General features: G+C 44.0%; 4 protein-coding genes and 1 non-coding gene across 6 annotated transcripts; 2 read left to right on the forward strand and 3 right to left on the reverse strand.

Moving 5' to 3' along the window:
• Positions 1-3,477: 3,477 nt before the first annotated feature.
• Positions 3,478-21,224, reverse strand: LOC131290041 (venom dipeptidyl peptidase 4). The gene is made up of 6 exons (XM_058319422.1): positions 20,943-21,224; positions 7,276-7,767; positions 6,162-7,203; positions 4,951-5,502; positions 4,667-4,878; positions 3,478-4,588 (listed from the first exon to the last, which is right to left on the reverse strand). The coding sequence occupies exons 1-6, from the start codon at positions 21,222-21,224 to the stop codon at positions 4,493-4,495; spliced, it is 2,676 nt and encodes an 891-aa protein (XP_058175405.1). The 3' UTR covers positions 3,478-4,492.
• A 3,210-nt stretch (positions 21,225-24,434) lies between these two features.
• Positions 24,435-24,507, reverse strand: Trnar-acg (transfer RNA arginine (anticodon ACG)). The gene has a single exon. It is a non-coding gene; the product is annotated as a tRNA-Arg (tRNA).
• A 1,045-nt stretch (positions 24,508-25,552) lies between these two features.
• On the reverse strand, positions 25,553-32,063 carry LOC131286813 (tyrosine-protein phosphatase non-receptor type 23). Its single transcript, XM_058315814.1, has 8 exons — positions 31,935-32,063; positions 27,294-31,769; positions 27,073-27,216; positions 26,858-26,878; positions 26,547-26,675; positions 26,105-26,477; positions 25,912-26,031; positions 25,553-25,800 (listed from the first exon to the last, which is right to left on the reverse strand). Exons 1-8 carry the CDS (start codon positions 32,016-32,018, stop codon positions 25,685-25,687), a joined length of 5,463 nt encoding a protein of 1,820 aa, XP_058171797.1. The 5' UTR covers positions 32,019-32,063; the 3' UTR covers positions 25,553-25,684.
• A 940-nt stretch (positions 32,064-33,003) lies between these two features.
• On the forward strand, positions 33,004-37,442 carry LOC131286310 (kelch-like protein diablo). 2 transcript variants are annotated; one of them, XM_058315245.1, is made up of 5 exons: positions 33,004-33,358; positions 34,083-34,180; positions 34,284-35,799; positions 36,021-36,208; positions 36,961-37,442. In XM_058315245.1, the coding sequence occupies exons 2-5, from the start codon at positions 34,137-34,139 to the stop codon at positions 36,983-36,985; spliced, it is 1,773 nt and encodes a 590-aa protein (XP_058171228.1). In that variant the 5' UTR covers positions 33,004-33,358; positions 34,083-34,136; the 3' UTR covers positions 36,986-37,442. The 2 variants fall into 2 exon arrangements, with proteins under 2 accessions (XP_058171228.1, XP_058171229.1); XM_058315246.1 differs by having other exon boundaries at positions 34,287-35,799.
• Positions 37,443-58,044: 20,602 nt separating this feature from the next.
• Positions 58,045-58,879, forward strand: LOC131288220 (uncharacterized). The gene is made up of 2 exons (XM_058317337.1): positions 58,045-58,594; positions 58,673-58,879. Exons 1-2 carry the CDS (start codon positions 58,388-58,390, stop codon positions 58,820-58,822), a joined length of 357 nt encoding a protein of 118 aa, XP_058173320.1. The 5' UTR covers positions 58,045-58,387; the 3' UTR covers positions 58,823-58,879.
• The last annotated feature ends 12,576 nt before the right edge of the window (positions 58,880-71,455 follow it).

A 71,455-nucleotide genomic window follows, 5' to 3' on the forward strand; every position in this document is an offset into this window, starting at 1 on the left:
ATGTGTTTCCTGTTATGAAGAGGAAAAAGCGCAGCGTAAAAAAGGAGAAAAACTAGCTCAATGTTTTCTGATTGTTTGTTTTTGGAGGTTGTTTTCTAGCCAAATCAGTTGACGGTTATCATCATATGTCCAAAAGTTGGAATAATGATAAGCAAGTGAAGAAATATTGTTTATTGAAAAATGATTTAATATAACCTAAAAATTATTTCGATACACCAACGAAACATACATCTTCCCTAACCGGGAACTGTACTGTTAGTGGACACACATGGATGAGATGGTTTGAAAAACAGAGTTCCGTAATCCTCATCTCTCGTGCATTTAGAATAGAGCGGAATCCACCACTTACCCCTGGATTTCTTTTATTTCAATCGTAATGTTCCTTAAGTCAACGAGGGAATTAATCCCACATAGGCTCACGAGATTGAAAACTATGAGCCTGCGCTCCATTATGCTTTTCTATTCTTGATAGGAATCGACCGCATTCTTAGTTTCTTTGGTCTACGTATAAAATTCGGCTACAAGAAATGTATAGTAGAATCTTCATGAGCGATTAAGGAAACTAGCAAAACGAGAAAAGAGCACAACGGCGATTTGTACCAATACAAGATGCGATGAATGCAAACAAGATGCGTGGAACAGTTTTACAAGATTTTTTATCGTGTAATAGAATAATATATATATACATATGACTACATAATTATTATGAATACATGTAAAACTATGCATAAACCAGCAGATGGATTATGGGATGGTGAATGGTAGAATCATTACAGGCAGCATTGTTGTTTTCACTGCAGCTTTCTCACCGATTATTGACCGGGCAGGAATCAGCAGAGGAAAAGGATACTTGCAATAATTTGGACATTGATTTCGGTTTGTACAAAACAACGCCTTACGTAGAGCACGAATGAGTGTACGCACTTGAGGGGAATAGGTTTAGAACGTTCGTTTCCTTTTGTGTTTTGGTTTAAGTATCATTTACAAAATGTTCTGAGTCTAAACTCAGCACCGCTTTGCGACAAGCGGCGGGTGGGTTACAAATTCATTTGAGATAGATGGGAAACTTGAACAATTCTAAAATCAAAGTCCTTCAGTCACGTGTTTCTTCATGTTTTTTACTCTCGGTTAGTAGCGCAACGATATAACACACCAGCAACTTTCATTTGTTTGCAAAACAGTAGCAGAAGATGAAAAAGGAGAAAGCGAATGTAAAATTCAAGGATTTCCCAGTACTGTAAAGTGGTCGCCGGAAAATAAAAGCAAAAACGACAGCGATGTTTCGGCAACAATAAGGCAATGCAACAGCAAACGAACTGACCGCCGGAAGCAGCAAAGATTAGTGTGCAAAAAGAGTCAAAAATATAATTTATTATTTTTTTTAAATTTTTATTATTAATCCATCTACCGAACGCGGGAAGAGATTTTGTGTTCGGACAGGAAGCAAAAGGATAATTTTAATTCGGGAAGACATAGCAAATGAATTGCGTTTATGAAGAAAAACAAAATGCGTTCGGCAAAGGAATAAAATGCTAAAGATAACACTAAACTATCGATAAAGATTTGAAAGACAGGCGGCAACGAATGAAGAAAAGAAGGTATATGGCAGCCACCGGCTGGTTGTATGCAACGGGGTGAATCACTTAATGTCATAATTTAAGTCTAAAACCCAATTGCTCTGGTGTAGTAGAGAAAACAGCTGTATAACAAAAGATGATAAGGAAGTAAAATTCGAATAGAAATAATGATTGTATGTTTGGTGTCATTTTATCACGTTTATCAAGCACACACATCCCAAAATAATACACCCCATAAGAAGAAAAAGATTGCGCAAAATTGCGTCCTATGCAAAACAGGATAATGAATAATAAAAAGCAAGAAATAAAGCAAACCAAACAAAGAAGTGAGTGAGGTTGCAAGGTGTTTGTCCAAAATTTTACAATTAGACGGGAAGGTGGCAAAAAAACAGAGTACAACATTAGCAAATAGTGAAATGGATGGGACAAGGAAGCGGAACGCGGCAAATTCCACAAAAAACCAATTCACCATGAAAGACGACGGGGAATATGCAAATCTCCTCCCATGCTGCACAGTACACACGAAATCCCCCTCCCATGCTATATAATACATATATTGATCTATTTTTGATCTCATGCATTTAAGGGTATGGCCTCACACGAGAGCAAAGCAGACCACAAGCGAGGGAGTTCAGAGCTAGCTCTATCAAGGCTAAAGCACGCGCTCGTGGAAGAGATCGTAAAATCATCAAAAAAATCTATCGCACACGTTACGGAACTACTTTCCTTTGGTACCTAAGAAAATAAAACATAAAAAGAAATACAGTTTCCTAACGTTGTGTCGAATTTTACCGTATACAGCTCGCTAATGAATGATGGCCAGGAGCCGGAGTACGGTAACGCCGCTAATACCACCTAAATGGTATATGAAAAAAGAAAAATTAAATAATACCATCATTTACACTAACTCACACAACATATAGCTGTAAAAAGAAACTCAACAAAGCATAACAAACGTATTCTCATAAGGATTGGGACAGTTTTAAAAGATGAAAAAGTGGAACACATTACACGGGATGAAACAGCGCCAAAGGTTGCAGAAAGAGTAGAGTACACAAATAATCCTATTCGGTGTGGTGCATGTGCATGTGTGAGGAAGTGGGTTAAACGAAACTTTAAAATCAAATTTTTACAACTACGATTGATAAAGTGTATTTTTTCCGGTCACGTAATAGTACTACCGCGCAGCTGTAAAATAAAGTTTAAAAGAAAAAAAATCACGAACACGTACATCCGATTTGCAAATTTTTACAAATTAAACCAAAATTTAGCGAAAATTCAAAACATCCATCCTTCCTACCCATCCCAACCCCAACCATCGTGTGAAAAATGATTTGAATAACAAAATAGAAACTCAAACAGAAAATTTACAAACAAAACCGAACGCGTGAAACCGGTGTGTGGAAGGAGGCAATTTCGACTCCTCTAATTAACCATCTCTTACTTCTCTTAAACTAATAGTACCGAACTATCAGCGAGTCAGAAAGTCCTAAATTATGAAAGTTATATTAGTAAGCAACCATGAAACTATCGTTAGAGCAAAGGCATTAAAAGTAGCAGTAGAAGTAGCGCATGGTGGTGTGGGAAGACGAAGCACACCGAATGGAGGCGGGAAAAGTTATTTGTGCGCCAACGAGAAATGGTACGGAAATATATAAATGTGTGTAAATAAAGAGTAACGAAGAATAGTACAGAATTTAATGAACATGGGAAAAAGAAACAAAAAACATAATAAAGTGAATCAGTATGTAAAATTAAAAGTTTGTGCTCTGGTGTATTTTTGTTACCCGGTTGTTTATCGGATATCATTCAAGAGTCGTTAACACTTTTGCGTAAAACAAGACAAAGTTTTACTTTTATATTCTCTGCTACTCTTTCTTTCAGTTTTCAGAAGCTTCTAAGATTGCTCGCTAACTTTCAATTATCGTTTCTTTTTTTCCCAACCAGCGCCTACTTGGTATGTCTTCTTTGCATAACTGATTTAAGCTACACGGGACACAGACCCTCTGTAAACCATGACTAGTGTTTTGTAAACACACATGCAACACTTTCCCGTGAATTCGATCGTTACGTCCAAACGATACTCTTGCGGCAGTAGGATATATCAATATCCTTCATTAAAACGCTTGCCTTCTCTAAACCCCAGCTACACTTCTCTTTGATTTTGAACCTGCTTTCATCCTTTTTGCTTTTTTTTCATTTACTTTTGTACCCTTTAACTTTAGGTGTCTTATTGTTCTACTCTGTACTTGCTTTTTCTCCCTATATTTACACGATTTAAAATCTGCTTCTTGTGCTCGCCCACTGCGACCTTCTTTTATGTAAAAAAGATAAACTCAATACGAAAGAAATAAGAACAGGTCGACTCGGAACTTCCGGTACTTCAACAAAATGCTTTCGGGAACTCAACAAACCGGCGATTGTGGAGATCGGCTTCCCAATCAATCGAGTTCCGTCTTTATGGGATAAAACTGTCTACTTAACGACCAGTACAGCTAAATTATAATTATATACAGCTCGCTGGCTAGTTGCAGCCGGAAGCATCACGTGGAAGCAAGTTTTCGAATCGTAAAATAGCTCCTCCACATTGACAAACCATGCAAGGGATAGGAATGGAAAACGGCAATATGTTTGAAGTGCTAGCGACTATTTAAAACAGTTTAAAGAGTGAATACTCCTGGCAATGAGGAAGGTTGTTGTAAGTTCCTCCGAACTTTTACCTAATTGGGTTGTTTTTCTTTCCGATCACATTTCGAAAGGAATTCTCTCTCGTGAGGATCACAGATGGGGCGGAAATGAAAAATGACCCCTGAAAGGGTGCCTGGTATGTGGCTATTTATGGTTTGTACTTTCCCCCATCGTTGGGTCTCTGTTTAAGGTTGATTTCAGTTGTTTTATACAGAGAATCCCCACGCCTAATCCAGCTTTAAACATTCACTGAAGAATTTACCAAGCGTATGGTAAAGATGCGGACGGACACCGGCCAAACTGTGATCCTCATCCGGGTAGCTCTGTAGGGATGGGGGAAAGCAAAAAGGGTTGTGAGCGGTCGGAGGTAGCGAATACAACGCAGGCGTCGTGTTACTTACCACCTGTTTGAACTGGATGTCGTGCGTTTCGAGGGCACGGGACAGTTGCATCGCCTGCTGGAAGTGCACGTTGTCGTCGTAGGTGCCGTGCACAAGCATGTAGGAGCGATTGCGGAATTGTTCGTGTTTCGCCGTCAACCGAGACTCTTCGTAGCCCCGACGGTTGTCGCTCGGGCTCGGCAATCCCATATAACGTTCGGTGTAGATTGAGTCTGAAAGTAGTTGCGAAAGTGTCCGCTTAGTACGGTCGGTCAGAATCTAAGCATGCGGTTCCCAAGACATACCGTAGAACGACCAATCGGTCACGGGTGCAACCGAAACGGCACACTGGAACACATGGTTCGTGTCCTGTGCAAGTGCCATCGCCGATGCGTACCCTCCGTAGCTCCAGCCCCAGATGGCGATACGCTCCCGGTCGACGTAGGGCAGCAGGTCGGCCAACTTGCGCGCCCCAGTGATCTGATCCTGCACCTCGACCGTACCGAGCTGGCGGTAGATCTGGAACATTAGCCGATCGCCCCGATTGCCGCTTCCCCGGCCGTCGATCTTGGCGTACACGACCGAGCGGTTCGAGGCGAGATGCGTACCCCAGCCGATCGACCAGCTACCGACGACGTTGGCCGAGTTCGGACCACCGTACACGTCCACCAGCATCGGGTGCTTGACGTCTGCGCTGGTTGTGTTCACGCCCGGCGGAATCAGCAGCATCGCCTTCGCCGTGAATCCGTTGCCGAGATCGAGCTCGTGGATTTCCACGCGCGGAAGTGCCTTGCCCTTGAGTAACCGCTCGACATGTCTGTTCGATTCCCATTCCTTGATTAGTTTCAGCTGAACGTCTATTGAAGAAAAACGAGAAACAGTTATATAGTAATTTGGATGCTAAGAAAGATAAGTACGAAAAATCCTAATTTGTTTCTTGCTAGGATAAAGATTTCACAAGAACAGTATTGACTAGTTCATGGCGCTCGAAAGGACCTTTCCATCGTTAGAAAATTTATTTACCCAATACAATCTAATTAGCCTTTTTGTACGAAAATTAGTGTTTTACTGCGCTTACTTTGCTTCTACAGTAAGCTTCTGTCAATGTAATCAATGATGAATCACCTTTTTATCATATAATATCTCTATTTAATTTTAATTCGGTCATATTCACTCATATCAATCTTTGTATTAGCTGTTTGTAATTTTTCTGATATAAGCATCATATAATATATCATCATATAATATATATCGAAAAATATGATGAAAGTAATGGAAAATACCTGACAACAAATTCTCAGCTTAGCGAATTTGCTGAGATCAAGAGAACAGCATATTTCGGTGTGATCAACGTTTAATTTAACTTTCTTGTGGACCTTGATCCAATTGACCGAGGTTAAATTCTCTTGATTGTATAAATTTCACAGTACGTGAGAACACATTCAAGCGTATTTTTTGGCAAAGCTAAGACTCAAGGATCAACATTTTCGATATATTGCTTTGTAGTGAAACCTACCGTTTGATCCTTCGGCGACGCTCCAGTGAAACACGTGACTCCAGGGAATATTGGGACCACGCGCCTCCAGCACCAGATAGTTGTCACCGCTCATCGGGCTCATCTGTGCGTTGAAGACGCTCTGGTTCGCACTAACTTCCACATCGCACGTCAGACACTGTGCCGTTGCACCCGGCTTGCCATCGATGGCGTACACGTGCAGCACGTGTGATTCCTGCTCGGTGTTGGCGGTATAGAAGATCAGATTGCTGACACCGTCCCACTTGAGGATTTCCTGCACGACAAACTTGCCGCTAGTAAGCGGCACGACCGAGCGTGGCTCCGTGGTCGAGATCATGGTGATGTGTTTGTAATCGCCGGCCGAACCCTGGCTCTGCGAGGCAATCACGAGGAAGTGCGTACCGTCCGCGTTGAATACGGGTGCACTGAACAGATCCAACCAACCGCCACTCTGATTGATTTCGTGCACCGTCATACACTGGTCGCCTTCGCCGGCGGCCGGTTCGGTGGTCCGGCAGGAGCGCATGATTGCGTGGTTCTGCACGCGGTTCATCCAGATCGTCACCAGGCGGTCGTTTGTCCAGCCGACGCTCGTGATGATGTGGTCCTGGAGCGGCGAGACGAGCTCCTGCGGGGGCAGCACCTCCTGCATCTTCTGCTCGCGCAGATCGTACTGGAACAGGTGAACCTCGGGGTTCTTCGTGCCCACCTTCGGGTAGTGCAGGGACAGCTCGTGCGGGTACTGGTAGTCCGGGTTGCCCGGCGGACCGTAGATGGGAATCTTCATTAGCGGTGTCTGGGTGTCGTTGAAGCGAATGAACGCGATCCGTTGGCCGTCGGGCGAAAACCAGGTGGCAATGTTGGTGGAGAACACCTCCTCCTCGTACACCCAGTCCGGAATGCCGTTGTACACGCTCGCACTGCCATCGGTCGTGATCTGCACCTCGGTCGCAGTTGGACTCTCCCGATAGTACAGGTTGTTCTGGTGCACAAAGATAAACGAGTGTCCTACCGGACCCCACTCGACCAGGTTCAGGGCGCGCTGTGGAGGGAGAGAATACCATCTGCATGAAATTTATCCTCGCCAGGAAGAAAACGTCTAGTTGATTCATACCCTTTCCCCGCCGACGTTCACCGGGTGAATGTGACGCGTTCCCAAATCTACTATATCGTACACGGCGAGGTAGCTGTGGCGGAAGATCTTGCTGTAACCGCGCGCCACCAGCAGGAACTTTCCATCCGGCGACAGGTCAAACTTGAAGCCCTGCAACAGATCTTCGTACCGCGAGCTCAGCAGCATCCGTGTGGCGTTCTCCACCGGATCGTACAGCATCACCGCACCAAAGTCGTCGCGGTAGATGATCTTCCCGTTCGACGTCCACGTGCCGGAGTACCCGCTGGCCGTCAGCCGTCCGGAGAGGAAATCTTGAAGGGTGATCGGATCACCACCGCCCGACACGATCGGGGCCGTTTCCGGCGGCACGCCTTCATCGTTGCTGGCCGTCACCATTACGACGAGCGCGACGGCGATCACGGTCAGGATGACGGCCAGCGTACCGAGCAGCAGATACCACCGGAGAGTCTTTTTCCCCGTTCCGACCAGCTCCTGTGAAAAGTAGCGATGAAAAAAAAACATTATAAAATAAACTGAAGCGATTTGAAAAGATTCTAAAATTAATTCGATTAGCTGAGAGGTACAACGTTTACGTTTTCATACAAAACCCATGTGATCTTCATTTTCCATACTCAGCATGAATTGCAATAGGATTGTACTTTTCGTAATCGGCTAGCACCCTTATTTGTCGTCATCAGCTAACATCCAAAGGAAGTTAATCGAGCTCCTCTTGTGCTTAGCCCTTATCGGGTGATGGATTGATGGTTATAAATGTATTTGCGAACAATACTACCATCTATCTATAATAGCCACTCGCGCCGCCTTCTCGGCACATCTTATCGGGCGAAGACAGTTGTAATTTTTGAATGACCAAATTGCTCCCGATTATCGCAAAAACTCAATCGATTGGTTGCGATGGGTGTTATCGGGGCACCTGTTATTGATTCGATAGTGGCAGTCACAGGTGGAATCGCATAGACATTTGACCGTTGGTAAATAAGCTTAGTTGAATTTGGAAATATTTTACTTCATAATAATCGATAGCCATCTTCCATCGAGGGATGCACTCAACTTTTGACAACAGTTGCGTTGGAAAAAATATGTTCATGCCACATGAAAATATGATCTTTTTAATTATTTTCTGTAATAAACATGAATGCTGTTTGAATTTCCATTGCTGCGATTGTTTGTGTCTGTTTTTTAGTTACATTTCATATAAAACTACTAACTATAGGATGAAAAGTGTAATAATAAAGTGTTTTAAAAGTTAACACAATTATTTGATCTAAATATTGATAAACTTATCTTCATCCATTCAACGATCGCGTAAGATATAGTTAAACACATCATTTGATGGATATAAATAAAGATAAGATATATAATTAAACACATCATTTCCGGTATCATTTGTTGAATGATTGTTAACTCAAGCTTTTCCCAAGTATTTATAACCCTTGAGGAAAATAAGCGACTTTGGGCAATGGCTTCGCAAAGAGTAATACATTGAAATCAATACTGATTATTAATACTTCAACCATTGGGTTGGAGCGATTTTTCAAACAATTTTGCCATTCAGGCCGATTGCTTATCAATTCGTTTCTTTAACAAAATTTCCATTGCAGCGATTATTCGTCCACAAGTTTTGATAACTTGTCGTTTTGAACATGTATTGCTTTTTGCTTTTTCCTTCACTTAACCATTGGATTGCAGCAGGTGGATTAATGTTGTTTTAATTCTCCTTTCCCACGAGGGTTCATCGGTATCATGCAATCCCACCTGAGTGCATTACTTCCCGACGAGCTATTCATGTAATCACAACATCGCATTGCCTATGCCCCGGGACACGCGGTCCATCTTCGCGTCGGCCACAAGCGGGCAGCCGGTATCACACTTCCCAAGCCGCTGCTGCCCGTCATAACATAATGTCTCAGTTTTTGGATATGCTGCGCTCACTCTGCTGGTTCGGGGGAACCCTAGCGAATGGTCGTTACGTAGAGCCACAATATCAACAACCCCACGACGACGGTAACCGGTCATGAAAACTCGTTTCGAGTGTTCGGCTTCGGTCGCGTAATGCTCTCGAAACCGGGCCGTCCGGCTTCGACGTGTTTGGCGCGTGGGTCCGATAACGTGGGGTTGCATTTCTTCGACCATCGGAAGCTTATAATGATAGATACTACGACGGGCCGTCGGAGCGCTCAGTGGCGTTCGTTTTCCTTACGCATTAGTGGGAAAGCGCGACCGCAACTAATTGCACACGATGTGCCGTAGAAAGTGCTCTAGGAAAATTGGCTTGCCATCGTTAATACGGTTCAGTTTTCCTTCTAGATGCAGACCCATGCGGTGTTGTGTGGATTGTGACGGACGGTGCGCAAAGGAATGATCAACCTTGCCTGGACGCCGTTTAGCACAATTTTCCGCTGGTCCTTCTCATTCACTTTCACGCCACGTAAATGGCACAAACAAACCCCGCGTGCACGTGGTACGCGAGGTGTTGCATTTCGGGCGGATCATTAGTTGGCATGCAGACGGCGTACTGCACCGCGACACACTTTGGTGTTTTCCTTCCACAGCCACTTCGGACAGTTCGGTGCATGTAACCACTTTGTTTGCGTTGGGTTTTTGGGCAACCCACTGTGGCCACACTGTCGGGAAATCCCCATGCGCTTCCGCGTGACGTCGTTATAGCTTCCGCCGTTTATTACCTCCTAAAACGAGAATGACACGAGGTGGAGGAGTTGTTCATGAAATCGAGTGAGTGAAAGAGTCGTTGACCGGCGTTTGAGCGTTGTTGGTAAGCGATCGCGTTATTATTAAACATTACGCCGTGCAACCCTCACACCAAATTTGTCCGACATGCGGTAATTTATTCGTATTTACAATTAAGCGTGCTTCAGGCAAATGGAGCACAGTGTATAAGCCCTCGTTGTTTTTTAGTATTGTGCAACCAGTGTGACGTAACACAAATTGGCCCACGATCGCGATCGTAAACTCGCAGGTAGGAGTAATACCGTTTCGCAGCGAAATTCGACATGGATTTAGATAGATTGTGTCTGGAACGATTTACGTTAGCCAGGTTTATTATCCGGTTTTGAATGTCACATTTCAAGGATTTATAAAGAATGGCTTCAACGGAGGAAGACAGATTGATTTTAAATGACGCATTCGCGACGTGTTCAAACGACCTACATTTAGACGAAGGTGAGCGGAAGCTCTATCTTTACCTGATCCGAATGTCCAATCTCGATGGAGTTTCCACTGGAGGCTGCCATCGTGCCGCTGCAGCAGGTTTCTCACCAGAACCAAAACACCGTCTATCCTAAACTGTACACCTTCTTCTGCACAACGTTTTACTAAACACACACTTTTGGTGGAAGAAATAAAGCCATGGATTTCTGGAAAAACCGCCACACGAACCGATCCGACCGAGGATCGTACACTTATGCCACGTTATCGTGATATTGGCTAAAGACCGTCTTGGCAATCACCAACAACACCTCACGATGGGTCCAATTATTCAGCTGCACGGATTGAAGCGAATACTGAAGACTACCAACACCCCGTTGAATCGTTTATTAGTGTACGCGTGTGGCCCCTGAAGGAAACGGTTCAACCGGAGACGACGTCAGAGCAGACGAATTTGGTACACGATTCCCAAAGACCGCGACCAACTGTTCAAACACTGTGTACACGTTCCGCCCGAACTAGGTGCCATCGCAAACGGAGTAGCTTTTTACGAAATAATTAACTGCCTACAAAAGCTCTGCGTGTAAGAGATCTCTCGATGGAAAATTTGACAAATATTATCACTTTCATCAGTTTACGCCTCGAGTTACTGCATTCCCTGCAATTGCTGATAGCGTCCGTCTATCAGCTGTCCATTGCCCATCCATGGGGTATGTTTGTGTTATCAGCTTGTCGTCTTGGAATCAGACCAATTAGATTAGTGTGTTAACATGCTGATAAGCGTTACATGACCCATAACAACTTCCAATTATAACGGTTTGGGGGTTCAATAAGCTTTACTTCTTTCCTATTTTCGAGCGCAGTTCATATCAAAAGCTTCCTTGGCGTAGTTAAACTTCATATATTAGTATAAACTAAGCCCGAATCCGTACCGTTATGTTTCTGTTATTCCGAATAAAACGCGTGATAATATTGTAAAACATTCTAATCATACACTACGTATTATTTAAAAATGATAATCTTGTTTAGTTTGTAAGTTGTGCCAAAAGAACAATTATGTTTGAAGAACAATGATGTATTGAATGTGTTATGCCAAATAACTAAAAGTTCGTAAAAATATTGAATCTGCTGGACAGTGTTTTGTTTATAAACAGAGAAAGCAAGAGGTTTGATAATTTGTTCGTATCTTCCGCCTTGCTGGGAGCTATTCGATCACCACCCATTTTCAATCAATGTCCATAAGGAGACAATCACCTTCCTGTTTCAATCAAAGCTGGCCTTCTTTGCTGGCCATCGGATAGTCAATATTGTCCGCTTATGGTGTCGTGTAAAATCTTCATAACTTCCGGCGCGCGTCAAGCGGTAGTGCCTTCCTGCGCAATATCAATTACTTTTCCTTTTCCTTTTCCGAGCTCGTCGTGCCCCAACGAGCGTGTAAGTTTCCCGCTTGACAGATAGGTTGTTTATGGTAATTTAACTCTCCTCGCGTTGCAATCGCAACACCTTCGCAAAACATTTAGCAACCATTATCTAGCCTTCCTACTAGCCGGGTTCCTCTTGCCCGGTAGAGTTCGGAGTGGCGGGTGTGTGAACGAACAATTGCGAATTACTGGCAATTTTCCACGCTCCAAGCAGGTGCGATGATAATCGGCATGGATGCCGTGCGGTGAAAATGGTAATCGGTGTTCCATCTTAAACTATTTGTAAACCGCACCGCACATCACCGAAAAGTGCGCTGTAATTTGAGTATTTGTACCGCTTTCCTTTTCGCTTCGCCTCTCCGTGGGGAAAACTTCAAGGTATAGGAGTAAGATAAGCCCGCGAACTGGCGAACGAAGGCGAACGGGCGTATCTAGGCGTTGCGCATCTTCTTGTTCCACGTTGGTGAGCGGGAAAATTAATGGCTTTAATGTGGGCTGGCTGGTAGTTAGTACTATGCTGTGTCATTTTGTTGCTCATACCCGACTCGATGGTGAATCAGATCCCTTTTCTCGAAAGTACAATATGTTTTACTTTTTTGATACAAGTGTACAGTCCGGATCATGGAAATTCCCTTCGATGATGACTGTCAAAGGTTTCGGCCATGGAAATTATCTCAATTGCGTCAGTTGCTTTGAGTTAGGAGGCTTTATTGTCAGAATCACTGAGTTCTGAGCCTAATAATGATTCGCTCTAATTATGATTCATCGTAAACTTATTCAAATTGATTAACCGATTTGTCACCCTCATCGGTTCACTACACTCATCTTCTCTTCTCTACCAACGTTGATGATTGCTTTCCGTTCCGTTCGGGGTGAAATATAAATTTTCCTTCCCGCTGAGGGGAAAGTTTGTGCCTTACCACTGTTGCCTCCGTGAACGTTTCCATCAGGTCAATTTTCGTTTGATTATGAATTGAAATCGCACAACGTCTACGAACAAACTGAACATCCAAGCTGACGAAGAAGCGATGGACTGCCTGGAACGGATGAAATGGAAGCCTGCCGGCCATCGTGGAGTTTTTCTTGCCGAGCAACACTAATCCATCGTGGTGTGCGTTCTCAGTTCGATTAACATTAATTAACCCATTCAGCCGATGGCACTGCTTGCTTCATTTAACGGCTGCAACGGCTGACTGTCCTTTCCCAAAAGAGCCGACACGACCGTTTCATCGTACTTCGCCGGAGGCAAGTCTCGAAATCTTAGCTTCGGTCGCAGGCTGTGACGAAGCGATTTATTTGGAGAACTTTGTCGCCCCCTTCCCATGGTCACATGGAACACATTTTCCGGGTCAGAAACGGCCCAACTTTACGTTGAACCATTAGTGTCGTGTGTGTAGTTTTCCGAGCTAGATTGGCCATGGATGAATCCAGCAAGTCGTGTCTCATCGTACTTGAGATGCAAGGACCGAAATTGGACAGCAAGGGATGGGATGTCCTGGCAAGTAAGTAGCACCTATAAGTACATCCACCAACGCTACCGCCACGTATGGGTGCATCGATGCAATAAAATGAGCGCCAACGCGATGACATACGCCAACAGTGCACTTTTAAAACGTTTGCATTTTTCATGACGCTGTCAAGTAGTATCAGGCAAGGTGGTGGTGATGCTGGTGGTGGCAAGAATGTGCAGATTCTTTCCCCCGTCTTTCTATTTTTTTGTTTCGGACAGAGGACATTCTTGAAGGGGACGTTTGGCGGAACATCCTTATTCCGCTTACACGGACACATTGTCGTCGGTTCTTCCGGAGGAAAGTCATCTTTCTCATGCACGTAAATGCTTCCCCACCACTCGCCACTCGGAGTCACACTTGTCTCAAGACCTTTCGTAGTTCGCCGACTTTTGCCCAGCTAGACTCCTATGCCTTTTCTTTCCCTCGTTTGCCTGCTCGTTCGGACACTTGTGGCCGCCTTCCGTCCCATTTTTCTGTATGTTTCAACAGCTATACCACGTCGTCTCGTGCTGTTTTCCTGTCAGCGGCTCTAACAAGAAAATTGCAGCAGCGTGACTGCACAAACGTTACATTATTGATGTAACACAAAGTTTTCCTCTTCATCGTCTAGTTCATTGATGAACCTGACCCGGATGAAAAACGATGTTTTGTGAAGTTTCATTAAAGTTAAGCGGACATCACATGGTACTGGTACGGGAAGATGCTTTATAGTGGAGCGAGATGGGAGATTTTTAGATCCTTCCCCGATCCCATTCATCAGACAAGTGCTCACGTCAAGCCCGGATATCGTCCATTGCAATCTACCCGTATCGGCTATGGTGGTACAATGTAGCATCATCAGGAGACACGAGTCATGGTCCACCTTTCAGAAACATTCTTTAATTGCTTCTTCAGGCCATCGATCAACCGTGGAGTAATTTTGGCCAAAATCCAAAACATTCCACGAGCTTCGAGGAATTTTCCGAATAATTTGAGAGGTAAGACAATCATCATGATAGGATATACAGTCTGTTCTCGAGTTACGCGGTTCTCGACTTACGCGGATTCGGAGATACGCGGTTTTCAAAATTTGACAGTAGATTGGGTTTATTACATCGATTTAAATTCCTGAGATGTACAACCACACGAATAAATATGTAAATTACACATTTGCATAACTTACGCTTTTTATTTCGTTTGGTGCAATTTATGTTGTTTGAATACGCTTGCATTGCATTCATATTAATGAACAAAGAAAAATTTTGAATATTCTATGATACATGTACACAAGAGCTCGATCTCTTAACTCCTTGTATAAACTATGTGTCAAGCAATATTCGAGATACGCGGAAATTCGAGATACGCGGATTTCTCTGGTCCCCATTATCCGCGTAACTCGGGAACAGACTGTACCACAATTAGGGACGCTTGGAAACTCCATAGCTCTAATAAGACAAGATGAAACCTTGACCGGTTAAGGTATTTTTACGATTTCAAAAATATGTTTCTGTGTTTTCTCCAGAACAATATTATTCGTACGTTTTCCGGTGTTATACCACCGATATGAAAGTGTGAGAATCCTTAAACAAATGCCGCAAGCGAGTCAAAAGATATCAATTCGACCCGCATCGGAAGCAATTGGCTATGATGGCGGTAGTATCATGTGTTGCTAGGAAATTATTCTCTCAATTTTTTCCACTTTCTATTAGTATTATTTCAACATAAATCTATAAACTGACGAAGGAAGCAATGGCCGTTGTTATATTTGACTGCTATATCCAAATTTTAGTTTTGTTCTTGTCTTTTGTTTTAGTTATCTAATATTTAATAATAGTTTACATTTTTTTGGAAATTTACATTTTTTCTTTTATTAAACATTTTTCTGCATCATATATTAGCATTGATATTTAACATAAGGCAATTACTATAAACTACTACTTCTTTTCATCATGTGAAATAATCATAAGACACTGCTTTCATGCATCAATTTCCCATATAGCGTGTCATACTCTCCTTTCGTGAAAGCTAATTTTCTTTATGATCATTTCATATCATTCATTGTCTACTGAACGCTACACTACTATCGCTAGTGTAACTGATATTTTGCTGCCTTCTTCGGTCTCTGGGAATTAAATACTACTTGCCTGGCACCAAGTATCAGAGGCCAGATCTATCACTTAACGTTGACCTTTCGATACATTGGACCTAACACAACGCTTCGGTGTGATGGTCCACGCCATCGGAGAGTGTTTGTGACGATCAAGATTCACACTTCCCCGTCTAGTCCTCACTCGAGGAGAATAAAGTTTCTTTCCGTCAGCCGCAGGAAATATCAACGCATCTCGCGTCGCGTGTGAAGCCCCCAGTTGTTTAACATAGGATTTGAAGCAAACGATGGTGTGTGTCGTGGAAGACATATCGGTTTGATCGATCGGAAGAAAACTATAGCCAATATTCCACTGGCAGGGTTTGTTGTGTGTGAGAACAAAATGCTCCAAACGTCACGCAGTGATGGCGATGGTGACATTTATGATTTCAGACACCGTGAGATATAGACCAGGTGACCGTGTGGCACCGAGCAGTAAACAACGTGCATCCTCCGGCCATTCGGAACCGGTAGACCTTGAGAGAAGATGCAAAATATTAAACCTACCCCTAAGTAGAAAATCCACAAATACACGAAATGTACCTCCACCGTACACACATCATCAATATGTGCTCACGTGGCATGGTTGTGAAGGTAACAGCAAGGCTTTGGCAGTGGACAAACCAAAAGAAGAAAAAAAGAGACTTATATTTCCAAATCCAAATGAAATTCACCAAAATGGCATCGATTGCACACCATCGATCGAGCCGAGGTTGTGGGCACAGCATCCGGAGCGAGCTAAAACCGGTTCCATAGGTTGATGGAGACGCTATACCTTGTCAAGCATGGTCACGAATGTTGCTAACGAAAAAACAGACCTTGGTATAGCCTTTTACTGGTGCTGTTCGTTTCGAGTGCAGGTATTTATTCTCTTCGGTAATGCTGTGGAATTTGCACAAACCCACAAGAACCATTTTTTTCCATCCACTCAGACGGTGCTGTAATGCTACTGCGGAGAATACAACCTTGATTGACACATAAGTTATCTAATACATGCTATTAGTTTGTCAAGGCATAAAAATGTTGTTTCTAAGGAATGTAAAGGTATATCTGTACAATTTCAACTGTTATCTAAATCGTCAATTATCTTTCCAACACTAGCTTATCTGATTGAGCGTGGGGGACACTAATGTAACAATCTGTCATAAAATGTATTTTATGAGCCAACGTGACATCGACAGAAAAATATCACAGGTAATTTAAAACAATACAGCATTGCCCTAGAAAACTCTGGCGTACATTTTAGTGAAAGAAGGCGGCATTTAAAAAAAGTAAAACACTTTTACCGAACAAATAAAACTGTTGTTGGTGTGGTACATGATTTATGAACCAACCGCTTTCACCCTCTGATGCAACAACGCATCAGTGGTAAAGTGCAGCGTACCAAATTTTTCGTTCTGAAGCGCAATTCAGCTGTGTTTTTATGCATCCAGAACTACTATAACCATTCGTCGTAAATCAAACCACGTGCGCGGTGGGTTAAAGTCCGGAAAAAGGGAGAAAAGAACGGTGACAAAAGTGATGATGCATTGCAACACGCAAAATACCAACGACTGCTCCACCACCCATGTATAGCAGGGAATGGGAAAAGCATTGGAGAACTGCATTCTCAGGCAACACGACGACTAACACTTTGGCTGAGATGGCGTTCTTGATGCCGTAAAAGACGTGTTCTCGGTGAAGTAGGATGTTTGGTAAAGGAAACGTGTTGTTGGTGCTGAAAATGTCCTATTGTGTATCCCATTACATACACAAATTAGATAATAAAACATGATGAATGAATTCGTTTCACCAGCATCATCCGACCCAGAAGGTGTGTAGGGAAGTGTAGCTTGAACTAGGAGATAAGTTTAGCATAGCGTACACACGCCAAAACATCACACTTAAGTTTTGCAATCCCCATTCGTGTATCACAGAATAATTTCACGTATTTGGTTGAACATTCACTACTTGATGAATCTCATTTGTCGCGAGTTTCCATGGTAACGACGAAAATATCCACACGCGTACACTGCCTTGGGTACCACAAATTACAGCACGATTACGAGACGGTGCTGGTGATTGCCTTTGGTTTCCCGGTTGTCGTTTATTTTTCTGCCTTCAAATATGTATTCCCGCCACGGGTGGCGAAGGAGCAACTTCACAATGGTCACGATTTGATCATTACGCGATTGAGGTGGCGATGAGTTCTTCCTGGAGTTAAAAGCAGATACGCCGTCGTATACGCGCGCGATCCGCGGGAGGTAAGTTAATTTGGTTAAATCGGTTAGATACCATAGCACAACACACAAAATTTAAAATCACACCATGAAGAAGATCATGGCTTTGTTTTTGTTAGGTGCTCGCGCACACCACCCTGGGAAAGGAATTGCGGTCCACTGCGTTGATCTCGCGAATCGCGATCGAGCGCACACCCATACAAACTGATCCCGCGCACAGAGGCTTGGCCGCGGCGTAGCGCCCACCACTGGTTCCGATGGACCGTATTACGCACCCCTCGAGAACTGACCGCACAGAGAAACAGGCGCACGGCGGTCTCTACACAGCCGAGACCGTTCGACAGTACCAAACCGAACACGACGAGCACCGGACGAATACTGAACTGCCGGTTCATGGATACCACGGTTTAGCGCCCGGCGGTGGATCCCCTAAAACGCTCCCACTTTGAGCTCACGCCATAGCGAACGTACATCCCACCTCCGACGGACCGCATTCCAGCGCACTGTTGGCGCTTCGTTTTGCTCTACTCGCGGTTCCTAGTAAACAGAGAGCATGAGAAAGAGAACATATCGCGTGAGGCGAGTTTAAAACGCGATATGAGCAGAAGTGAGTTTGCTGCTGTTCCGCTGCGTCTGCTCGAAAAAAACAAAGTTTCACACACGTGCGGATATACTTAAAAATATAAAAAAGGATATGGTAGCGATACGAGAACCTCAATAGATTAATTATGTTTGATGTAACGAGATAAAAAACATAAAACTCGCGATCATTGAGCTTTATGCTTTCGTTTTTTAACGGGTACTGTTAATTGGTGGTCCACTTTCCATTTTTGAGAAATCGACCGATTATCTTCCCCCGGACTTTGATTTTGCCGAAATGAATTCAGATGGATCGTGATGGATGTTATTGGTCAAGCTGTGTTATCATGTGTCATTAAAATATTTTCGACCTAGTAAACAACATCAAAGGTTAGTAAATGCTTCAAAAATCTCTTTCGTTAGCCAAAAGTCATCCTATGTACACAAAAAAACTCGTTAGTTATTTTTGTATTTTTTTATCCAGATTGCTACGATCCTTTTTTTTCATGCAACTTAAGGGGAATGCTTAGTACTCTGCCCTGCAAATAGGGCGGGAGGATGTTAAACACAGCGATTTGTTTTTTAATAAAAAACGTAGTTGTTTTGAAAGATACCGAAGAAGGTGATAATGACCGCTTATAGCACAGTCGATTTAGATTGAGCAAGTTCAGAACGCCGGAACTGCAATGTAAAGAAAGTATATCTCGGAAGTATTTTTTGGTTAGTCACATGTAGCATTACAACAAAACCTATGCAAACAGAGTACTGATATGGCAAGGCAGCCTCAATGTTTGAATATAGATTTAATCACATTTCCAGCGAACCCAAAAGTTATTTTAAACTACTTTATCAAATTTTTCAGCGATTTTTTTAACCTGGTTTAAAATGTTATGTATCTTATTGGCGATGCTCGTTTTGCCCTTCTATGGTTCAAATTGCCCTTTACTACCCTATTTTATTGAAAAAAAACTAAGGCTGCTCGAATGAGGGAGAGCTCACTTTTTCACTTCGATTTAAGGTGGTGAGGTGAGATGCGAGAAACTCGCAGACTCCCGCGAAACGTGTTGTAGAGTAAATGTCCGCGGGAACCCCCCTGCAAAACAACGCGATTTTCAAAGGAGAATGACGATTCCGCAGACTCCACGCGGACACGGCTCTCGACTCTAAAAACGCATGGTTCCGTAAACAACGACTTGTTGCCACACGAAGGAAGCGCGCAAAGTGTACACAGAAAGCACCGGCGCCCGTTTCAAAAGCGCATACAAAACGGATAAGCATTGCGGTTTCGGTATCGAATTTCGGCACCGGTGTTAGTCTGGGATCGATTTACAGACCCTTTAGTCCCGAGCGCCATTGTACACATCTTATCTTGTCCTCGTTCGGGGGTCGATTTTCCCTCACATTTCACTTTTCCCGTCAAGGTTAGCCACATCGCTGTTCACCGGCCGTCTTGGTCGCGTTTGGCCAGCATACACTCTGTGTGGCGGCACAATTAGACAATATTATCCACTTGCTCTTATCGGTTGTTCGCCTCGAGAAAGATATGCTTCCAGCGGTGCACGATCAACAGCCGGCATAGTTCGAACCGGAGGCAACCCACATGCAGCAATAGCTTCACGTACGCACGCACGCACGCCCCTCACGGCGGCCTAATCAGGATGGAACCAATTGAAGCGCAGCTAACGGACGATTAAACTTAGAATACGCTTCATTAATTGCTGACAGCGAAAAGAGATTGCTACTGAGAAGACACGCTTAGTGCCGCGCTAATAGGTTTTGAACAAACATGAAGGAAACCCGATGGCAAAAGTTAGTTAATATTGGACCAGTTGAACGTACTGTGGAACAAAACAATGGCAGTATAACTAACATTTTGCAAGATTGTTGCAAATACAATTATTGAACATAATTCTAAGGACTACAACTGAAAATGGAACCACAATCAACATCATTTGTTGAGAGAATCCCCTGTTCGAGAGGACTTCTTCCTTGTTCAAAAAGTAAAGACAGCATCGGTATATGAAATCACGGTAGTGCTAAAACAAGACTAGTACGGCTTGTCTACCAGCTCGACCCACATCTTTATGTGTTCAGCTAGTTGTTCTTTTGCTTGTAAACCGCTTGAAAACAATATACAATCAAGGTTGCTTGATGCGTTGTATTACAGAACACATGCGGGAAACATAGCCCCTTGGGGAAGCCCAAGAGGGGCGTATGATAATTGCTCACCGCGGTAAGCTATTCCTTCGTTGCACTTCGGAACTAGCAATGCACACACCTGGCACCGTACGTCGTGAAGGGCGGTTTAATGAGTGCAGAAGTGCAATGTCTTCAACGTGGCGTTTCACCACAAGGCGGTTAGGGTGGTTAACAATTAACTCCCATTACCTACACCTTGCTGTGTTATCTGTCACGCAAATGAATGTCTTAGTTCATCGATTTTCCCATGGGAAAATAGGGCAACTTTGCGTTGAAAACAATGAAACCCTTAGCTAACTGCCGATAGTCCTTTAGAGGGTATGAAAGACAGCTTAGACGACGATGAAATCTAGCATAAATCGTACATACATATGAAGATCCATGATTGATATCCTTCTTTTCGTGCCATGTCTAGTGGTTGCCTCACCTGGTACATATCGTTGCCCTTGTTGTCTCGACCACCCCGCAGCGGATCCATATCCACTATGACACCCCGCGTGGACCTAAACCATCGTCCTGCGGCTGTCTTCTGCCTATCATTAACACCGCTCAGCAGCCCGCCATCAATGCCGTCCTCCTCCTCCTTATCGAATTCGCTATCGCTGCTGCCGCTGCTACCCGCTGCTAACAGTGTCCGACTGTCGGATTCGTCGAAATCATTCTGTGCCAACCGTCTGTACTCAGTCTTCTTGTGTATGGCAACGTTCATACTTTTTGGTTGTAGTTTGGGCCACACGAACACTTCAAGGATTCAAGCGTTCCTGTTTTTTGCAGGGATGGATAATATGTAGTGCAATATATCAACGATTTGTAATGCTCATTGTTTTGCACGACGGAGTATCGTCCTGAAAATAAATCGAAAAGGTAAACATGAATAAACGAAGGTATCATCGAGCGGGTGTTAGTATATGATAATCTAACTTGAATACGCTCAGTTCCATTCCAACTCCCCTCAAAGCCGTAAATCTCAATGAAATTACACTTGACAACGGGAACCTCAATTATCTCATCTCCTTGGAACAGTCTATCTCGCACGTGAATCCTTTGTGAAGGGATAAACGAAATTCGAAACTATATACAGCTTTCTACCGGGGGCTCGATAGGGGGCTCCGCAGGAGGTAAACAATGAGCAGGATGCTGTATGAAGAGAAGCGCGACAGAAATCGTCCTAGCAACAACAGGAAACCTACTAAAGGACACGTGTACATGGTTTCTAGTGACGAACAATTATCCCCGTAGAAAAGAGATTCTCAAGGGTTGCTTTTGTCGCGGTACAAAAAACAATAAAATATGAACGAAATAAATGTGTATAAATAATCTAAGAATTACTTAAAAATAGGCCCATAATATTGTTAGAATTTAGTAGCCCAATTTAAAATTACATGATGTATGCTGCGAATCACTGTCCTAGAAGATCCCCTTCATCTTCGTTATTCTGCTTATTATATTAAAATAGCATAGTGTGTTGTTATATCAAAATAGCATAGTATTTCCTGCTTGCAGAGGATAAAGTTACCCAGAAACCAAGTGCCGATTGTAATGATGTTTCACTGGTAATTGTGTTTTCTTCCGCCAATTTGTATTTTATCTTCAACGATGTTGTGACTTATCAATGATTCTTTGCGCCAATCTGTGGCACATAATTTCCGGCGCCTTTTAAATGCCATTGATCGCGAACGGCAAGCAGGTAAAATGTATGTATCAACACGTTTCTGTATCGATTTGTCCCCATGGTTCGTTCTGTTTCAAAGTTCCCCATCCTATGTGGCTTTTCTTGCCTCTGGCAGCAAACAATAATGAAATCATCTTAAACACACCGTCGACAACGTGACCGATGTCTGCTATCGTGGTCCTCTGAAGGAGAGTTGAAAAAGTGCATGCTTATCATTCGACGAGCAACATTCCTTGTGCAAACTTTAGTTATACTGGTTCGTATTATTGGTTCTGTGTACAGAAAAGTGTCTCTTGCATAAAGGCAAATACTTTCTCACTACTCCACCTTCAACTTTTGCTGCTCCATTTATGCACGTGGACGATGTTTTGTCTTTCCCAACCACCAATAACATGTTTTGCGAGGATTATACCGACCTGTTCATGCTGCTTATGGAGTGGTGGGTTTTAAATAAAATGCTGCGGCACCTTACCGCTGTATGTGAAATAAGATCAAACTCGGGTTGGAAAGGGCCGTCGGTAAGAAACCGTTGTTGCTGTTTCGAAGCGATTTAAAACCCACACAGCAAGAGAAAAGCGATAGTGGATTCTTTCCAACCCCCGAACAGTTACCACTACGCCATCAGTTCCTTCGTCAACGTGCTGTGGGAGCTTAGAATACGGAACAGTCACCCTTCACTGGTACTGTTTATTTACGCCAACAAGTGCTGGAACCGTAGGGCAAAAGCACGTTGTTCCAGCTGGGTACATAAAGTGCAGGAAACTCTTTTTATCGAGATGCCAGCGATTCAAGATAAGGTGGCGTTGGTTTTTTGCATCCGATTCAATTTGATGACGTTGAATGGGTCGTTTCCAATACCGGATACACCGAGTTTTACTGCACAAATTTCATTTCTAAAAGCAAAAACAAAAAGGATGTGGTATATTTTTCCAATACTTCGAAAGTTGGAAAAAATGATTTGATTTTGTCTTATTTATTGGGGAATCTGAAAATAAACAAAACGAAACAAAACAACGCATCTCGCGAAGCTGACGCACAGACACAAAGAAAGAAAGCAGCTCCACGCGATCAGCAGATGATGCTCCCTGCTTGACCTCAAAATGTTTCGCACACTACTTAAGGAACCATCTGTGATCGCGGACATCTTTACCGCTGATCACTTCTCTCCCTTCACCACCAACACGTGGATCGCGGATGGCAGACGCCACCGTTCCACCATCCCCATACAACCAACAAGGTTTGTGTATGTGTGTACAACGTTGAATTTTCCGCTGCGCACAAGGTCTTTTTCTCAAGTGCTTCAAAGCGATCGCTTCGGAACACCATGACCTACCACCCGCGACCAACCGACCATTGAATCGCCCTTCTTACCTTCGATCACAGTTGGCGTGGTTTGGTAACCTTCTGGCACGGTGTGAACAAATTTTCCATTGCCCAAGAATGTTCACCAGTTTCACAAATTGTTCGCACCAGTTATGTGAATACACTTTTCACGACCTTTTTTCTTTCCTTGGGCTATGCTTTTCACACGATATCACGTAACCCGGTTACTCGGACAACGATTTGGCGTTTTCTTAACAACCAGCAACGATCAAGGTGCACTGTGATAAAATCAACAAATCTTCACGAGATGAGATCGATTGTAAAAGTGAAAACGACAGGAAGAGAGGAAGAAACAACACAAACTTCACTTTCTACGAATCTTAAAACCTACCGAAAACAACGGTGGCCTCCGGTGCCGTTGAGAAAGTCCACATCGTCTTGCCCGTGTGGAGACGTTTCTGTGCCGCCACGCAGCGTGTTCGCGCGATACTGAAAAGACCCGCGCTTCCGACGAAGTAAGCAGCAGCAACCGGTGTTTGAATGGAACAATTTTGTTCGTTCTGGTACATTTTACGCGAGCGATGGGTGCGAGCGAGAAGCCCATGCGCCGTTGGTGTACGGTAGAGTGAGGAGCGGGGAGGAGTATTGGGTGTAGAGGAAAATAACAATCGAAAGCGCCGGCGAACCACACGGCACACTGTGTATTTCTTGGAGGCTGCGTCTGGAGTGATTGCGGTTGGGTTGACTAAAAAATGTCGTCAAGTTATTTCCACCGGCTAACAAAAGTTAAATTAATGTGACCCCTAAAAAGCATAGTGATAGGGTAATTAGACCAAAACTTTTTAACAATAATTATTAATCCAAGATAGAAAACAAACTTTATTAAAACATTACAACGGCGGAGACATGATGCGAAAAAAGAATCGATCCTGCCAGGAGTCGAACCTGGAATCTTCTGATCCGTAGTCAGACGCGTTATCCATTGCGCCACAGGACCCTGCTGAAAGTCGAAGATTAAGTAAACATACCGTCGTGTAATGATGGGAAACATTTTTGTTTTTTTGTTTACCCGAACAACTGCATGTGCATGTGATGTATTTCATATTTTCTATTCTATTTATTATTTCATAACAAATTCCAACTTTCAATCATAAATATTGCAGAAGAGAAGTTGGGTGCCAAATATAATAACAAATAACACAAAATTGTGGAGCAAAACTTCTTTGATTTAGGCGTTATTATGGATTCAAATTCAACCTAAACGTACAATTTAATTTATTCCCTTAGCTATAACATATTGTATATACCATTTCCTTCACCCAATAATTACATTCAAACGCAGAACTCTCTTTGTTTCCGATGAATTTCGGATAAATGGTTCCCCTTGATTACGGCAATTTATGCCGCCTGCACATGCATATTAATGGGTCGGGGAAAACACCGTGAAGCATCGGGATGGTACCCTTTTTCCGAGGGAAGAAGAATCGGTCAGCTGACCTCGGACTGTCGAGAAAAAGGGGTTTTGTATCAGCCTGTCCCAGATTCGTTCCGACAGCTTGCACACGCGATGAACGGGAGACCGATTTTGGACCGGAAAGAAGCTGCGTTTATGACGTACCATATAAAAAGGACGATTGTGTTTGCGCGTGGGTTTTTGTGTTTTCTTTCCAACCTTTTCCGAACCTGTTTCTTGTTGCTAAGAAAATACCGGAGGTTTTTTTTAGGTATAGAAATAATAGATAATTTATTTTGAAAAAATCCACCTATGTAACAGCCTTTATCAGTACTCAAGAATCCTTACGTCGGAATACATCGCACTCTCACTTTTCACAAACATGCCTCGGCAGCTTTTATAAACGTTGCTATGTTATAAAGTATGTCCTTTAGGTTATTTTTCCCCCAATATTGTTTTTCTTCCTTTTAGAAATTTAAATAAATATAATAGCGTGCTGTCCCGTATTTTCATCGTTGGAATCATCGATTTTTTTTCTGGTCGTTGAGAGTAAAATGGAATAGAAATACAAGGTTTACACAGCAAGTAGCGATCAATTAACTTAACATGAATATCGCAGTAAGTCGAAAGCTGATCCTAGTATTTTAAAATAATAAAGATTATTGATACAATGCAACTATATCCGGCCACCGTCGCTTGTCGTTGTCGATCGTTCGCTGTGTCATTTTAATTTCCACAACGGATCAAGATCTTTGAAGGGATCATTGTTGGCTTCCTCCTGCACGGCGTTACTGGCCGCCTGGGCCGATTTCATCTGATACGACGTTAATATGCCACCTGGAAAAAAGGAAGACAAGGTGTAATTAAACACACGCCGATGGGTATCATTGGTAATATCGGGTTTTTATTTTGTGATTTAAGCTGCTAATTCCTTCTCATCGGCCTTACGTTTGTTCAGGATGCTATGCCCATTGTTTAGCACTATCTGATAGGAAAGTTGAATGTAGTTTGGGTCGCGCAAAGCACCCTTCCGCTGGCAACAGATCCGGTACCAAATGTCGATCACATCTGTTTGGAAAAAAGAGTATCGTTTTATTGGTTAAATGTTAAAACAACTCGCTAGGGAGGCTGGATCACTTACTGATCAGCAAGGGTTTCCGCGTTTGTGTGGCCAAAATCGTGGTGATGGCAACCGTGATCAAGCTTGACCGATCGGTTCCATTCAGGCAGTTCAGCACCAGTGGGCGCAACTGTTGTTGTTTCTGCTCGTGATTGTACTGACGGTACGCATCGATCAGATTCTGTGCCACCCCCAGCACCTGTTCGGGTGAATTTTTCGGCCAGAGCTTCGGTTGCAGCAGCGCTACTGACTGCGAATAATCAGAACCGAGCATGCTGATACGCAGCGTCCGCTCCGTGCAGTGGGTTAGATCGAACTGTTTTTCCAGCATCACAGACACATCACCATAGCTGAGCTCTTTGCCCGTTTCCGTCGGCCAAAAGGGGTCCAGTAGCTAAAATGATACAATGTTTTAACTTAACAAATCTCCTAAGTTTGCCTTCCGTTTTAATCCGCTACTTACCTCGTTGGCGGTATGCAAACATATGATCACGTTGGATTTCTGAGACCAAGCCATGTTCCAGAAGTCGTTTACCGTATTGGGCAACGGCGTTTGCGCCAAAATAAAGTGTGGGCAGCCAAAACCGAGGTCCTAAGGAAAATTTAACCGGAACAAAAATTATGCCTGATGCGCTAAAGTATATTTGGCAACAATTTTCAACGATAATGCTAGCGATATAAGCTATATTTAAAGACAATTTTATCTCGGTGGAGTAGGGAAGTGATTAAAACACAGATTCCACAGAAGAGTGGAATGAAGAATTAAAAACTTACCAATTTTTGGTCCTTTTTGAACTTTCAGTTTCAAGGTATTCAAAAAAACGATATCAAAGACGAAACACAAATAAAAATTTGACAAATAAGTCGTACCAGATCCATTTAAGATTTCGTAGAAAACGAACGAACGTAAAGGAACGGATAAAGACTGATCTAATCTGTACGGCTGTGTCCAGTCGACAAAAACGAAGACATTCTGCGATGCTACTCACCTTCACGTAAACCGCATTGATGTAATTGTCTGTATCGGTGGACAGCTGCACCCGAGCGTGATCATATGGCACGCAGTCGATCGAACGGTTTTTCTCCGGGAAGAGACGAGCCACGTTAACTTGTCTTTTAGACTCCTCCTTCACCTAAGGGAGGAAAGTGTAAAGAACGCGTTAGCAAAGGACTAGCATAGGACACCACACCAGCCATTACGAGTACTTACGAGCAGATCTTGCAGTTCCTTCCACTTGCTGTCCAGCGGTGTCGTCCCGTTCAGCGTTTTGATGTTAATCGTTTCGACAAACTTCTCCAACCGCTCCACCTCCTTGTGGAACCATTTCACGGTCGCGGCATCGTCGAATGGGTCCGGTTTGGCCGGTCGCAGGAAAACATTGTCGAGTGAGGAGTTGGAGGGAAGGGTGTTCGTGACCATTCCCGAGACGGTGGCCGTAGCTCCACAAACCGACGCACTTTCCCAGTCGAAGCTAGAGCTCATGTCCGAACAGAGTGAGAGATTGTCGAGGCTCGGTTTCCGGTCGCCGATGGTAGCAGCGGATGGAGTCGCTGACATTACTTGTTCCTTCGCCTTCTCCACCAGACTCTCGCTGTTGGCCTTCGTTGGCGTGAGGATTACGCTATGGTTGGTTTCAGTTCCATCTACCAAGCTGCCAGCAATGGACGAGGTGGAAGGTTGTGGCTGGAGGATCGGTACACTGATCGGCGGAACGATCGCTGGAGAAAAGTCTATGCCCGAGAGAAGATCAACGTTTTTGGATTGTGGAACAGTGGTGGCCTGGGGTACGTGCACCTGTGGACTAACCACCGACTGATGCTGCTGGGATGAAGCGGTCGTGGTGGTGCTCGCCGTGGCCGGTGTCTGGTGCGAGTACTGCGGTTGTTGCTGCTGCGAACCGGTACTATCGACGTACGAATTCGTGTGATGGGAGTAGTGCGCCACGTGTGCCGCCTGATCGGAATTTCCATTGGGGGTCGCTTGCGGTTGAATCGTCTGCTCACCTTGGGACTGGTGTAAATACTGGTTGGACTGTATGGTGGAGTACGTAGACGATTGGTGGTAATACCCGGGGGTTGAAGTGTTTACCGGAGCTCCTGCATGATTAGCATAATAGGACGTATTCGGTTGTTGTTCCTGCGCATAGGATACGGCAGTCGGCGTAGTGCCGGAAACTGACGGGTATCCCGCACCAGCCGGTTGATAACTACCGGTCGACAGTTGGTACTGTTGCGAAGCGGTGGAATCGACCGAAGTGGATGTTTGGTTGGATGCGGAATACGTTGATTGTGACGTATTTCCGACCTGTGGATTCGCTACGTACTGATTTTGATACGACACAGCTCCAGCTCCGGATGAATCGTACTGAAAGCCACTCGCGTAATCATAAGCTCCGGTGCTTGAATTATAGGAATATCCCGGATGAGATCCATAGGATGCGGTCTGCTCTGTTTGATAAGGCCCTTGTTGGTAATGCTGGGTGGGAGGAGCTTGCTGCTGCTGCTGCTGTGTGGGAGGAGGTTGCTGTTGCTGCTGTGAAGGCTGCTGCTGGTGTTGCGGTTGGGTTTGGGGGTAGTTTCCGTACGCACTCATATCCTGCACCGACGAGACTGATCCCATGGATTCACTAGACGATGCCGGATACTGGGAATAGGTTCCAGTTACAGAAGATACAGGATATTGCTGCTGCTGCTGTTGACTTCCAGTGGCCGCTTGGTATCCCGGAATCTGTCCTTGTACACTTGGGTAGGACTGGATTGAAGAATCACTTACACTGGCGACGGTATAATTCCCGATGGAGCTACTAGCCGAAGCAGGCATGTAGTATTCCCCGGTATTCTGTTGGAGATTCATGATACCAAACTGCTGATTCAGTTGTGACCAGGCTGCCTGCGTTTGTCCCGCATCCGTCGAGGAGGAGGCTGTCGAAGGAGCAGGCGAAGCTTGCTGGGTCGGAGCCGCCGTCTGTCCATATTGTCCATAGTCATAGCCACCGATGTTATTGGTTGGATTATGCTGTTGGATCTGCTGCTGCGGTTGTTGCTGTGGTGATTGATTATAGTAGTAACTGTTGTTGGTGTTGTTGTTGTTGGTTTGATACATGGGATTTGTGTAGCCTGTCGAAGTAGGTTGTGGTTGGGACTGTGGTTGGTGTTGCTGAGTTTGCTGTGGTGTTTGCGGAGTGTACTGTGAATAATCGTAACCAGGGGCAACGTTTGTCAGATTCGTTCCACCGTACTGCAGTTGATGCTGCTGTTGCTGATGATAATTGGAGTAAGATCCATACGAATCTTGATAGTAACCTCCAGTTTGACCAACGCCACTTCCACCTCCACCACCCATCGGAGCTGTACTTTCCGATCCAACGGGTGTCGGTCGAACGGAGGGTAAATGGTTCGTCATACCCTTATCAACACCGGCCGCTTTGATCGATCCCAAGCTGATGGTACCCGCCTTAAGATAGTCCTTCAGCTTCGGACCACCACTCCCTCGTCCAGTACTGCTTCCACCTGTTCCACTCGCGAAGGAAGCTGTTGGGTTTCCGGAAACATCCATTCCTAACGTGTTGATTGAGGGGGATTCACTCGCTCGTTTTGACATGTTGCTCGATTTCAGCTTCTGATTGCGTTCCTCTTCCTGTACATCGCATGCTGCCTTCACACGTGAGTACAATTTCTGCACGTTGCTTTGGAGTTTGCGGTAGAACTCCAACCCTTTAGCGCTTTTGGACAGCAGGTCCTCGTACACATCGAAAGACGCTTGCAGGGAGGAGAAAAATTGATCGCGACGGGATTTCGCATCGGTGAAACTCTTCAGCGCAGGGGCACACCGTGCGTACACGTCGGTGAGGGCCTTCAGGATGTTGGCCTGAGCTTTCATGTTTTGCTCTAATACTCCCACCAGCTGGTCGTGCTTCGATAGTTCCTTGCGAAACAGTTCGTCCATTTTCGCCTTCTGATTCGAGCCGCTCTCGAGCGCAATCAGTTGGGACGTGATGTCGTCCTCGGTGATGTTGTGCCGCAGCTCCTGGTACAGCTTGCTTCGCTGCCCTTTCATTTCGTTAACCTTCGACAAAATGGCATGCAGTTCCTTGAACGTGGGCTCATCGAATTGCTCGTTGCTGACCGGAATTTGCGCCTTAATGTCCGGCAGGGGTTGCGAGAGGATCTTCAAATTATGCACATGCAATCCCATGGCCTTTCGTAGGGTGTCATTGCTTTCACCGGCCTTGTTGTGGGCCTCCTGATACTTTGCCAGCTCCCGGCCGAGCTCCACGATGTGAGCACCACCGTTCGAACGTTGGCCTATTTTCGCCTGATAGTGTTCCTCCTGTTTTTCGTCCTGCCGCAACAAATTCTTGATTTCTTTCAGCGTAAGTTCCACGTCGGAGCACGTGTCTGCTAAGGTGCTCATGGACTGCACTAGATCGGGTATTGCGTTTGGTTTCGCTTGCAGCTCAGCGCACCGATCAACTAAACCCTGCGGCAGGCGGGTATCATTGGTGGCGGTCGGATTCTGTCCAATCGCGTCCAAATTAAGTGAACTCATGAACGTTTCAAGTTCAGTATCCTTATCTTCCACCTTCGTCCCGATGGTACGCAGGAGGGATGCCTTCTCCTCGCTGTAAAGGGAACTACTCTCGTGCGCCTTCATTGGCACAAGGCGGTGAAATATGTCTTCTCCCATGGCCTCCGAATCGGTGACGTTGAATGCGATCCCATTCACCAGGTTAGCTCCTTGCACAGCCGAGATCGCACTCAGCTCCGGCACCTCTTCGTGGTAGATGAATTCATTTTCGTTCTTGGCCGACTTGCGCTTCGCCTCCACCACGTCCATCGTGAACTGCAGCGCGTCGTTCACTTGCTCGATGTGCGCCAGCCCCTTTGACTCTTTGCGTGCTTCCTCCAGCTTGTCGAATGAGGCTTGGTACAGCGCTACTCGTTCGCCCATTTTTTGCTGCTCCTCCGACTGTTGACCCTGATAGAGTAGCAGGATGCAGGACAAGTAGGAGATCTTGAAGCGCACATACCGGCGCCACTCCTTGAACTGCTTGCTACCAACAAGGTCCTGGATACGCCCGTCATCGCCGCTCTGCGTGAGCAAAGCAGCTAGTGCCGAGTTGTAGTAGCTTATGATCTGTGCCGTCACCTTGGCGATTATGCCCGACTTCCGATTGTCGCACAAGCTCTTCTCCATGATGCACTCTTGGGCTTGGGCGAGGCAGAGAGCTTGCATGTAAATCAGCAGCTCGGTGGACAAATCGCCCTGCAGCAGCAGCGCATAGTTATCCTTCACGTACCCAAACGCCCAGGCAGCACACTGGAAGTGTGTACAGGCTTTCTTCATACTCTCCGGATCGGATCGGCTTTCGGCGGCACCGAGTTGGGTGTGAAGGGCAGCGAAATTATGCAGTACCACAGCCATTTCGTACTTCAAGTTCGTCTTAGACAGCGTTGCCCCCGAGTAGAGGTCTTTCCAGTGAAATGTCAGCATCTGCTGGCTTTCACTCAGACCTCCCAAAAGAAAGCGGTTCTGGATCGAGTGCAACTGACAGTAGTAGCGCCGGATGGTGGCCGTTCCCTCGACATCCCTGGTCGGACGGACGGCGTTTCCACGTAGTTGTTCCAGCTGATAGCATTCTTTGGTGTACGAGGCAGGATCTTCTTGGTAGTATTCCGCAATGTACTGTAAAAGTGATGCAGTAACAAAGGAGATTGAAAATCACGGAACGACAAGGCAAACCCGAACATGATCAAGCACAAAGATGCACTATCTCTGCTAATTAAATTTAACAAGTGACGTGCAGCGCTCTCTGTGTATGATTCATCCGGTTCTAGCGCTATCACTGACCTGCTTGAGGGTACCGAAATTTGTTTGCTCCGGGCTTGTTTTCAGCTCGAAGCTAACCATCGGCATCCGCGGTACGGCCTCCATTTGCACGGTACCGTTTCCCGTAGTCACGGGACTGTGCAATTTAGGTTTTTCTTCAATTTACACTCTTTCGAAAGCTGCACTCCGTAAGTAGGTTGCTTACACCTTTCTTCTTCCAGTGTTGACAGAATCGGGATTCGGAAGATTCGAAGATTGAGCCCGTGACGGATTCTAAAGGATTTGATCCCATTTGATGGATTCAGACCATATTTGATTCACTTGGAACTTCAATCAAGTTTGATTTGGGCTGGGGTTTTGATTCGATTCTGCCTTTATTTGATTCAAACTTGATCCGAATTTATTTGAATTTGATGTAACTCGATTCAGGGGATTGGGATTAGGATGCGTATTTCGGGATTCGAGTCCCTCGAGTAGAAATACGATTTTACCACCACTAGAACGAAGCTGACAATAAGCAAGCCCACGGGTACTTTACTGAGCTAATTGCTTGAACGAAGCTTTGGTAGAATAACCTGGTTGGAAAATTGAAATGTTGAGAAAATAAACAAATAAATATATCATCTCACAAGAGGTGTGGGCAAAAAACGAAGCCCGGGGCCTCATTAAATAATTTACCGATTTTCAGTCTTTTCTAGTTTTGAAAAAAAATTGGAAAAGAGACAGACCTCTACAGGAACAAGGTAGACTTTTAATTTGAGGTCGTATGGTTCCGGCCAAAGGAGCGATTCGGAGCAGTTCACCAACAGGCCATCACTAGTCCGAAGACAAATTTCGAACATCATTCATTTGTCGAACTAGAAAAAAAACATCGCTTGAGGTACGAGTCGAAAAGAAATCTCGCACATCACGAAGGTGCGAAAATATTTCTGCTGTGTTTGGTGTGTGAAGTGCAGAATTTGCTGCATTTTTGCATCACAAACCGCACCGATAGTGACCGGAGCGAGCCAAATCGAGGAAGAAAATCGAAACGAAGTCCATCGTGCAACAGAGGCTTACCGTCTTGCATTGTTGTTGCTTCTTTGAGGTGTGCTTCCGAAAGTAGGCGTGAAAAAAAGGCAAACACGCACCTCGCCAAATTGCGATGGCAAAAATGGTGGCAATGGAAAGAAAAATGCCCCAGTGGTGCAGCTTCTAAAGCCGTTCGAGGGAAGCGTGTAGTCAATGACGAAGAAAATCTTTAGTGCCACAGCTGCAGAAAGGAATCTCCGTCCGAGAATTCGTCCATCCGTGTGTGTGGCCGAGTGCGTGCGTGCGTGCGAGTACGTCGATTTTTTTTCGGGGTGCTGCAAAGCGTAACACCGAATCCCAGAAGCGACACGAGGAAAACGAGCACCGCACTTCCGCTCGTTTGCGCCACCTTGGTGTGAATAAAAGTTACAAAGGTAAGGTGTGGTGGAGAAAGTGGTCAGCATTGTGGATGCAAAATTGTGTAATCTTGTCTAGAAGGGAGGAAAAATGTAGCCTCGCCTTGCCCACCCGGTGTCAAGGATTTGTGTGTTGAAAGCCCCAGTGTGCAGGACGTTGCCATTTGCGTACAAATATGCGCGAATGAACGTATTTTTACGCGACTGCGATGACTGTCGACCAAATACCGTTACTATAGCCATTACTGCGATTCTAAATGCATTCTACTGCAGCATGCAACTTATTTGTTTATATTTCAATCCCTCGAATGGTTCCAAAAAGGACCGAGTCATTCAAGATCACCGTTATCATTACACAGTACGTCGAATGTAGGCGATCGGCAATCTTGATACGAAAAACAGATTAGAACCAGTTCGAATTGCCTTTCAGTACCTCTTTCCCTGAAGCGCTTTGCGGTACACTGCTCTGCCATCTCGTTTGGTAGGGCTAACGAATTAACCTGTTTCCCGCTCGAAAAAAGATCCGCTATTTAGGACAGGTTCTGAACGCTTCGTTTGAAAATAATTTCCTCCGCAAGCTGTCTCTTCTCTTTGTCGGTTGCTTAAAGTGGTTAGTAGGCTTGTTTCTTTGCGATCGAAATGGTGCGCTCGGGTGATAAGGTTACAGCACACTGCATTTTTGCTTGATGAAGTAGCCACGTTGTTTTAATCCACCTTAATTATGTCTACTTCCTCCTTGTAGATAGATACCGTGTGGGGTTGGGCATCTGCCCCGCTGCGTCTAGCGGCTAACAGGATGGGTGACGTGCTGATATCGGACCGTCCGCCGTCCCCGGCAAGGTAAGTTGAAACGCATACCGCTCACGTTGCCAACGCAACACTCTCTCGAGATGGAGAGGATTTTCTAATTCGCATACACACCGCCTTCTTTGACCCCTTCCAGCAGACTATCACACACCTCGGAGAAGCATCCTCGGGTTACGCTGCAGGAGCTGAACGTCCTGCGTCGGCACCGGGAGCTCTGCGATGTCGTCATAAACGTGAAGGGTCGCAAAATATTTGCGCATCGCGTCATCCTGTCCGCGTGCAGCCCGTACTTCCGAGCGATGTTTACCGGCGAGCTGGAGGAGTCACGCCAGACGGAGGTTACGATTTGCGACATCGATGAGAACGCAATGGAGCTGCTGATTGACTTCTGCTACACGTCGCACATCGTGGTGGAGGAATCGAACGTCCAACCTCTGCTGCCGGCCGCCTGCTTGCTGCAGCTGGCCGAAATACAGGACATTTGTTGCGAGTTTCTGAAGCGCCAGCTCGATCCGGAGAACTGTCTCGGCATTCGCGCCTTCGCCGATACGCATTCGTGCCGGGAGTTGCTGCGCATCGCGGACAAGTTCACCCAGCACAACTTCCAGGAGGTGATGGAGAGTGAGGAGTTTCTGCTGCTACCGGTCGGCCAGCTGGTGGACATTATCTGCAGCGACGAGCTGAACGTGCGCTCGGAGGAGCAGGTGTTCAACGCGGTGATGGCCTGGTTGAAGTACAACGTTGCCGACCGCCGACAGCATCTGGCACAGGTGCTGCAGCACGTCCGGATGCCGCTGCTGAGTCCAAAGTTTCTCGTCGGAACGGTGGGGTCCGATTTGCTCGTTCGCTCGGATGAAGCGTGCCGCGATCTGGTCGATGAGGCTAAGAACTATCTACTGCTGCCACAGGAGCGCCCACTGATGCAGGGTCCACGGACACGCCCCCGAAAACCGACGCGCCGTGGTGAAGTCCTGTTCGCCGTCGGTGGGTGGTGCTCCGGCGATGCAATTGCGTCTGTTGAGCGGTTCGATCCGGAAACGTCCGACTGGAAGATGGTGGCCCCGATGAGCAAACGTCGTTGCGGCGTCGGTGTGGCCGTGCTGAACGATCTGCTGTACGCTGTCGGCGGGCACGACGGCCAGAGCTACTTGAACAGCATCGAGCGATACGATCCGCAGACGAACCAGTGGTCATGTGACGTAGCACCGACCACTAGCTGCCGCACCAGTGTCGGTGTGGCCGTACTCGATGGCTTCCTGTACGCGGTCGGTGGCCAGGATGGTGTGCAGTGTCTCAACCATGTGGAACGGTATGATCCCAAGGAGAACAAATGGTCGAAGGTGGCCCCGATGACGACGCGAAGGCTTGGCGTGGCCGTTGCCGTGCTGGGTGGGTATCTGTACGCCATCGGAGGTTCCGACGGACAGTGTCCCCTGAACACCGTCGAGCGATACGACCCTCGACAGAACAAATGGTGCGCCGTCAGCCCAATGTCTACGCGAAGAAAGCATCTAGGTTGCGCAGTGTTCAACAATTTCATCTATGCCGTGGGCGGGCGGGATGATTGCATGGAGCTATCGTCCGCTGAGCGCTACAACCCGCACACCAACTCGTGGAGTCCGATCGTCGCGATGACGTCCAGACGAAGTGGGGTAAGAAAATCCAACTAATTAAGGAATGATACGAAAACATTTGCTTATTATACCGGGACATTTCACAGTGTTGCGGTAAGGAAACCGTAACATGAGAAAGTGATGAGTTAAACCCTAAATTTATGAAAAAAAAACATTCGCAAATGACGAAATGAGCTACTGTCGCGTTATTCAGTATCTAAATTTTCAACATAATATTAATTTAATACGTTCTCCCACAGGTTGGACTAGCCGTCGTCAATGGTCAATTGTATGCCGTCGGTGGATTCGACGGTACCGCCTACCTGAAGACGATCGAAGTGTACGATCCGGAAACGAACCAATGGCGCCTGTGCGGCTGTATGAACTATCGACGACTGGGCGGTGGGGTTGGCGTGATGCGGGCACCCCAAACCGAGAACTACATGTGGTAAATAGCGTACAATCCCACCATCCCTCCACAACCACCACCACCACCAAAACTTTCGAATCGACTCTATTTCTATCTCGCTCTCTCTAGTCCGATGCTATTCTGTTATAATCCCTTATTACCTAGCCCTCCCCATCTCCTGAGTATTTGTATATCTCACTATTTCCGATCATTGTACCTCTTCGAAAAAGGTCCTCCGTTAATCGTTCCTTTATGAGAGTGAGATTTGTTAGAGAAACAAGCGATACAACTTTTAGGTAGAAGGATAAAATACAGTCATTTGGGAGTAAAGGAAAGGCTTGCAAGCTCCTGTATGCGCACTAGGTACAACTGCTAGGGTCTGAAATGGGTGCAAAATTGTTAATCCCGTTTGATATATTTTCATTTGTAGAGCTTTTTTACAACGTGTTGGATATCTTGGTGTTTAAGTGTTGTGTACATTTCGTTTTGTAGATATTCTCCTTTATTGTGTTGTGTCTCTTGTTGGACAGAAAATTCATAACGCTCGTAAGGCACCTGGACAGCTAGATTTACTGTAACGCTTTTACTTTGCATCATCATCAGAATCATATCTCACTCCATCTCTCACATGTTTTTGGTTGTTTTAGAATTATTGCTATCCATCCTTCATTGTTCATCTCGCATCGCCGGAGCATTTCCATTCCCCACCAACCAACCCACCCACTTTCGCTTCTTATCGTTTCGTTTTCTTGTTTAACACCATACGTTTCTTCACTTACCTTTACTTTTAGGATTCGCAAAGATTCCGTTGTTTAACATTTACACAAAACACATTCGACCAGTTTCTGTTCGCTCTCTAACAGCGCTCAGCGCGCCGTCGTGGCGGCCGTGGCGCTGCCGGCGAGGTATCCGTGCGGGGAGAAGCAGAAGAAAATGGTGTAAAACCTAGAGCACAACGACCCCGCCCGGTCGGGCGGTTCAGCATTGTGTACTCTCTCAGTTAAACGCGTGGTATTATCGGCGGAATTGTTAGCCAACGCTTCAATCACTTTGGATCTAAGTTTTCCAGTTTTCCAATACCTCACTATTAGATGTTTGGTTTTCGGTACAGCAGCGTGATGGCTAGGCTTTTGTTTGGTAGAAGTTTTATGGGATAATTTTTTGTTTCTAAAGTATACATTTTTCAGTTTTCATCTTTTTCGAAGTTTTTTTTTTGCCTTCCGTTGTTTCTACACGAACTGAAAGTTGAAACACACTCATCAACTATACTAAAAGAAACAGGAAAATTACTAAGATCGTCCCAGAAGGAAAATGTGTACATAGTAAGGTCGAATTACCGGTGGTTACAAAAAGGCATTGCTTACAGAAACAGTAATCGTACCAGGAGAAAAGTCCGATTTTCGATAGGTTGAAATCAACAAAGTCAAAGGTTGAAATCATCAAAATAAGCAACTCTTAACAACCACATCCCAAGTTTCGCGTAAATTAAATCATTTTGCTACAGCCTGTTAATATTGTTAGCTAATATTTTGTTTTTAAATGTTGCGTTTTTTGTAATTAACAAGCCGATTGTTTGTACACGACCAAATATCGAACCACATCAACGATCTCATCATGCTTTCGTAACATTTTTCTAGAACCGAATATGAACCGAAAACAACACCAGCAAGTAAGTTGGGAAGAACCAGCAAAAACGTCAAATTAAGAAACGCAGTTAATCATTAGAGTGGCATCTTCGTTTTATTTCAATCTCATCACATTATTCTATTAGTTATTTGCTTCTTTCCTAACGCTTTGGTATGTTGAGCTGCAAATTACTGTTCATGAGCAATGTTTTTGCGAAGGAACCTTTTCCTTCATCTCTTTGGTTTTCATTTTTTCGAGTACCTAGTAAGCAAAACATTTTCAATCAGAGATTTCTCATCGTTTGCTCGCTTTGAGCTAGCCTAATGTAAACATTGTGCTGAAATAACGGAGCGTGGCATCTACATTACCACTTGAGATGCTCGCACGTTGAGCCACGTTTAGAACTTAAAATGTTAATGTTAAAATCGTAGCGCATGAAATAAGGCTCTCATACCGCTGTATTCTTTCGGCAGTAATAAAAGTTTGAGGCGATGACATGGTTGAAAAGGGCACTGAGGAAAAAAGTTGTTAGTGGATTCGCGTTTCAGCAAATAAACTTGACTTGTGAATCAATAAAATCGATGTCTGAGAAAAGAAACACGCCGCAGCGGCGGCCGGTTAGCTAAGCCAAAGCTTAGTGTTGTCGAACATGAATTAACAAACGTTTGAAGAAAAAAAACCCAACTAAGCCAGTTATTAAAAAATAATTAAAGCCGTTATGTCCAGTTCCCTTCCAGCTGTAGTACAGCGTGGGCATGTAGTATGGCGCTGGTTGAAGACAGAAACACAAGGTTTCTGTTTTAGCGGACAGAATGACGCAAAGTTACAGAAAGTTGTCGAGAGACTAGTGATGAGATTAGTATTATTGTTTCTGGCAACGCGTTATATGTATCCTAGGATAGCATTAGTGACAGGACAGTGAAGAGGTGGAATGAACTGTAGGAATCAAACGTTAGGAAAAACCTTTACTCTGCCGAGATACTCGCTGGTATGAAAATGTTAGGAAATAATGCTAGGTTAATGAATGCTTCACGGGCAAATAAACAAGGTCCCATTTGTAGGTAAACAAAGGTAATGCGTCCTCGGTCGGTCGAAGGGATGTGCAGAAGCATGTTTTCCCACAGCATCTAATAGAGCACTACATCGTAAATAATTTCTCTCTCGCACTTTAACAACGCATGGAAGGAAGTGCATCTTACTCTCGTGGCTTAAACAAACACTATGTATAAAAAACTACATTTCCTAATGGCCGGCTTGTTTCCGACGGTTCGATGATGATAGATTCGGTTTGTTCAGCCCACTTTCATCTCTGATTACATCATACTAATTTATTTAGAATTTGAAACGATTGTCAGCAGATGCCCGCTGGGTGGCGGGTGGAGAATTATTTGTTAAAAATAATTAGAGTAACTATAAGATGAGCGATGTGATTAAGGTAAACATTAAAGTAAAATGACTCGATTGTACGTACTTTGTGTTGGGCCTTTCTTCGCTACCAAGTTGATGACATACCATTAATATCCTTAAACCTTAGATCCTTGATGACATAAAATCGTTTCAGAAACATGCTGCTGCGATAATTGTTAGTAATTGAATTGAACAGCTATTTGTAGCAAATTTGTGGCCCCGCTCCCCGCCATCTAAGCACACCAGGAAGAAGCAGCTATGAAACCTTTAACTGAATCCGTCGGACAATTTAGCAGACTCCGGGACGATGATAATCATCCTGTAAGTATTTAGTGCAGTGACAATTTTGCATAAATTCGCCCAACACTAATACTAACCCGAAAAACCGGTAGAGACGATTATTTGCGAATAAAATAATTGTTTAAAAACTCTACCAAGTGTAATTGTGAACAAATTCTCAGACGCTAACCAACGGAGAAAATTATTTGTGGAAATTTTTTTTTCTATCAAATTCTTCAAAACTAACCCTCGCGGATCAAGCACCTTATTTTGTGCTTAAAAGTATTAGGCAATTATTTGTGCATAAAATAATTCGACAAATAGAACTTACAGAAAAAGTTCCAATTCGCTTTTTTGCAAATATGCCATCAATACGTGGTAAAGGATATTGCTCAACTGACAATCTCCTGTTTAGGGCACTACTGCTATTACACTAGCCCATTGCAATGTTCTATACGGAGTTAATATTCCTTCTTTAATTAATTTTTCAATATCCTCCTCCACTGGTTTGAGTAAGTCGAAAGTACCGGTGTAAGCCTTATGAAACACTGGGCAAACATCCGGCTTTAGAATTAAACTCGCTTGGTAACCTTCAATAACGTTTCCATTTTCCATATTTGGTTCGTTCTTAAAATTTTCACCGATTTCCTGCATTATCTCCAATTATACTGTGCATAGATTTAAAAACTTTTCTCCATTTAAGGAATATCCAATCAAGAGCATCTCTTCCTATCAAACAACTTACAGCCTGCGTAGTTGGAATTACTACCACGTTAATTTTTCCTTTTGCTCCCGATGGCGTGCATACTTCCATAGCTAATCTCCTTAACGGCACCATTTTTTCTCCTGAAGCCTGTATGAAGTTCGTGCTTGTTGTCTTTAATCCAGTTTCACCCAATCTTTCCTTATAGATATATTCCGGAATGACACTTGTGACCGCTCCGCAATCGGTCTCGAATACTTAAGCACTACGTCGGTCTCGTGGGGCCGACAGTGTTCTTTCCCGTAAGCCGGCGCCGGTCTGCTCGGACCGACAGGACCCGTTAGGTAGGCCGGCGTTTCTACGAATTGCTGGCAGAACGGAAAGCAATGCAATTTGCGCATAGCGCTTAACGTGTTAACAAACCAACAATAATCGAAATAACCAATTGCACAGTAACCATTCAAAATGAAACCTTCTCGAACATAACCCCGAAGATTGTTCGAAGTAGAGTATTTAGCACCAATATACGCAAAAGTGGTCAAATGGATAGAAACTCCAATACTAGCGCTGGAATCCAACAATTGAACATCGAAAATCTGCAGAAAAAAACCACATCCGATCAGTAAAACTAACCAAACCATCGGTAACGGGTTGTTGGAATCGCTATCAACATTCTAACGTACATGGGATTCAAGTTCCTCATGAATAGAACCAAGAAGGTAAGCAACAAAACCATCCTGCAAATAACCAGAAGTCAAGAAGAATCATCTTTCACACAGCCAGCAACGGTACCGCTGAAGAATTTGCATACCCCAAGGTTTGCTCTCCATACTAGCCGATCAAGGACGACCGCCCAATCTTGGGGGTGAGTGCCTTCGCATAATGTTTCACCCTCGCGGCAGGTTGTCACCACATTCCATGACTACCGAGAACCTTCGCGGTCGCGAACATAAACATGAATTCTATGTCGAATGACCAGAAACCAATCGCAGAGCAACACGCCATGTCACTGAAGATCACCCGAAGCAGCAGCAACGATAAAACAGACCTTCGCGACGATTTTGAAATTAGTATTTAGCTAGGTTCGGTCCGAACAAGTTCAACCCCAACCAATTAAGCGAATAAAGTTTACATTTTTTTATAATATCGAGTAAAAATCATAACGCATATATTATTGCTTCAACAAATCACAAAAGACAAAAATGGAGGAAAAACTGAACTAGTACGCCAGAAAATTTATTTACGATATTAAAACTCCTTCTCGTCGAACAAAACACTACAATGATCATTTTTACATACGAATAACGGTATTTTTGTAATGTCGTGAGAAGTCGCGGCGAAAACGTTGGCCAGATCAATCGCGAGCTTCCGCGACATTTGTGAAATAAAAGATGACCGACTTGGGCTATTTTTTGATTACTTTTACATTTTCGGTTAGCACACATTGTCGCAGAACATGCAGATCGCGGAAATGTCACAGCGCCGTGTAGACGCACAGTAAGATTAATCTTATCGTTTAAGTGATAACCAAAAATATCGGTCAGCGTAGCCGATAGTGTTACTATGTTGGTTAGTTTGAATTTTGTCGGAAATAGTAACGGTTCGCTCCAGTAGGTGAAAAATTTAAAGTGAGTGTATTCGGTAGAACTTGTTGGAGGGCATGAAAAAAGCACGTGCTCCGTTACACCCGAGTGAAGGGTCAGGGAATGTGCGTAGAAAGCTTGGCATACCGCACGATGACCCCGCGGAGCAAACGGCTATGGTCGGTTCGTTGGTCAACAGTTTGCCACTATCGTTGGCGTTCGGTAGTGGTAAGACCGGAGCCACCCCGGGTGGTGCTCCGGTGGTTGGTGAAATGGCCGCTGAACGTCAGATGTCCTCGGGTGAAGGAATGTTTAGCCCATTCTCGGACGCACTGGATAGCGAGGAGATTGCCCCGCGTGGCTTTGTGAATCCAATGTTCGATGAAGAATCCGGTATAACGTCCGCTTTGCGTTCGCTCGATCTCGGCGATGGCGATGAGGAAGAACCAAAGCTGTCCAGTATAGAGAAGAAGTTAACGAAAGTCGTGGACAAGATCACCGAGACGGAGGTGTCCCCGGCGCAGATTGCGATGCTGGGCACCGCCACGACCAACGTGGAAGAAATGTTGAATAACGCCCAAGAAACTTTGGGGGAGGCGCAAGCAACTCTAACAGATGCTTTCGAAGGAGCGACGGCAACGTTGACGACGGTGATTACAAGCGCGCCCGGGTTGGCAATGGAAGCACTGACAACCAACGCGGAATCGGTCACACAAGACCTTCAGCAGCTGGACGTGGATCAACTTGGAGAGCTGGCTGGTGCTGCCACGGCGTACGCTTCAGCGATGCAGGTAACTAGGTCTAAGAAGAACAAGCTCTTTTGATTTGGACTCCGTACTCCATAGGGGTAAAATCCATCGAACACGCTGATCCTTCCCCGCAGGGTCTTAAAATGTCGTGCTGTGCTACCTTTGGCACTTTGAGTTTGCGAGACAGTTTCGGGCGATAAGCACGTACCGATACAGATGTCGTAATTAAGTATACGTTAAGATATGAACAACGATTAAAACTGCTACACTTATCTAATTTGTTCGATAGATACCTAAACCATAAACATTAAACTTGCTTGTAGCAAGTATATTCCGATAGCATTTTTTACTACTTAGATTGTGAGTTTAATCCCGGCTGGATGACGGCACAGTAACGAACAAGATATGTTCCATTACAAACCAGTCAATGGAGGTTTGATAAGGACGGCTTATCGACATTGGGTAATGTAGGCAGATAAGCATAAATTGAAAACATAATCACTCTAAAATGATAACTTAAATTCAATTCAATGCATCACGGATTAGCAGATATCTGACGCGCGACCTAGATTTTGCCCTGTGCCATTTACTAAGTATTGTATTTTGATATTGAATAGTTTTACATAACTTTTGTCCATAGCAGAGATGTCAAACATGCGACCCACAAGAACGTTGGATGCGGCCCGCGACCCACTTTAAACAATACATGGACAGTTGATTATTGGCCTTCGTGGTTCCACGAACTGTGGGTTTCATACGTTCCATACGGCTTAACCATCGTCAATTTAAACAATTTCTATAAGAAAGTTATACTCATCATTGATCCGACATATGGCGGTCGACAAGAGCAATTTATGTGTTCTAGCGCGCAGAGGATAGTGTTTCTTTTTTACCACTGTTGTAACGGAGAATTAAAACAAAAGCGTTTTTTAATGTGATGTGCAAGTGATACCAAATCAAAGTTTACGTTTTTAAAATGCGATCTGAGTTCGATACAACAACTATGATCGATAGTTTTCCGTCATCTTAGTTTTGATTCATTTGTAAAAAAAAGTTGGTCAGGATAAAAAGCTCGCTAACATGTTTGCGGCTAGTTTAATTAAATTTTAATAATTCTGAGTGGTTTTTTTAAATAGAATACATATTTTGTGTAAACTTCACCTTCAGATTTGTTATAGAAAATATGTTCATTCATTCGAAACGGTTAACAGTAAGAACTCCGTCGTAAGCGCATTGGAGACATGGAATGGTTTTTCAAATTCCGACGAAATCATATTAAGTTTATTTAAATATATTTTGCGATTCAACACTATTGTGCTTTTTTGTAGAGGGTTAGGATAAGTTAAACTGCATAATTACTACAGCAAGCTGATTGCCGAACATGCGTAGTGTTTATGTAGTTCGTCAATTTTGTATTCCATGAACACTATTTGTGTTCTCTTATTGTTGTCTACCTCTATATGTTGGCGTGATTCCGGATAAATGGTTAGTATTCGCTGTCAGGCATACTGAATCATCACATTATAGTTTTTTTTACTGGAAATTGCTCATGTAATGATACTGATTTTCTCAAGAAAATAACATACAACTAATGAAAACCTTGGGGGTGCCCATGGCGCAGCGGAAGCGCGAGGAAACACCACACCACAGGTGTGGGATCGAATCTCGAGTCTGGCACCTTCCGGTATTACGAACGGCTGACCACCACCGATCTATCGGTCACACCAAACTCTCTTCGGAGAGAGGCCTTGTCCCACTAGGGGATGTCGTGCCACATTAAAAAAAAAAAAAAATGAAAACCTGGATATCATTCATAGCTGAATATGATTCAATCTATAAGAGCTAACATAATACACCAAAAATGTCAAAGTTATAATTGACTGTTAAGCTAAAATCACACTGATTAGAACCTAGTTTCATGATTCCAACCATTGTTAAATTTTTGCACGCAAACCTATCAACTAAGTTTGACATCACTGGCCCATTCATAAATGGGTCCCATTCACTAATACGATACGTCTTACGTCTTAACTTCTTTGTGCTACAACATGATCGGTCATACCGGAAAGGAAGGAAAGATTTTAGCAACAGTGAGATTAAAGTTCGAAAAGTGATTGACAAGCTCGTACCAAAATTTGCTTTCATCTAGTTTTGCTCACCCAGCGATTTGTTTAAAACAACAAACCTGACCATGAAGCGATGCGGGATCCCACGGGTTGTTGAACTTTTCCGGACAGGGGCCAAACTGTGAAAAAGTGCTAGAAACTAAAATATAGGTAAAAGAGTTTTTTTGATCAAGTCCGTATATTTTATTTATAATAAGATTAAAAGTCGTTTTTATACGAATCTTATCTTATTAAATAATTTCAGTTGGCGTACTCCTCTTTACCGACCTATGCGTTTTAATTCATATCTATTTCTATTTACATTATGCGACGCATACTTTTTAATAGAAGTGGTAGGAGAAAAAGAAGAGAGAGAAAGGAAAGGAGAAATCATGGAAGCATTTCGCGCAACCAAAAATTACACATCTCACAGGAATCACCACGTGGTGTTGGTTGGTTGTTATATATGATGGATATTACAGTATGCTACTATTTTGAACCGACCTCGTCCTCTAAATAAATCTCATATGTGATGCCGAATCTCATTCTCTCCACTCTCTTGATCGTGGCCTTCCGAGGGAAAAGAATCTGCTTATACTCTGGTTCAGAACAAGTTTTGCGTCTGTCCGGCATGGTACAAGGTAGTAGCGTGTCGTGTGCGTGCCACTATCTTCCCATTTTTGGTGCGTGCTAGTGCGCTTGTTGTGATTCCGTTTGCGGTTTCTTGTGCACACTACATTTTTGAAGATTTCGAAACCGAAAGGGGTGATGGATTGTAAATGTCCTCATTGCGAGTCGTTCTTCAACACGCGAGACGATCTCGAGGAACATGTGAAGGAATCGCACACAGCGTTCTACTGCGGCACTAATCAGCTTTTTCTCCCGGAGCTAAATTACGCCACCACGAGTGGCACACCGCTTGGTCACACCACAGACGCCAACCCCATAACGGTAGGTACCACCCGCAAGTGTTCTGCTTTATTTTCATCCCGAAAAAACAAATCCACCGGATATACATATAATCATAAGGCGGAGCAAAAGAACGTTGGCGCCATAACGCGCGAACAACCTATATGATATTTTAGTGATACATATACACGTTTTAATAGAACGTTAATTTATGCTAGTGTTAATGTTTAGAAAACAAGTGGTCAGAAGACAAGTGGTCTATTACACGGAAGTTTGATGTTCATAAAGTTGAATTTTTTAGGGAGGCTTAATCGTGCCCAAGTTAGTGTTTTTGCAATCCATTTTTGTTTACTTTAGCTAATGTCACGCATCAAATTTTTAAAACTACAGGTGTTGTGCACCCAAAAACTCACTAGTTTGCTAGTCTCCTCTAGTGGTATCAACCACTTTTGCTCCGCTTTGCTATCCCTGCATCCGGTGGCCGATTAGTAATCTTTAGTAATTTAGCATTATCTCATTTTCGTAGACGGAAGTGGATGGACTCAAGGTGGCAGAAGGAGGTGCGGGCGATGGGGCCGGCGAATGTGGCGAGATCGGTGAATGCGGCGGTTGTGGCGAATGTGGCGAATGTGGGGATTGCGGAGGGGGCTGTTTGGAATGTTGCGCGGTGTGCGATTGTAAGCCAATGTAAACCCCCTGTGATTTCTAATGCCGAAAACATTACTCGCATTCGTTGGATGAAGCATGTTTTCAATAAAATAGGGCTCTCTTAAACTTGTACAGTGCTTGTAAGTATCGTTTAAACGAACTTGTTAAAAATTGTGGAATCTCGATTTTTTTGTAGTTCGCAGAAGTGATAAGGTGAAGTTGATTGAAATATTGATTAAATTTTTTATTAAACGAACGTTTTACGTATACGCAGAGGCTTCAATTTCGTACACACAATTTTGTGAATTTTGAGAATGAATCACGTGCTTGTACTACTTGCAGTGTATTTGCAAAAAAATTACAAACAAATGAAGCAAAGGTTGCTCAAGTTGCTTATTATGGACGAACGATAAGTCTCGTTCAACATAGAAACAAAAATGATGTCAAACAAGTTCAAGTCATAAAATTTAACCTTTGAGATGGCCCGCGTAAAGAGTAAGTGCGTGATAAAGAACGTGAACAAAAAAGGAGACAATAGTGTCCCAGAACATTGATCCAAAAAAAAAAACGCTGAAAAATTCCAGAAATGGGTCCGTTCAATTTAAGACGAACGCAAGAAGCGCCCAACTCGTGTGTATGTGTGCAGCGACAGCTTTAAACGCGTGATGCAAGATCGATCGAAACGATTCTAGGGACACATTTCTCACAAGCGGAAAGCGAGATGATTAGAAGGGAGGATCGCGTAGCAATCAAATAGAGCAGGGGTCGGCAAAGTCCGGTCCGCGGGTCAAATAACACGTTAAGCGCTACGTCGGCCCCATGGGGCCGACAGTGTTCTTCCCCGTAAGCCGGCGTCGGTCTGCTCGGGCCGACAGAGCCCGTTGGGTAGGCCGGCGTTTCTACGAATCGCTGGCAGAACGGGAAGTAGTACAATTTGCGCGTAGCGCTTAACGTGATAAGGCCCTCCAAATTGGTTTTATCCGACCCGTAAGAAAATTTTAGTGCTTCATACAAAAAACCCATCTCAATTTTTATCGGATTTGCGCCTGATGTACGTTAGTTTTCCTCCCAAACATGAAGATTTAAATTGTTCAACGAGGTGTTCTGTTGAAAAGAAAAATCAAAATTCAACGATAATAAGTATGAAAATGATTAAAAATAGTTTAACGATTAAATTTCAAATACTTTATCTTGTACTACTTTTGTATATAACTTTACTACTAAAAGTTCAAGTTCATTCAAAAGGATACTACTTTGAAAATATTACATCATCGTTTAAGATATCTGGCCCGGACTTTCGGTTACCTTTTAGTCATCTGGCCCTTTTCAGGAAATGTATGCCGACCACCGAGCTAGAGGATCCAACGTTGGGAGACTCTCCCAAATTCTAGAGCGAGATCTTCTAACTTGCTTAGGTTCTTTAGCTAACAGGAGCAGGATTTAAATATAGGCCGAAGCAAATTGAAATAAAATCAGACACTTCGAGTCCGTCTCGAAGCTGAACTTCTGGTATGTTCCCACAGACAGTCTCAGTTAGTTGTCTGACGTGTGAAGATCGTCTTCCAACGAAAGATATCCGAAACTAGCTAGTTCTGTTGGTAAAGTCTTGGCTCGGAACTAAGCGCTTGAGACGAGGACCAAAGGCAGCTGAATAGAGGGAGTCTCGCGTTGAAAACAACCAGCGCCGCGAACGGGTACCTTTGTGAATATGCATTATAGCAGATGAAAAGATCGGAAAAAAGTATTCGTTGAATATGCCTTTAAAATTGGAGTTAGGATCCATTTGGTCCGTAAAATTGTTCCTTGAAATGCCATTCATGTTTCGTGCGCATTTGCTTCTGCTGAACATTCAAGTTCTCGCGAGAAGGTTGTGCGTCTACACTTTTTGTCAAAGTCCGTCCTGACGTTGGCATCAAAAACGCGCCACGCTCTCTTACCTTTTTGTCGACCGAGCGAAGGGGGTTGTTGTTTATGCTCAAGCAGTTTCGGAACCAGTTTTGCCTCTGTCCGGCATGGTTTACGGTCGTAGAATTGTGGTGCGCGCCATCATTTTTTCGTTTTTGCGTTCTTATGTGCGATTCATTTGATTTAGTGCGTGATTACCAGTGTGCAAACGATTAGAAATCAAAAAGCGTGATGGATTTCAAGTGTCCGGTTTGCGATTTGTTCTTTGAAAAGCAAGATGATCTCGGGGAGCATGTAAAGGAAGCGCACACAACATTTTACTACGACAGTTATCTGTTCGTACCGATGGTGTTGAATGACGTCGCCACGATCGGCACATCGGTAGGGGCGGTCACTAATGCCACGACCGTTACGGTAGGTCACGCACACAACCAGCCAACAGTGTACGATAGTTTACGACGGAAACTCCACACCGGATGCGTCATCCGCCAGCTGATTAGTAATCCTGATACTGATTTGGAAAATCTCTCTCGCTCTCTTGTTTTCGTAGACTGGAGTTGATGGAGTCGAGTCGACGGATGGATGTTGTTTCTGCTGCGACGATGGAGCCGGTGGTGAAGGGGCCGGCGAGTGTGACTGCTGCGGGTGCGGGGACCTGTGCGGATGCGGCGACTGCTTCGGCTGCGCCGGAATTGCCAGCTGTGGAGGTCTGTGCAGTTGCCTCGAGTGTGGCGACGGATGTGGACTGTGCAGCTGCGGAGATTGTTGTGATTGTGGGGATTGCATCGGTTGTGGGGATTGCATCGATTGTGGGGATTGCTGTTCCTGTTCGATAATGTGACCCACTTCCGATAAGATAACGGGAGCTTCCGTCCATCCTATCAGTCCAAAGTGTTGTAATTTATCCGACCTATCAACTAATTGTATTTCCTCACTACTGGTGCCAATCGGAAAACGATTTTGATTGATCCGTGACAAGTGATTCCTAATGCCATGCAGATTGCTCTCATTCGTCGGCGAAATTATATATATCGCTAATACAGGGCTGCCTTAAACTCCTCAGTACAGTGTTTACTAGTGTCTTGGAGAACTGAACAGACTTACTCAATCGACCTTGTTAATACTTGTGGATCCCTCTTCTGGGATAGTTTAGGGATATAAGCGCATATGGTTACGGTAGGGTAAATGATGTCTTCTAGAGATAGAGAGATATTTGTTCGACTAAACTTATGTTAAAACAAACGAATTAAATGTTCTATGTTGTGTGTATCGTCCTTAAGCCTATTTCGAACAAACTGTTGTTTTTTTTTAATGTGGATCATCAATCATGTGCCGGTTATAAATTGGTAATTTTACACTGCCAATATAGCAAAGGGAACACAATACGCTTAGTAAGCAAAAAGAAATGACGAAAAAATACAGTTGAATCCTGAAGTAAATTTGGATAAATGTGAAACATGGTTTTTCTTTCGAATACGCAAAACTATTGCTTTGGTACCGTAAACAAACCGAATGAATGTAAAACATAAACAAACTCGAACGCTTCACCCAGGATACGCAAAACGTTGAAGGTGAGCTATGCTACTGTCTCACAGAGCTGTCATGTAGACATGTTTACAAAGCCAACTTCTGCGTAGCTTGTGCTTGCCTTATCAGCTATGCCGCTTTTACACTTGTGCAAAATTAACATCGTGCAGTAAAAATTTTGTCACACATAATTCCAACAAATCAATCCATATTGTGTTTGAACGTAAATCCTTTCAATCTGAAATAAGTAGATACAATCAAATAATGTGAATTAATGATCATAAAACATGTTTGTAACTCATAACACTTTTCGAATGCTGATTGTACAAAAAAGGCTGTGGTTTAAGAAAGATGATCAAAAAGTTGCTAGGATATGTAAAGCTTGTCAACACACCAAGTATGACCTATTAGTGATTGTCCTCTTCTGGTATACATTTTGGCATCATCTCACACAAAATTTCATAGTGATGGAAGTCTTGCAGAGCAGCAGGTGTATCAGCTACGACACTTTTAGGATGGAGAGGGCAACACGGAAGGAAAGTGGATGGAAGGTGCGCTACAATAGATTACGAACGGCGACCATCGCGGATGTAACGGACACGAGCACGTGTTGCAGGTGGTATAGGAAGGGCACATGAGTGTACTCTCTAATCTCTTGCTCATTGTCGACCGGGCGACGGATTGCTGTTTATGCTCACGCCGGGTCAGAACCAGTATTACTTTTGCTCGGCTAGGAAAAGGATTATAGCGAATCGTGTGTGACGCCGTCTTAATCGCTTGCTTTACTTCGTTTGATGTGATCCAGCGCGTGATATCTGATTTTATATTCTTTGGAAGTTTTATAAGAGAAAACAATAAAGCTTGATGGATTATAAATGTCCTCTCTGCGTGTCCTTTTACGAGACACAAGAAGCACTCGAGGAGCATATGAAGGAAGTACACCCAGCATACTACAACGAAACGTATCAGCACGTTCCGACGGTGTTGGATGACGTCGTCGCGATTATGGCATCGCCAGAAACCATCATAGCTGTCCAGCACGTAAAGGTAGGTCATGCACATCACCACTAAAAGTAGCACAACATTTTCGTCCAGTTAACTCCTTTCAATAGCAATGTTTTATTTATTGAAGTTTTTTGTCACTCTTGTTTCTGCAGAATGCAGTCGAATCGTCGGACGGATGTTGCTGTTGTGATTGTGGGGGCGACGATGGATGTGGGGATTGCGATGGCTGTGGGGATTGCGATGGATGTAAGGGTTGTTGTTCGATAATGTGAGCAACCTCCGATAAGGATGCTTCCGTCAATTTTACTGGTGAATTACGGTTTATCAGGCTTATCTACGAATTGCATTGCCAAACACGTCCAAATGGCAATCGATTGGGATCGTGACAATCTGTTTTCCAATGCCATAAATACTGGACTCCAGGTCGACGGAATACTATTCTGACTAAAATGTGATTTATTTTACACTTGTCCAACGTCGTGAAAATTTACACTCGTCCAACGTCGTCCAACGTCGTGAAATGTGATTTATTTTACACTCGTGAACGTCGTTGTTAATTGTTGTTTAGGAATTTCTTATAAGATAGTGATAAATTGCATAGCTTGATAAGTGTTATTATGGTCGTTGTGTGTTGTATGTGAGATAAGTTAATAAACCATTTGGTCAATATTGAAAATCAACCACGTGTTGGATTCGAATAACTTGTTCAAAAACTCCTAAACATAGTCCATTGAGCAAAAGAACAGAACGTGCTTAATGAATACAAATAAAGTCCGATACTGAATATGATCTGAGGAAGTGGAAACCCTTTTTGCTTTCCGTGCAAAAAAAAATAAAATCCGGCAAATGCGGATGCCCAACGTACCGAAAAACAGATACAGATGTCTACCATAAGCACAGATTAATGATCAACTGTTTCGGGCACGCCACACACACCGCGGTTGCCGCAGCATCTCAAGCTCTACCGCTCCAGAGCTTTTTAAACCGCGTCAAGTATTCAACCCAGAAATGGTGGGTTTTTCGTTTTGTATGGGAAAGACAACGCAGCGCGTTGTCAAAAAATTTGGATCGAGCACTTTTTTGAACGCCAGAAATGCCTTCAATTTCAAAAAAGGGACGTTACAATTATTGATATGAAGTTAGTTATTCAATAAACGATACCATGTTATTGTTTATTGTTCGTGTTAAGATGGTTTTCATTATTCGCGATATTTTTAGCTGTTTATTATGTTGAATATTAGGCAACGCGTAAGAAGTCAAACCGAACATGTAAACGGACGAACAGCAAATGTCAGCAGGGACATCAACCCGAGAATAAAAGTCTTTCTCTTTTGCTTCAACCCTCAAACGAACAGGACGTGTAACGTGATTGCTCTGCTAATCCGAATCTAATCGTTTCACATTTTAACAGGTTATGGGCCCAGAATCCCATAATGGCGGAATTAAATAAAACTCTCGGAATCGAAAGATTAATTGGACGCGAGAATTGGTCAACGTGGAAATTCGCCGTACAAACTTTATTAGAAGTCGAGGACCTTTGGGACGCTGTTCAACCAACGGTTAAAGCCGATGGAACATTGGAGGCAGTGGATCCAGTGAAAGATCGAAAAGCACGTGGAAAAATTATTCTATTATTGGAACCGCATAATTATTACCATGTGAAGGAGACTCATACTGCACAGAAAGCGTGGCAAAAGCTTTGTGAAGCGTTCGAAGAGACGGGCTTGACTCGAGAAGTCGGGTTGCTGTACAAGCTAATTCGAACCGACTTGGAGAGCTGCGGATCCATGGAAGCGTATGCGAATAGAATGATATCTACCTGCCACCAATTGAGCGCGATCGGGTTCGAAATTGCAGATCGTTTTGTTGGTGCGCTGCTTCTTGCCGGACTACCTGAACGCTACCAGCCGATGGTGATGGCGTTGAAAAATTCAGGTACGATCATAACGGGCGACTCGGTAAAAACAATTTTACTGCAAGAAGAAGAAGAGTCATCCCGTAGCGAGAGGATATGTGTCGCACGCGGTGATACACATACGGCACGCAAAACGAACCAGGGCAAAAGAAACGATCGGAAAGGCCCCAAGTGCTGGAAATGCAATAAATTTGGTCACATCGCCAGGCATTGCATTGAAAATTCAGCGAGTGCAAAGGGGAATGCGTTGGGTGCAGTGTTACTAAGTGTCGGTGAGGGAGCGGAGAGCGATTGGTATGTGGACTCGGGAGCCACAATGCATATGACGAGGAACCTGGAGCTCTTGGATGCTGTAAAGTATAAAAGTGGAACGATCGTGGCAGCAAACAAAAATGCAATGCAGATAAAAGCATGTGGTGTTGCACGAATCTACCCAGCGGAGAGCGATCTAGGGGGTGCTCTACCAGTTCACAACGTTCAGTATATTCCTGATCTTTCGATGAATTTACTATCGGTGGCCCAGATAGTAAAGAAGGGGAATATAGTCGTGTTTAATAACGAAGGTTGCCGGATAATCAACAACGATGGCAACGTTATTGCGACTGGAGAAATGGTGAACGATCTTTTCAAAATGGTGGAGAGGAACACGCGTAGACGAAATGACAAGGTAATGGCCTGCTCATCAAGTGTCTCGATGGAGATCTGGCACAAGCGTTTGGGGCACATAAACGCAAACAGCTTGCGGAAGCTGGCTAACGGTGTGGTTAGTGGTGTGATGATGAGCGATAAAGGTGCAATCAGTGACTGTCGAATTTGTCCCATGGGAAAACAAACGCGCCTGCCGTTTAGTAGTAGTGGAACGAGAGCTGATGGATTGCTAGAAGTAATACACTCGGATATCTCTGGTCCGATGGAAGTGCCATCGTTGGGAGGTAATCGGTATTATTTAAGTTTTATCGATGATATGTCACGACGAGTGTCTGTTTATTTTCTGAAAAGCAAGTCAGCAGATGAAGTATTAAAGTGCTTCAAGCATTTTCACGCAAAGGCAGAACGACAGTGTGGACGACAAATAAAGGTTCTACGAACCGACAATGGAAAGGAGTACATCAACGGAATATTTCAAGTGTACTTAGAGAAGCATGGCATACGGCATCAGACGACTAATGATTACACGCCAGAGCAGAACGGGATGGCAGAGCGTGCTAACCGTACCATTGTGGAGCGAGCACGATGCTTGTTATACGAAGCGAAACTACCAAAACCGTTCTGGGCGGAGGCTGTGCAGACTGCCGTATACTTAATAAATAGATCTCCTACGAATGGCCATGATTTGACTCCGGAGGAGGTGTGGAGTGGTCGGAAACCCGATTTAGCGCATATTCGGGTGTTTGGTACGAAAGCAATGGTTCAGATACCAAAGATAAAAAGACGGAAGTGGGACCCGAAATCCAGAGAATGTGTACTTACTGGATTCGAAGAAGACACGAAAGGGTATCGACTTTATGATCCAGCTGCGGGGTGCCTATTGAAAGGTCGTGACGTTATTTTCATCAATGAAGGTGGTGAAAATAATGAGGAGATTCCCAAAGGTGCTAGTAAAGTATTGCTAGATTTTAGTGAAGCACAGGGAAGCGACCAGTTGTGTGAAGACGAATCGGTGCGCGCAACGAATAGCACAGTTGGAGTGAACGATACATCATCGCAGGCCGGCATGAATACTCCATCAACTACTGCGAGTGAGCAAGTGTCTCCGGCAGTGAGACGAAGTACACGTCAGCATAAAGTACCGGAAAAGTATAAGGACTATGTGATTTCCAGAACGAAACCAACAGGTTTTGCATCGTCGGACGATAGCAGTGATGTTGATTATGCTAGTCCGGAAGACGAACCAGATGGGATTGCTGCATGTCAACGAGAATTGTCCAGCGACGAACCGAAGAGCTTTGCAGAGGCAATGGATTCCTTGGATGCTGATAAGTGGAAGCAAGCTATGGCAGAAGAGCTGGAATCAATAGATGCTAATGAGACATGGACGTTAGTGGATTTGCCTCCAGGACGTAAAGCAATTGGGTGCAAATGGGTTTATAAACGTAAAACCGATGCAGATGGGAAATTGTGTCGATACAAAGCCCGTTTAGTCGCACAAGGGTTTAGCCAGCAGTATGGAAAGGATTACGACGAAGTATTTGCTCCAGTAGTCAGGCAAACAACCTTTCGTACTTTGATGTCAGTAGCAGCTAAAAGGAAAATGATGATAAAGCAATATGACATCAAAACCGCATTCTTGTATGCTGAGCTAGATGAGGAGATTTACATGCGACTTCCGTGTGGTGTGAATGCTGATGGAAAAGTCTGTAAACTGAATAAGGGTCTTTATGGACTGAAACAGGCGGCACGATCATGGAATTTGAAACTGCACGAGGAGTTGAAACGCCAAGGTTTTACCAGTTGTTTGGCAGACACCTGTTTATATCGAAAGCAACAACTAGGAAAATGGTGTTACGTGCTCGTCTATGTAGATGATTTGATAGTGGCTGGTGAAGATCCCGGAATGATTTCATCTTTACTTACGGGACTACAGAGTTCCTTTGAAGTTAATGTTATCGGGGACGTTTGTTTCTTTTTAGGAATCGAAATAGAAAAGGACAAACGAGGAGATTATTTCCTGAGCCAGAGGAAGTACATAAGCGACGTGATCAAAGCTAGTGGCCTAGTCGATGCGAAGATCTCCTACATTCCTCTCGACCCCGAATACGTTAAGACTGAAGAAGAAGGTGATGCACTTCCAAGTAATTACGACTATCAGAAAATGATCGGTAAGCTACTGTATATAGCGATTAATACGCGACCAGACATCGCAGCAGCCGTTTCGATCTTAAGCCAGAAAACGGTAAGACCCACACAAAGAGATTGGAATGAAGTGAAAAGGGTGGTACGATACTTGAAGGGAACAAGCGAGTTTCGTTTGCGGCTAAGCAAGATAGGTACAAGAAACGGAGTGATCGGATACTGCGATTCTGATTGGGCAGAAAACAAAAAGGATAGGAAATCGAACAGTGGTTACGTATTTCAAGTGAATGGTGGCACAGTTAGTTGGGCATGTAGGAAACAGAGTTGTGTGTCACTTTCAACCACAGAAGCAGAGTTCATAGCATTATCGGAAGCAATGCAAGAGGCAACATGGCTTAGATTACTTCTAAAGGAACTTAACGACGAACAAGAAGTTATAGTCTACGAAGATAATCAGAGCTGTCTTAAACTATTAGATGGAGAAAAGTTGAGCAATAGGACCAAGCACATTGCTACGAGATATCACTTTACGAAAGATCTAATCAAGAAAGGTGATATGAAATGTGCATACTGTCCTTCGGAAGAAATGATAGCTGACCTCCTTACAAAACCTTTGGCGAGATTGAAAATGCAGAAACTCGTAGAAATGATAGGTTTGGCTGTATAGATTTAGGAGGAGCTAATTGAGTAATAATTACGCGTTGAGGAGGAGTGTTGAATATTAGGCAACGCGTAAGAAGTCAAACCGAACATGTAAACGGACGAACAGCAAATGTCAGCAGGGACATCAACCCGAGAATAAAAGTCTTTCTCTTTTGCTTCAACCCTCAAACGAACAGGACGTGTAACGTGATTGCTCTGCTAATCCGAATCTAATCGTTTCACATTTTAACATATTATTCCAAAATTCCATGTGAATAATAAATGTTTCTTAATTTGATTTTACTTTCCCGTGTTGACAATGGTGAAAAGGATGGAAGGAATACTTCTAGAAACTATTTAACTCCCTCGATGTGTTTTCTTGTTTGGGGGTACTTTAACATCCGCGCTGGGTGCCGGTTCCTCTCGCCTTTCCCATTCCATGTCTTTCACCGCAGAGACCGCTTTCTCTCCTCAAGGCTTCTGTGAACTTTTCACCATGCACTGTCCAAGCGTTTTCGTTGGCCAGGCTGAGTCGGTGGCCCCTGGCCCTACGGGCCTTGCTCATACCCCCTGTGACATCCACACTTGCAACCTGATGGAGATCAGCGAGGGTGTTTGGTGTGGTGCCTAATAACGGGCACTTGCTGTATGCTGACGAAGTAAAATTATTCCTTCCCATATCCTCTCCTTCCGACTTCATACTCCTTCAAGAATCCCTCAACCGTTTTGCACATTTAATTGTTGTGTTATATCCTTCAGTCGATCCGCTGGGGTGACCCACGACTACTATATTGGTAGGGTAGCTTTGTAGTGGGTGTCGGCTATCAAGGGCCTTGGGGTGTGGCTGGATGTCACCTTGTCCTTCTGCGGGCAGGCTTATATCTCGCCTAGCGTCGGAGGTGCGGGACCCGCGCTGCTTGCTGGCGCTTTACTGTTGTTGGGTCAGACGGATGCTCGAGTATGCTTCCGGGGTATGGACCCTAACAGGTGTCATTGCCGTGGGACGGTTAGAAGGGGTGCAGAGATGCTTCACGCGTCTGGCGGTGAGGCGTCTTCTCGGCAGCAATGCCTCCTCCCTCCCGCCTTACGAGTCGCGGTGTCAATTGTTGGGTCTATCCTCAATTCAGACTCGCCACCGGAACACTCAAGCTACTTTCATCGCCCAACTTCTCCTGCACTCCACTGACGCCCCGGAACTCCTGTCCCATATTCCTCTCTATGTCCCTTCCTATATCCTTCTGGAAAGGTCACCTTTCCTTATTCCCACCAGCCGTACACATTTCTCCCAGAATGATCCATTTTGTCTGCGCCATGTATTCCTTCAATAGCTCTAGCCACTTGTTTGACTACAACGTCTCCATCCCTTCCTTTCGTTCACGTCTTACCAATATAATAAAACCATTATCAGTAAACGTTGTAGAATGTCTTCATAGAATGGAAAATATAACGTCGCATATATAAGTGTAAATTTATAACGACCTAATACAGTTTCCCTATCATTGAAACGAGAATATTAGAACACTCGTTTAGTTGTCCGTTATAGTTAACGTTGAATATTTGAATTGTTTTGAAAAGACAAATCAGAGCTTTCGGTAGAACGGGACATCTTTGAGATAGAGCGAGAGGCTTCGCGGCTACGCAAAACGCGCTAGGATCAAGCAAATCGAGTAGTTTCTGCGTTGTCAAATTTGACAACGCGCTGCGGAACGCGGTCTGTGTGGCAGCGGCATTTGGTTTGGTTCAACACTTTGGTGCCCGAAGCTTGTGCTTACTATACTAGAGTCAGCTAGTGATGGGGACAATCCTAAAGTTTTTTAATACTCCGAATCCCTCCCGTTTTGTTACCTTTGAAGTCTAATTCGCAGATCAATTGACCGGAAATCTCACTTGAAATTACTTCACATTACTTTATAATATTGGTTCTTTTTTTTAAATAAACATTGAACTGCAAACCTAATAATTTGAAGATTTAATCCGGATTGCTCTGACTGAACTAGCACAAGACATTGAACTCCGCAAAGGAACTCTATTGCAAAAGGACATTTGCTGTCAGTGTACAAAACCTACCTGGAGGATAAAATCGCTAAACGCATCTTCAGCGTTTACTTTTGAAACATATTTATCCTTCCATGGACGTCCTTTAGCAAACGACCGTACACGGTGTCCCCGACAAGCGACAAACAACACTTCTGCGTTGAGAAGTTCGTGCACAGGTTTCCCGTGGTGCGGTACCAAATCTTATGTCGGATTTCAGTATGGAAAACTGCGGATCCTCATCGTGGTGTGCTAACATGTGGTGAATGGAACAAAGTTTTGGGCGGGCCCAACAACTGGCACACATTTTACCTCACACAACACGAAGTCCTCGGTAGGTTTTAATTTTCCGCCAAGTGGCCCAAAGCGGAAATTGTTTGTGAACGAGATGGATGGATCCGATAGCGTAATGATGAGCTTCAAGTGTCCACTCTGTGATATGCCCATCGAGTCCCAGGAGAAGCTGAAGCAGCACATCAAGATCACCCACAGCCATTACTACTACGATACGTATCTGTTTCCGCCGGAAATGCTCTTCCCGGGCGCTTCATCCAGTGCAACGGCACATGTGGAAGGCGTTATAAGCAACGAGCCGGTAAGACACTGAAAAAAAGTCAACGGTTACTGCGTTGCTAAATATACATATGTTAACGATGGATTTATGTTTCCATAGCTATCCACACCGGATGTGACAATCGAACCAGTCGAAGAAGAGTGCTGCACTTGCTGTGCGTTCGAAGAGTCCGGTCCGGGTGGTGACTGTGGGTTCTGTGACTGCGCGGACGATGGTCAGGGCGAGTGTGACGACTGTTTGGTGATGTAAAGTCGGCGTCCGTTATACATCCGTTTACTTTCATTTACCATGCCACAAGCACCATCTCCACCCATTATTCCAACTTCAAAAGCTTTATCTTTCCCTTACGCGATCGATGCAAGCATCCCTGGGAGATGAGGACGGATGAAACATTTTCTATGAAACAAAGATGAAAAAATTCACACGATCTAGGGGGTTGCAATGAGAACATCATTTGCTCGAAAGTGCCTACAATATTTTCTAGAGGAATACCCTCTAAAAAAATGATAAAGCAGTGAGCAGTACCAGAAACAGCCACATTTGGAACACACCGATATTTTTATATTTCCAAATGAAATCACCCTTTGCCATTCAACCGGAAAACGAGCGGAAATTTCTAAGGACGAATTTATGGTGGCAAAACCACAGCAGAAGTTAAAAATAACATAAAATGCAAATCAAAGGCACGTGTCCGCTATCCTGCTCTTCTCACAAACTACTCCCTCCAAAGACTGCATCCGCCCACCGGTGAAATCGAAAAGAAAAGAGAGAAGAATTCCGGAACCACGAACCTTACCCTCTGGAACCACCCGAATATCGAATCGAATCCGTATGGCAACCTGTAACACCTACTGAAATCGATAGATCAATAACGAATGCCAAAAACCACCGATTAAGTATTAAGCCTATTTACGACCGAGTACAAGAAAGGTACTTTTACATTATTTTCGTTTGTTTTAACCTGCGATATTTGTATTTTATGAGAACTAAGTTTTCCTAGCTAATGGATTTTTTTTTTGTATTTGAGAAGTCCTCGATGTAGAGACTAATTGTTAGTGTTCAAACCCATAGCTTGGCCAATGATGTTTAGACAGAACGAGGTAGTATTAAACAATAAGCGAGTAGTGAGAGCAAAAACTGTAACAATTTTACTCATCGTTAACATGGTAGAGGTAGAATTTATGTCTGGGAAGTGGAAGAGTGCTGTTCAGGATGGAGATGACTGCAACCGCAATCTCCTTGCGACCTGTTGTTAGTTGTTAGGCGAGAGGTGAACGCGAAAGTTAATGGCAATATTTAGACGTATCAGCTCAACGCAAATGGAAACTATTAATCGTCCTTTTTTAACTCTTATGAAACAACAACCAACAAACATTGCTCATCCGCTGTTCATAACTTACTCAATCAAGAATGGTGATATAAACTAGGACCGTGCAGGGAAAAAGAATGCGACCTATATTAAGAATCGCACGTTAACAGAAAGAGGGTAAGCCAGCAGCGCACGGGAAACAAATTATATACTGAAGTAGTGAACCGTTATCGAAACGATACTCAACTGACGAATAACACAATATTACTCTTAGTACTTCCCGATCCGCTCTATCCATTAGTGTCCTTTAGCAAGGACACGATAACACAATTTCGCAACTCGTAGAGTACAAGACTGTAGTGTAACACTGTAGTGCAGGGCACCAAGTGCTGATGTAAAACTGATGGAATTGTATTTCTAGTCGTTTGTATGTTAAGTTTTGTTCTCCTCGTTTTGGGATAGCTTAAGAGAATGGAAAAAACACAAAAACCGTACAAACCGGGAAATAAACGTGTAGAAATTGGTATATGGTCCCTTCCAACGCTTGTTGAATCGTTCGGAGGAAAAGGTTTAGATACACTTAGACAACACGTCTCGATAGGCTGTTTGACCCGCTTAGTGAATTGTTAGTTCCCGCTTCCGTGTAGGTCTTCCGATGCTTCGGTGTCTGTAGCTGTGTCTTCTGAGGAAAGTTTATCGCACAAGCCACACTCTATTTGCATTTGGAAGAGAGAGGGGAGTCAAAAAAAAAATGAAGAAAAACTATTTATTTGCACTATGAACCTTTTTGATGGAAATGATACAAAACAAAAAATTAACGTTTGGATGTACGTACGTATACATTTTGTACCTTAAGAAAACCAAAACGGGCGTTTATGAGCCCAATGGCTCACCAAATTTACCGAACAAACTATTAAACAAGATTTGAAGAAAGAAAACATTTAAATAATTGGCAAGCACAACAAAATCGACATGTCATTAACTGAAGTAACCGTAACGTAAAGTACACAATACTGTTAGAACTCAACCCATAGATGATCGGACCCACCATTTAGTACCGAACGCAAGTCTCTCTGATACTCATTAGCATAATAACCGTGACGAAAAGCAATCGATGTGTCCAGCTGGAATGGAGCATGCTTCTAATGGAATAATCCACAGGCCTGCCGGAAATGCCATAATCGGCCATAATTGATGAGAATAAATATTACACAAATCTTAGTCGAAGAAGAGTTGAAATTAGTAATGGTACGGAAAGAAATAAAAATAGACACATGTTAAAAGGCCAACAACATGAACGTGTTGAGGTGTATTCCCATATTGGGAAAATGAATTGCGAGATTCAGTACTTTCTACAAGTGTTTATTTCGAACAACAACACCCGCATTGTCGCCAGTTGCTTTTCTGTGCTAGAATGCCCGTTCCTTTACTGGAAGGAAATTAATCGACCAGGGAATTGGAAAGGGGGGACAAAAATTCGCATCGCCAATGAGGAAAGTTTAAGCATTCAGATGAAACAGATTGCGGAATCCCTTTAGGCAAGAGGAAAATTCAGCAAGCGGACAAAGTAACAAAATACGAGGTAAACGAGAAAACCATCAGAAAGCGGGACCGGAGGAAAATGATTTCCTTATCGGGCAGTAATCGGTCGGTTGACCAGAAGCAAACGCTTCGCTCAAACACTGCTCGCCAATAACGCGCGTTACTCCCAGCCTGGTTGCCGGTGTTTATGGGGGGGGATGGTGGAAAAAAATAGGAAAAGTTTAAACCAACCTTCGAAGCTGTCCTGCGGGATCAAGCCACTTCTCCGGAGCAGTGGGATCCTCCGGGAAACCCCTTTTTCCGTCGATACGATTTCATCGTTCATTTATTTATTCAAAACAGAACCCGGTGCTGCACCACCACAGCTCGGGCTAAAAGTTTCCCGGTTGGTGCAATCCCTCCGGGGTTCAAACTCCAACTTCGGGCTAACGATTTCCCGGATGGACACGATGTGATCGCTTCATCGAGTGGATAGGGGCGCTCCTCGGGGCCATCGGAGTGTGAAAGTTGGATTTGCCAATGTTTGCATGTTTACCCCCGGATGTGGATGTTTTTCATTCACCTTCCCTGCGTGTGTGTGTGTGTGTTATCGCATGTGTGTCCAGCAGTATTCAAACACACAAGTCGCAAGTGTCCAGCACGGTGGTTACGTGAGCGAGTGGAAAATGTTCAATGTTTCCCACCGGATTCTTCTGGCCACATGTTTCTTCTTTCTTGCTGCGTTGCTTCAACGAAACACATAAAAAGAACATTTGCAAAAAGTACCATAAAAAGGCAAATGTTAAACGTTACTGCGAGGAACAACAACAAGCCAAATGGCCGCCTCGTATCAAGAATGTAGTTTTATTTATTCTTCTTTTTGTGCGAGTTTTTGTTTTATTTGGGCATTGCCTGTAGAAGGGGGGTGAAAATCGAAGGAAAACCGTGAACAACTAATGCGTATACTTCGGCCCAAACGGTAAGCTTTTTTAACATCACCCAGCGGACGACAGAATTGTCCCAAAACCTGTTCGAATGTTGCGTCGGATTGTTCCCACACCGATGGACAGATTGTTGTCCTCGTCCGTTGCTCGTTCCATATTTTCCCATTTCGAAGCGGGAGGGAATTTCGTGGCGGACGGTGGTAACACTGAGGTTGACGTATAAATCCTTCCAGACCACAGGAAAATATTCTAACTTTGGGCCTTTTTATTGGTGATTTTCTTTGTTCTTAGCCTGCTTTGTTTCGCTACAGGTTTACTTTTCGTCTCAACCCCTGGAAGAAAAACAAAACCTGGGATGTCCAACACGGCCAGTTGAACCGAAGCTGACCAGCTGTAAATGTTTTTCCCTCAGAGAAAAAGTTTCCTCTTACTGGACATGGATAATTTCCATGCCTGTCGATGGATTTTTATGGGAGTTGTTTGGAAAGTGAACATGTTCAATTTTTCTTCTGCGAAGCTCCCGGGATGGGACGGTGGGAGGGTTCGGTAATTTATCCAACATTTTTTTCCATTACGACGGACAAGAGAAACCTTTCCAGTTAAATGGTTTGTAGATGCAATGCGAGCTTCTGTTTCATCGGGCAGCGAAAAACTTGTTTCGTCAACAAAATGTTGATCTTTATGTATAACTTTGTTGATTTTACTTGCCGATAGTTGTATACCTATCAAAAGATAGCTGCTTTGCTCATTGAGTAAACTGACAATGAGAATGAACGTACCAAGTAGTAGAAGCAGGAATACTGCTTATGTTTCTCAATATTCACATATTCTATTATATTTCTCAATATTCATATTTTGAGCCCAGCTGATTTCTAAAGAGAAACTAAACATTTGAACAAATTTGAAAGAAATAACTGAACAAGTAACACAAAATTTGTAGAACCTGAATTTCGCCAACGAATTCGATACATTTAATTTAAAAAATTACCTTCTATAGCACATTAACGAAACATTAGTGATTTTAATTCAGATCCTCCAGCCAAAACCCGGACTCCAGACAAGCTGTATATCAGTTTTTGTTTAAAGCATAAGCAAAAGAATAAAAGTTCGACTGAGGATACAAGTCTGCAATTTTCTTCAACCGAGCTCCATTATCTATGATCGACGAAAAGCGAAGGAAAGTTTCTTCGAAGGCGAAGGAAAGAAAGAACCCTTAGTTCTATCATGGCCGATTTGCGGGACAGGTTTATAAGTTACTTTTAAGTTCAATTATGTTCAAATTTTGATCTTTCAGAGCGTGACTGACATTTGGCTTCTCTTGATAGAAGTAGATACGAATTTAAAGTTTACGAATTTTCGAAGTCTATCGAAGTAATAATACGTAATGCTTGCAAATGAAATCTTACTAGACGCTGGGCAAAAGTATTCGAACAAAATAACGACGGCCAATAAGAACAAGCAAATTCAACCAAAAACTATAAAGCACGAACATTTGCTTTTGAATGTACCATATCAAACCCATCCGTTGGATGTTCCTCGGAACCAGAGATTCGTTACCGAGCAAAGCTTAATGTTACTTCGTTCGAGGAGAAAAATGTGTCTTTAGTTTTACAAAATAAAAAGAAAGGGAAAAACGGTGTGTGAAGTTTCTCTGATGGCGAAAATCAAAGCAAAAGTTAACCTTTCCGGCAAACTTTCCCTCCCACAGGCCGAGGGGGATGGGAGAAAAAACCCGTCGAATAACGTGGCGCGCGAGCCGAACCGAAAAACCCGTGCCTCGCTCGAGGTCGACTCGGCAAGTCCACTAAAACTAAATCCGAGATGCAAAAGTCAGCAAGTTGCCGGGCGTGTGGTGAGACACCGGCCACCGGCGCAGGCAGTCGAGCATGAATCGTTGCTTTATTGCCGCTATTTAAATGCAAATTTTGTAATTTACATCTTTCCATCCTTGCTTGCCTAGGGACCTGCCGGCCCCGGATCCCCGTTTGGCTGTTGATGCTGTTGCTGGTCTTGCGAAAATCTCTATCCCTCCCGTGCCAGCGACCCCCCACCGTTTACTCGTCCCGCCCTTCCCGGGGGGCGGGAGAGGCGATGTGGTGGCCAGTTTTGGGTTGCACTCTGGTTGAGCTTCTAACGGGAAGTGTGTGTAATGGACGTGCTGCAAACCCATCGCTCGCTACCAAGGATGGTTGTGGGCTCCCTCCTCCTCCGCCTCCTCCCCCCTCCCCCCCACTCGCCCTCCTCTTCTTCAGTCTTTCTGCAGCAATCCTCAAATTACGCCCTAAGTCGCACCGAAAAGGGATAATCGTAAAAATGCGAAACTGCAGCAAAGCCTTTTCCGTTCTGCTCGATATTCCACTTTTCGCTGGGACGAATTTTCGCGCTCGCCTTTTGTTTCCCTTCTTGTCACTGAGCCACCTCCTTCGACCATCGACATCTTACGGGCCTGTAAGTGCACGGTAAGACTTTTCCTTCTTTTGGCAGGATTTTCCTTGTTTCTTAGCGGGGGTTTCCCTTACTTTTGTTGGTCCGCGTGTGTGTGTGTGTGTACAGATTTACGGTTCTTTGTGCGTTTTTCGGTGCTTCGGTGCAGGGCCATGAATTTTCATTCCAAGCGGTCGTTGCCAGTCGGTTCCGTGGTTGGTTAGGGATATTTTTTTTCCATTCTCTCCGCCTTTCCCTCGGCAAGAAAATTACCAATTAGTGCCTCCCCAATCCCATTTGCGTCGAAGAAGACACCGGCGAACCGAACGACGGGTGCAGTCAATGAATAAATTAAAACGACTTAATTTGTGGCGGTTTTGCAAAAGCGGAAAACCACCGAACCCGGGAAAGAAACAACCAGGATCAACTGGGCGCCTTTACGCCGGTAAAGAAAAAAGAAATGCAAAGGTGGACCACCATTCGGTGTGTCAAAAATGGACAAATTTTGTGAAAAATTGCTTCCATTTCGTAATTGCAATTTCTTCTACTTGAGAAAAACCCGGGAAGGTGTTTGTAGTCTTTTGAAAACTCATAATGTATTCCACCGACTGCAGAGACTCGGTTGCTCGTTGCAGGATGCAATATTTTTCGAGCCGGTGGACAATTCTTTCCCATGATTTACTGGAACGTTAAGCGAAGGCGTCGCTATTTCCAGCTCGCTACCCTCGGGGAATCGCCGTCGACTCTCTCCGTGGCTCGGCAGGAGGACAGCATGGATGTGTTCATTTATTCTTTTCGTTTCGTTCAGTTTTGTCCAACCAAAGATGACGATGTTCTCTCGCGTGTTGTCCGTTCCGTGGAAGGGTGTGAAATTTGCAGTGGCAAAACGTGTGAGGACAAACCCAACAATCCCTCAAGCAAAACAGCAACAACAAAAACACACTTTCCCGGGAGGGTGGAATGTGATAACACAACGGACGCGAATGAAATCTCTAAAGCATGCTTGCACTTCTTTTGTCTTTGCCCATCCAATAAGGCTCCATCCCGAGACCGGCGGGGAGTTGCAGTCGCTTCCGAAGCAAGCGCCTTTGGCGAACAGATGAAATAACAATCAACCTCTGACACTCACCCTTGGGTATATGTCGTTCTTCCTGCTCTTCTTACTTTTCTTTTTGGCCATCCTCGGAGTCAAATCTTTTGACCCCGGCTTTTTAATCTTTGCCGTCGGTTGGTTGCTCGTGGATCTAAAACTAGGGGAGGCCGGTTGGAACGCTTTTGTGTGCGTTGAGTAAAAAATATTCATGAGCCTTGGATTTTTTGTTTTGATGCTTTTCCGCGATTGAAGATTTTTGTGCAATTGCAATTTTCCTCTGCACGCCGTCGGAGGGAGCCAATGAGGGCATGTTCGTGCTACTAAATGTCCTTGTTTTGCTTTAGAAAGAAGGAAGCGTCGTTCACACACCAGCGGGTTGCGATTGAAGACTGACACAAAGCCGCGGCCTGGATGCAGTCTTCTAAGCGGGCGTAAAATTAGCTCGAAGCTGCTGGATAATTAGTTCGCTACTACGCGGGACAAAACTAAGTAGAAAAGGACATGAAAAGAAACGCTAGGATAGTGGCAATCTCGTGGAAATACGTTTTTCATCAGCCACAAAGCCTACTATTTACAAGAGAAAATACGTTCTCTAGATCAAAGGAAAGCTAATGAGAGTGTATTAAAAGCATCTTTGCGGAGGAAAATTACAAAACAGATACCATCTGCTTGGGCCAGATTTTCTAAGAGTTATCAGTTAACGGGAAAAAAAATGTTGAGGCGAATTTAACATTAGGTAAAAAATATTACCATTCCTTTTTATCTATATGTTTAATATATTTGATTTGGAAAGTTTGAAAAATATACGTGAAGAAATGAAAAATGAAAAATAATGAAGACATACAATTCAAAAAAAGCATATTAACATATTATATAAATGAAGACTAAATGAAAATATAAAGAAATTAATATAAAATTTAAATGAAATTAAGTAAATAAAATAACTCTTTTAATTAAATAGAAAAACGCAGACAGCGAAAACCAGAGCAAGAGAAATTAGTAAAAATAATTTGTGAATAAATGACACAAATGGCTGTAGAGACAACTCGATCCGTAGACTCGCACTTTCATACGCGTGCACAAGTTTGTGTTGTCCAAAGCGTCGTTTGTTATATATTTTGTATAACGTTCCATAACTCCTCTATCACAGCAATGATGATGAAGCTGTTACCGAATCCGACAGGCAAGCCCTGGACGATTAATCCGCCACTGCATTGAAAGGAAAGAGACAACGAACGGTAAAAAAATGGGAAACTGAAGCCCACAATCTAGAACGTTCTGTAAACTACAGTAAATCTCATTTACTTTACATTCGTACGGTTCGGGAACTCGTTCGTTTGTTCGTTGGGCGTGCAGTTTAGTCACAGGGAGTTTTCCGTTTCCGTGGTTCAACTTATGGGCTTACTCCCAGAGGATTTCGCTTTCCCAGCCGCTTTTGGCCAGAGTTTCCGGTTCCAGTTGTGCGAGGCCCATCGAGAGCCAATTTATCCCGAAGGCTACGGCACGACGGCGGTGGCTTAAGTTGAAATATTTAGGATTGCTATCGACTCGGCATGGCGGCTGGCACCGTGAGAGATGATGAAGTTTTACTCAGTCTTCCTTTCTAACCCCCCCAGCCCAGGACACGAAGGATAAAGTGCGAGCTGCAGGGAAAAGTGCAACGTTCGTTCGTTCGTTCGTTCATTTTGTTCTTTCGCTCCCCCAGCAGGTTAGTTAGTGGAAGTTTATAGTGTTCACAACTTGCACCGTTGTTCCAGCGTCCTAGTGTGCCATGAGATGTGCCATAAGTTCGCGGCAAAATGTAGTACCGGAGTCTTGAAACAGTAAGGTATACCATCGGGTTTCCCTTTTTTTCCTTGTTCAAAAAGTATGGCAGGCAATTTTCAGTTTTCCACTCTCCAGCAACTGCGACTTACTTTCGCCGGGAAAGTGCTCCACGGGGAGTACAAGAAAAATATCGTTACCGAAAGAAATGATGATGACGTAGCGCCAGCTCCTTCAGCTGGTTCCATCGCGTTTTCTTTTCGGTAACTGACTTAACTGCAAAGTTCTCAAGCATTTGTGTGTGTATGCTTTTGGGGCGAAAAGAAAGGATGCCGCTTTTTCGTAGCAGTAGTATTCACTTCCGGTGTGCGCCTTCTTACACAAGTTACTCCGAGATGGTACTTCCACTTCCCTGGTAGCGATATTTCAATGTTGTTTCGACAGATGTACTTGTCAAACAATGTTCTTCGGCGGGTTTTCCGCACAAATGACCGTACTTTACTGAGCCATGGTTAGCAGAGATGGTTTAGTTTTTGAGATGATCTCTCTTTGTGCGGGACTTTGGTTTGGGAATAAGGATTATCGGAAGAGTGATATGAGTAAACCATCTTTGAGGAAAAGGAAAAAAAGCAAAACATGGATTCTTATGGAAGTGCATCGCTGTTTTTATAAAAAAAATCCCCAAAAATTAACAAAAACCATGCATATTATCCTCGTCACAAACAATTTAGCTGTTAAATGATTGATTGTGGCAGAAGACGCAGCAACGGACAATGTCGCCGGTAACATATTCTGCGGTTGTGCAAATTATTCTCTTATTCATATTTTTTTCCCTCCTGCTGGTGACACAATAATTCCATTCGTTTCGGCCGGCCCAACGGGCAGAAGATGAATGAGCGAGCGCCATTTTGGTAACGGAATTGTCAGCCCTGGATCCATCGATCAATTTCGACTCCTTGCTCCAGAAGCCAGCAGCCTGGTTGGATTCTGCCAATTATCATTGGTCGCATTAGGAGGAAAAAATAGAAAAGTAGTAAAGAAAAATTCACAGGCTAGGAAAACGTTCCGTCCGTTTGGCTTTACATGTTCATAAAAGCGCCGGAATGAGAGGGAAGTGTAAATGATAGCAGCCAACCCAGTAGAAGTTGGCAAAGCTAATCAACCAATTCGGTGTCACTTGGATCCCGCGCCAAACTTCTACCGTTTCCCGCAACACAATCAATCTTACTCAATCGACGAGCCGCACTCGGGGAACTGCAATTGCAAAAATAGTTACCGCCCGAGTTTTGCCGAGGGAAAGTTTGCCCCGGGGGAAAGTTTGTCGACTCCATTACCGCTACGTGGTTTACCTACTTTGGAGAGTTGTCTACTTTCCTCTGGGAATTGACGATATCTTTTACGTACTTTTTTGACGAATCTGATAGCTTCAAAAAGTAGAGCCAAATTAATAAAATTGTTATTGAAATATTATCTACAATTATTATTCATATTCATGTAGTTTGCTATACTTTTTTCGACATTTCCCATCAATAATATTTAATTTTAACAGTAACCATTATAACAGCTAAATTCTAAAACGCATGTAGCGGTTTGTTCTACTTTCTTCAGCAAGTAAAAGGGTGTTCAGACAGAGCTCGCGGGACGGGGTGAGTTTTCCGGGACGGTATGTTGAGCCAGGGCTGAAGAAAAGTGGCCAAAGTTTACCCAAGAGAATCAACCGCCCTGACAAACGAGCAGGCAAGTTCCGGGACCGATTCCGGAGGGGAGCTTATTACTTGCGTTAGTGAATTAAAGTTTTTGACATCCCCGATGGAGACGCCCGGTCGTTGACGTTCGGTTCGCCCGATGGAGGCGCCCGGTTGTTGATGTTGTTGGTCGTGGTGCCGGGAAGGGGAACCGGGAAACGGGCGGTCAAAAGCGAAACAAAGTTGTTCCCCATCAGCACGTCAGAGTGATTGATGAGCGCGGGCGAAGAAATCATGGAAATTTTACCACGGTGGCCATTTTCCAAGGGGCGGTTTCCGTTGCGATGCCTCCTTGTTTGCCTTGCGAACGCTGCCGGTCTTTCGCCGGTCTGCCGGTGATGGTGTGTGCCCGATAAGCCGGTCGCAAAACCAGCCACAATTTATCACGTGCAAATGTGTTGTGCGGTTTTGTAACTTTAATGGAGGGCTCTCTATCTACCTCTATCCGCCAATCTGGCTCAGGTCAGAGAAAAAGGTGGAAATCTCGGGTATGCAATCAAATTATACTTTAGCCGAGCACAGGAAGTGTCAAGGAAGGGATGAGATGGGTGCGGATTGAAAGGCATTGATATTTGTCTAGTGATATTTTATCCCCAGAAAAATCTTTTCCACAGCTCACATCCCTCGCTGGTGCGAAGGAAACAGAAGGTGGAGAATCCAACAGCAGGTGGAAAGGCGACACCATTGAACGATACAACAGGTACAAGTTTAATGAAGATTGAAAAGTCAATTTCAGCGTGTATCGCATGCGGACACGGCAATGACATTAGTGTGCAGATCCCATTAAGGATATCATTTCGTCGGATTTCGGTTCATCTAGTGTCGGGCGTGTTCTGAAATCCGCGTGTTACGAAATGTATGCGCGGTTTTTCTTTTCTTCTTTTTTTTTGTGTGCCATGGGCAAAGTTGAGAAAATGATGATGTTGCTCGATTTCAGTATACATAATTTTTCCCTCTTCATTCCTTGCGACCTTATTTATGTGTGTGTATGTGTGTGTGCGGTTGTCTATTTTCCTAGCAGCCGGAGGACGCGAGCGTGCGAAATGGAAACTCACGTTCCCATGGTGATGTCGGTGGTGTGGTTGCTTCTGCTGCCGGTTGTTTAAAATTTCCTCCCTTTCGCGCCACGAACGGCGAAATGTAATTTCGGTGCCACACCGAGCGGATGTAACGCGATAACGTGTACACCTCCCGTACCGGTGCACCATTTTCCCGGTGGCGTAGGGCAAGCGAACCGGCGCGCCGACGAGTAATCGGTTTAAGAGATTCACTTTTAATGCCAGTGCAGGGAGGCTCACTTCGGTTGTGCATGGGTGGCGTCGATATTTATTGCAATTTGAACCGGCAAATGATTGCTGATGCAATTCGACGGCGACCAGCGGGGGCGTTCAGAATTGATTTGATTTCGGCTGTGAACCGTAAAAATGAATGCACAGGGATTTTTAGCCCAGTTAAATGAAAGCACCCATAGGACCGTGACGGATGCGAACCATGGGAGAGCGTATGCGGCCTAGCGGCGATTCAGTTTCTAGCAGCTTTTTGATTAGATTTCATACTAATTGATTTTTGCTGTAAAATATAAGAATTCTCTTATATTTCAACCAGGTTGTTATAACCATATTCAATAGCCTAATGAGTGCAGCATTACTGATAGGAAATGAACGAAACTGAAATAAAGAGAAAATTCAACTCATTGAAAGGAGTAATTTTTACGAAAAAAATTACAAATAGTCAAACAATTTAAATGAATTTTCTAGTGTTCGTTTAAAGATGGAGCATAATTTAGTAGTGAACTCCCAAGTAATATTAATGTTCATGTAAATTGAACTATAATTGTATCAATTGTGTTTTCAATGTGTGTTTATAGAGAATTTAATTATTTTTTTAAATTTAAAATTTTTCAATATGATAATATTCTGTCGTTCGTTTCTAATGTCAGGAGTGATAATGATTTTTCTTTAAAGTTCAATCTAGAGAGTCACTCAGACAAACTAAGCCTATTGGTTAGAAATATAGTTTTAAAAAACTACAAAAACTCTCAAATATTATCTAAATTCTTTTCAAAGTACTGTTACTTTCCAG

Source organism: Anopheles ziemanni, chromosome 3 (genome assembly GCF_943734765.1).
Source record: "Anopheles ziemanni chromosome 3, idAnoZiCoDA_A2_x.2, whole genome shotgun sequence".
In the NCBI taxonomy this organism is placed as follows: domain Eukaryota; kingdom Metazoa; phylum Arthropoda; class Insecta; order Diptera; family Culicidae; genus Anopheles; species Anopheles ziemanni.

Bases quoted from the DNA above. Each gene is read 5' to 3' on its own strand.
- LOC131288220 (XM_058317337.1), top strand. From the start codon at position 58,388: ATGGATGGATCCGATAGCGTAATGATGAGCTTCAAGTGTCCACTCTGT. The intron at 58,595-58,672 runs GTAAGACACTGA...ATGTTTCCATAG, and splicing joins GCGTTATAAGCAACGAGCCG to CTATCCACACCGGATGTGAC.
- LOC131286310 (XM_058315245.1), top strand. From the start codon at position 34,137: ATGGGTGACGTGCTGATATCGGACCGTCCGCCGTCCCCGGCAAG. The intron at 34,181-34,283 runs GTAAGTTGAAAC...GACCCCTTCCAG, and splicing joins CGTCCGCCGTCCCCGGCAAG to CAGACTATCACACACCTCGG. The intron at 35,800-36,020 runs GTAAGAAAATCC...GTTCTCCCACAG, and splicing joins TGACGTCCAGACGAAGTGGG to GTTGGACTAGCCGTCGTCAA.
- LOC131290041 (XM_058319422.1), bottom strand. From the start codon at position 21,224: ATGAACGTTGCCATACACAAGAAGACTGAGTACAGACGGTTGGCACAG. The intron at 7,204-7,275 runs GTATGAATCAAC...CTCCCTCCACAG, and splicing joins TGAACGTCGGCGGGGAAAGG to CGCGCCCTGAACCTGGTCGA. The intron at 4,879-4,950 runs GTATGTCTTGGG...AACTACTTTCAG, and splicing joins GACCGATTGGTCGTTCTACG to ACTCAATCTACACCGAACGT.
- LOC131286813 (XM_058315814.1), bottom strand. From the start codon at position 32,018: ATGGAGGCCGTACCGCGGATGCCGATGGTTAGCTTCGAGCTGAAAACA. The intron at 26,676-26,857 runs GTAAGTTTTTAA...AATTTTCCTTAG, and splicing joins TCAAAAAGGACCAAAAATTG to GACCTCGGTTTTGGCTGCCC. The intron at 25,801-25,911 runs GTAAGGCCGATG...CCTTTTTTCCAG, and splicing joins GCATAGCATCCTGAACAAAC to GTGGCATATTAACGTCGTAT.